The 72,089-nt window shown below is 32.9% G+C and overlaps 2 protein-coding genes and 2 long non-coding RNA genes across 4 annotated transcripts; 2 read left to right on the top strand and 2 right to left on the bottom strand.

Moving 5' to 3' along the window:
* The first annotated feature begins 15,004 nt into the window (after positions 1–15,004).
* LOC143057437 (BTB/POZ domain-containing protein 6-B-like) lies at positions 15,005–49,175 on the top strand. Its single transcript, XM_076230742.1, has 8 exons — positions 15,005–15,073; positions 34,661–34,818; positions 37,472–37,620; positions 38,381–38,452; positions 40,448–40,546; positions 42,775–42,846; positions 45,955–46,202; positions 47,868–49,175. Exons 2-8 carry the CDS (start codon positions 34,662–34,664, stop codon positions 48,913–48,915), a joined length of 1,845 nt encoding a protein of 614 aa, XP_076086857.1. The 5' UTR covers positions 15,005–15,073; position 34,661; the 3' UTR covers positions 48,916–49,175.
* On the bottom strand, positions 18,090–23,092 carry LOC143056792 (uncharacterized). The gene has a single exon (XM_076229955.1). The coding sequence runs from the start codon at positions 22,960–22,962 to the stop codon at positions 21,079–21,081; it is 1,884 nt and encodes a 627-aa protein (XP_076086070.1). The 5' UTR covers positions 22,963–23,092; the 3' UTR covers positions 18,090–21,078.
* Positions 49,176–50,903: 1,728 nt separating the features above from the next.
* On the bottom strand, positions 50,904–56,201 carry LOC143057635 (uncharacterized). The gene is made up of 3 exons (XR_012972760.1): positions 55,875–56,201; positions 52,278–52,365; positions 50,904–51,403 (listed from the first exon to the last, which is right to left on the bottom strand). It is a non-coding gene; the product is annotated as an uncharacterized LOC143057635 (long non-coding RNA).
* A 6,100-nt stretch (positions 56,202–62,301) lies between these two features.
* On the top strand, positions 62,302–66,580 carry LOC143057636 (uncharacterized). The gene is made up of 3 exons (XR_012972761.1): positions 62,302–62,625; positions 64,636–64,834; positions 66,203–66,580. It is a non-coding gene; the product is annotated as an uncharacterized LOC143057636 (long non-coding RNA).
* The last annotated feature ends 5,509 nt before the right edge of the window (positions 66,581–72,089 follow it).

The raw sequence follows: 72,089 nt of genomic DNA, 5'->3' as shown, positions 1-72,089 counted from the left end.
CCCATAGACCTAAATTGGTCATGTGACCGTAACGTCATCAACGTTTTTCATGGTTTTCAACGGATTAAAATGGAATTTAATTACTAGAAATGACTGTAATATTTTTGCTGTCTATTCGAAATAATGGTCCTTCAAACATGCTGAAGAATACAGGACTGGAACTAGCCCGCATATATGTATGGGCCTTGATTGGTGCCTTTTCTGTTCCGACGTGGAAGGTGACGTCACACATCAGTTGGTTGTTCAGCATATACCTCATTTGATCTTAGAGTGATTTCCCTATTTGCCAGTCAGAATTTGCTTCTATAATTTTCTAGAATATAATTATAAAATAATAAGAAAGGTGGTGTCTCTGAAATACAAATAAACACATGAGAACACATCAATTGTTTGACTTTTTTGCTAGCAGGACTACGCAGGTCTTTCATATGCTCAAGAAGAAATATTTTGTTATTTTAAGCCTTTGATTATAAGATTGTTTTTTCCCTTTTATTGGATAAACGAACAAAGACAAGGCAGTTTTCATTGAATGAGACTTTAAATGTCAGAATTCACATGTTATTTCTATAAGCCATTGATCAAAATACATTGCGCATGATATAAGAGGGTCTGGATTTGGGGGGGGGGGGGTGTCTGTTATTCTGTAAACATTTAATTTTCACCCCTTTTTATTCTAATCTTCAAAAAATTAACCCCATTTTTCTCTAATCTTCAAAAAATTAGATCTTCATTTTTAAGGGCATTATTCTTCAATCATTTAACCCATCCAAACCCTCATATAACTCTTAGTTTCCTACCAATTTATGCATGTAACTGAAGAGCATTTTATTTTCATATGTTTTCTTTAAAATTGCTCAAAGGTTACTTGTTTGAATTTTTGAGTTAATTGAATGTAGCATGAAAAATACATGTATCTCCAATGGGATAAAACAGATTATTTCTTATGCAGCAAAAATACTGCAATCTGATTGGTTGACTACCCCGGTGTAAATAACACCCCACCCTTGTTCACCCGGGGATAAATAAAATTTTGCCAAAATTTAAAAAAAAATGAAATTTTGTCAGAAAAAATTAAAAATAAAATTTTGCCAAAATAAAGAAAAAAAAATGAAAAAAAATAATAATAAGAAAATGCAAAAAAAAAAAAATCATAAAAAAAATAAATTTAAAATTTTTTAAAAATATTTTGTTTTTTTGGGTTAATTTGTAAACACAAAACACACAAACATTTTCTGAAATTTGCCAAAAATAAAGTAAAAAAGTATTTGACAATGTGCAGCAACATGGACATTGAAAAAATATTATGCTGGAAATTTTTCATTACCATTTTTACAATTTTACATCCTGGTTTCAAAATGAGTAAAGGAATTGTTCATAAGAAATAAATTCGTTATCTTGGTGTAATCAGGGGTGTACGAAATTTTACACCGTTGTGGTGTTTCAGATTTTCAGATGTTTCAGATTTCAGATTTAAAAAAAAAAAAAAAAATAATCAAAACAAAATGTTAAAAAATTTAATAAGCAAAAATTAAAAGAAAATAAAAAAAATATTTCAAAAAATTTTAAAAAATATTTCAAATTTTTTTTTTCCGGAAAACTCAAAGAACACAAAAATTTCTCAATTTTTCCAAAAATTATGTAAAAAGTATTTGACAATGTGCAGCAACATGGACATTGACAAAATGTTACGCTGTAAATTTTTTATTACCTTTTTTTTCAATTTTACATCCTGGTTTCAAAATGAGTAAAGGAATTGTTCATAAGAAATAAATTCGTTATCTTGGTGTAATCAGGGGTGTACGAAATTTTACACCGTTGTTGAAAATTCATACACCCATTCGGCTGCGCCTCAGGGTGTATGAATTTTCAACAACGGTGTAAAATTCTGTACACCCCTGATTACACCAAGATAACTAATAATATCTACACCTGAGTCCTCGAAAGCATCCCCAACTCTATAGCTTAATTGTTATTCTCTACCACCAATAAGTGACACATCAAAGGCGTATGACATTTGTACAACTAGCAAACGGAAGAGGTATCATGATAAATGAAATATGACATAACTTGAATGGAGAGTTGTCTCATTGGCACTCTATCATTTGCCTGTAAGTTACCTGTAAAAAAAATCGGCGCAAATGAAAACAAAAATCGGCGCAAATGAAAGAAAAAATCGGCGCAAATGAAATGCAGATCGGCGCAAATGCAAAACGCCGCACATCAAATGTAATCAATCCTCGTTATAAAACGTAGAATGGTTGTATAGAAATCATGTCACCCTGTGCTCTAGACAGCTTTTTTTGCCAAGAGTTTAAATTTAAAACAATTAAAAAAGATTCCCTGAAATGAAACGTCCTTCTTTTGCATATTAAAATCGTACATTTAGTATATTGTAATTGCATATTTTTCATATTTAAATTGTGGTTAGTCTGTATATTTTTCATATTGAACGAATAAAATGCAGTATTTAAAAGGATTTTAGTCGGAACTTGAAGAAAGTGAAATCAAACCGAACAAAAGGTTGCACGAGAATAAAATTGCCCGAAGATGTATACAAAAACGCCTTAAACATGACTGTTAAAATTGTTTCCAAATGGAATAAGACCTGGATGCTAACTATGAAAAGACTTAAAAACTAAAACAGTCTTACCAAATAGGACAAAACTAAAGCTGACACAAAACGATTACAACGTCAAAAAGAGGTAAAATGCTGCATGCAATATAGATACCTTAATTTAATCTGCACGCTCGTGTGACCCTTTAACCCGAACTCCTACGTCGTTCGGGTTAATCAGGGTCACCCAAGCTGTGCTGATTAAATCCAATATACCGACTTGCTTGGTCAATAACTATAACATGTCACGTGTATATACAGAAATCGACGGAAGCGTATTAGCGCCACACATTTTTTTTTTTTTATTCCTAAAGTATCTTTGCGTTATAACGCAAACCTTTGCGTCAGTTAACGCAAACATTTGCAATATAACGAAAACCTTTGCGTTATCACGCAAACATTTGCAATATAACGCAAATATATTGAGTTCATTTATTCTTTAAGTTTTATGTAAATGTCCATCTGTCATTTATTTTGGTTGTAATTTACTAGTAGAAAAAAAAACACATTTATTATAATAAATATGCATAGGAATAATGGAATACTTGAAGTGCAATTATACATAAATTAAGACTGATTTGTGCATCAGAAAAGTATATAATATACCAAGAAAATAGATATAGTATAGTATATAGGCATATTAAAATTGAAAGATAAAAGATAATGCCATACAATTGTGTAACTTCAAAGTCAAATGGACAAAATCATCTTTCTGCTTTAAAATATTTTTAAGATGGTTGGGTAGCAATTTGAATGGTGAGAACATAATATAAATAAAACATCTTCATTCTATACATTTATTGCCAAAGGGTAGCTTGTTTGAATGTAACCAACTTTACACAGTTGACAAACGAGATTTTTCTTTGGAAGTATATTTATATTCCGTTATAGCTACATGTATATTAGCAGGGTTGATTTTTTCTTCGGTATAACCTTTATTTACTCAATTTTCTTTGTAATATATATAGCACCATGGATATCATTTTACGGGGCCTTTATAGTTTGCTGTTCGGTGTGAGCCAATGCTCCGTGTTAAAGACCGTACTTTAGCCTATGGTGGTTTACTTTTACGAATAGTGACTTAAATGGAGAGTTTTCTTATTGGCACTCATACCATATCTTCTTATATGTTCTGCTCATTATTATTCAATAATATGATCTAATTATTCAAGCATTTTACTTTGCAATGACTACAAAGGTGATACATTTTAATATATACAGCCTCCTCCATTAATAACTGCTGTTTCCTTTGAATCTTAAATAAGAAATAAGATAAAACAAATGTGTCCGTTATAACGCAAAGGTTTGCGTTAAAACACAAAGGTTTGCGTTAAAACGCAAAGGTTTGCGAGATAACGCAAAGAAAGGAAGAAGAATAAAAACAACTGTGTGGCGCTAATACGCTATCGTACAAATCTAAAGTTATAAATTGGTTGTCATGTTAAACTTTATACCAGACTTTAGTCTACTTTTATCGTGAAAAGTATGTTACTGTACGTTTAGTTAACACTAACAACTTATAAAAAATCCCATGCATTTGAGACCAAATTATCAATCAGTACCCATGTGCATCCAACATCCAATGAGTTTCGTGCAAGGCGTCATAAACAGCCAGGAAAAAAAACATATGACCTTGTGAAATGCAAAGATAAATGAATGAAATATGTATACATGTATATGACAATAATACTAAGTTTGTTTTTAATTTTCTGACAACAGAATAAAAACAACATTCAAAGTTCATAAAATTGGGAATTGTGCCAAAGAGACAACAACCCGACCATAGAAAAAAACAACAGCAGAAGGTCACCAACAGGTCTTCAATGTAGCGAGAAATTCCCGCACCCGGAGGCTTCCTTCAGCTGGCCCCTAAACAAATATATACTAGTTCAGTGATAATGAACGCCATACTAATTTCCAAATTGTACACAAGAAACTAAAATTAAAATAATACAAGACTAACAAAGGCCAGAGGCTCCTGACTTGGGACAGGCTCAAAAATGCTGCGGGGTTAAACATGTTTGTGAGATCTCAACCCTCCCCTATACCTCTAGGCAATGTAGAAAAGTAAACGCATAACAATACGCACATTAAAATTCAGTTCAAGAGAAGTCCGAGTCTGATGTCAGAAGATGTAACCAAAGAAAATAAACAAAATGACAATAGTACATAAATAACAACAGACTACTAGCAGTTAACTGACATGCCAGCTCCAGACTTTAATTAAACTGACTGTGTATATAACAATGTTGAATTGGTAACCTTTTAGATTAGGGAGCTACCATTTGATTTTTATGGGGGGGGGGGCTAGGATGAAAAATTTTGTCCTGCATTTTTATTTAGTTGTAATCTCTGTCCTGCCTTTTTATTTTTCACTCTATTCGGTCCTGCCTTTTTTTTTATTAGTTTATCCTGACTTTTTTACCTAAATTGTCATCCTGCCTTTTTTTTTGGCAAAGTGTCTCATCCTGCCTTTTTTTTTTACTCAAAACTCCTGTCCTGCCTATTTTTTTCAAATTTCATCCTAGCCCCCCCATAAAAATCAAATGGTAGCTCCCTTAAGTTTATTCAAAAGATCAGTTTTCCAGGATCATTTTAATACCACCACTTTCAAAGAGTGGGGCTATACTGTTTTACTCTGCAGTCTGTCCGTCAGTTCATCCACCCGCCAGTCCGTCCATCCGTCCGTGAATATTTTTGTCGCATCTTTCTCATGAACTACATAACAAGGATTTCGGAAATTGATTTCAGGGCTTATACAGGGGCGGATCAAGCTATTTAAAAGTGGGGAGGTCCTAACCTAGGACAAAAGGGGGCGTGGGGGTTCCCAGTTACATATCACCATTTAAATACATTAATCGCCGCAAAAGGGGGTTCCAACCTCCGGACCCCCCGGATTTGCCACTGGTTTATATAAGTCAGTAATTAATACAGTGTGATGGGATTTTAGATTTATCACTCAACAACTGTCGGTTTGTCGAACACTTGTATCATTTTACACACTATAATCAAGTTGAAAATTTTTGTCACGATTTTCTCAGGAATTCAATACAAAGATTACTGAAATCCCTTCATGATTGACGTACACCAACTTTTATTATGTCACCCGATCGACAATGTCGGGTGACATATTGCTTTTCCTCTGTTTCTTTTTCTGTATTATTATTATTATGTCACCCGATCGACAATGTCGGGTGACATATTGCTTTTCTTATGTTTCTTTGTTATTATTATTATTCTTCCACCTTTTTTTGTCCGACAGGTTTTTTGGGGTAAAATGGAACCAATCTTAATGATAATTCACTATAAGGAGGAACACAAAATTTCGGGTTGCAGTAGGGTCTAAGACCATAAAAAATGGCTGCCGTTTCCATGGAAACGGAACAATTGTGAAAAATTCCAGTTTTTGGTTTTGTGAATAATTTAGAGATGCTTAAACTCAGAATCATCATATTTTATCACAATGTAGGTGCCAGCCATATATTGGTTTTGGATGATATTGGCAATCATTGGAACCACTATGTTGCCATGGAAACTACCCCAAAAATTTCAAAAATTTCAAAATGCTCCAAATTTTTTGAAACTTCATAGTAACGATGAGCAACTTTGGTAGATGTGTAATTTGGCGTTGGAATTTCCAAAATGTCTGCCGTTACCATGGAAACAGTGCATAAGTGTCAAAATGCTCTAAAAACCTCAGGGTTTGGTAAATAATTTTGGTATGCTAGAACTTAAAATCATCAAATTTTTACACAATATAGTGTTATGATATTGTAATTATTATGTTTATTTATGTTGGCCTAATTTGTGTTGTATGGCCTGATAGTTGTTTACCAAATAATCTTATAACTGTGCAGTTTAGGAATCACTGGAACAATCACAGAATGATTGGAACTTTCTAGAATGATCCTTATAAAAGATGCGTAATTTAAACTTCTACGTTATTCCAGAAACTTCCGTTGTAACTTTCCAGGATTTTCCACAATGTTCCATTATAGAGTGTTCTAGAATTTTCCATGACAACACTATATATACAGACACTAAAGTTAAACTCTCATAATTAAACTTGGACATAGACATTGATAGACATTAGTATTCACAGCATTTGGATTGACACTTTTATTCTACAAACAACATCATACTGGATTGTGACATTAGTAGTGAACGTAATATTCAAATTGGATTCCGAAAGATTTCCGGATACAGATAAAGATAACAGATTGGACTCATATTTTGACAGTTAAGTTAACAGTAATATTTGTGTAATATCTTTTGTAAACTTTTGTATATTAAATATTGTTAAATTTTACTATTGATTTGTGTCTTTTGTTGGCTACAATTTAAAGGCGATTTCTGGCCGTAACAGAAATTGGGGGCTCGTCCGGGATACTGAATTGTCTTATTCAAAATTTGTTTAGTAATTTTTATTATAACTAGCCAACAAAATTCTACAAAATGGCATTTGATGCCGGTAAATTTTTGAAAACGCCAGACCTGGAGGGGTTTGATAATTTAAAAAAAGAGGAATTAGTGTTACTTGCTAAACATCTGAAATTAAATTTTAAAGTATCTATGAGAAAACAAATTATAAAAAATTTGGTTATAGACAAATTAGTTGACGCAGAAATTTTAGGTGAAGAGGCTCTTGAACTTAAGGTCGAAAATGTAGATGCCTTTAAATTAAAACAGCTTGAATTAGAACATGAACTTAAATTAAAAGAACTGGAAATGAAGGAGATGGAGAAAATAAAAGTAAAAGAACTTGAAATGAAGGAAAGATTGGAAATGGATAAAAAGGAAAAAGAAGATGAATTTAAATTAAAAGAACTTGAAATGAAGTTAAAAGAACTTGAAATGAAGGAAAGGCTAGAGATGGAAAAACTGAAAATTGAAATGGTCAAAGAAGAAAGCAACACTAAAGTCCAGTCGAAATCAGATTATTTTGATGCAGCAAAAAATATACGTTTGGTTCCGAAATTTTGTGAAAAAACAGTTGATAAATATTTTCCACAGTTTGAGAAAATTGCTAATAATTTGAAATGGCCAATGCCGTATTGGACTACGATGCTGCAAAGTGTTTTTGAGGGTAAGGCAGCTGAAATATACTCCGCACTTCCATCAGAAAAAAGTTCTGATTATGACACTGTGAAACAGGAAATTTTGAAAGCCTATGAGCTAGTACCAGAAGCATATAGACAGAAATTTAGATCTTATAAAAAGTTTGATTCGCAAACCTATGTGGAATTTGCTCGGGAAAAAGAAGATCTATTTGATAAATGGCTTACGTCAAAGAAAACAGATAACAATTTTGATAACCTAAGACAATTGATGTTATTAGAAGAGTTCAAACAATGTGTTCATTTAGACTTAAAAACACATTTAGACGACAAAACTGTTGAGTCAATACATGATGCAGCTGTTATTTCAGATAATTATACTCTTTCACATAAAAGAAGTTTCAAGGGTCAAAATGTTAATACTTCCAGTGGAAATTACAAAAATCAAAGCACTGAGCATACTGATAGTAAGCCTGTTTCACAGAATAAGAGTCAGTCCAGTTATAATATGTCTAGTCCAAAATTTGATACTTTTGAGAAGAAGTCACTGACTTGTGCTTATTGTAAGAAGATTGGTCACTTGATGGCTGATTGTTTTAGACTCCAGAAGAAGAATGAACGAGATAATAAGCCGAAGACCAGTGCTTGTACGACACCTTATAATACCAGTACATTGGAATGCCCTGCGCGTCAGGCTTTTAAGTCCAGTTTTTGTGATTACATGGAGGAATACAAACCCTTTATGTCTGATGGGTTTGTTTCTATTGTTGATGATACCACTCTTCAGCCTATTAAGATTTTACGGGACACTGGAGCTTCTCAGTCTTTATTGTTAGAAGGTGTGTTGCCTTTGTCCGAGAAGACTTCTGTTGGTGCCTCCGTTTTGTTACAAGGTGTAGAGTTAGGTTGTATAGATGTTCCTCTCCATCGTATTTATCTGAAGTCAGATTTGATAACTGGACCAGTTGTTGTAGGTGTTCGTCCTAATCTCCCTGTTGAGGGTGTTACCTTATTGCTAGGAAATGATCTAGCTAGGAACAAAGTGGTTGCTGAACCAATTGTTACCAGTGAACCGGTGGTGGATGTTAAATCACATGAAGATGATGCTGAATTGTATCCAGCTTGTGTTGTTACTAGGGCGATGGCTAGAAAACAACAAAATGAGAATTTGCAAGAAGACAAGTTTGATTACATGGACCTTTCTGACACTTTTATAGCTGATATTGAAGATCCTGGTAACTCAGAAAAGGCTATTATAAAACCACCTAGTGTTAACAAAAATGTTATTATGCCATGGCCAGATGTAAACAGCCATTCATTAGACCGAAATAATTTACTCGAAGAACAACATAAAGACCCTGAGGTTCTTCAGCTCAACCAGCGGGCTCAACCACAGGAGGAAGCAGACAAAGTGGCCGAATGCTTTTACCATCAGGACGGCATTTTAATGAGGAAGTGGAGGCCTCCTGATGCTACCCCAGAGGAGGAATGGAGAGTGCTATACCAAGTGGTGGTGCCTAAAGTTTATAGACAAGAAATTATTGGTCTTGCCCATGACACCCCCTTGGCTGGACACTTAGGTATAAGGAAGACTTGCCTTAAGATCTTGCAGCATTTTTACTGGCCTAAACTTAGAAATGATGTTGCAGAATACTGCAAATCATGTCATATATGCCAGGTTGTTGGTAAACCTAACCAGAAAATACCACCAGCACCACTTCTGCCTATTCCAGCCTTTGACGAACCTTTCAGCAGAGTTCTAATTGACTGTGTTGGACCTTTACCAAAGACCAAGACTGGAAATGCATATTTATTGACAATCATGTGTACATCTACCCGCTTTCCTGAAGCTATTCCGCTCAGAAATATCAAGACACCTACTATCGTCAAAGCTTTGATCAAATTTTTCACATTAGTAGGACTTCCTAAGTCTATACAGTCCGACCAGGGATCAAATTTCATGTCAGGTTTATTTCAGCAAGTCGTATACCAGTTAGGGATTGCTCAGTACAGATCAAGTGCTTATCATCCAGAATCTCAAGGTGCCTTAGAACGTTTTCATCAAACATTGAAGAACATGATTAGAACTTTTTGTCTTCAATTTGACAGAGACTGGGATGATGGAGTTCACTTTCTACTTTTTGCGGTTCGAGAGGCTGTTCAAGAATCCCTTGGATTTAGTCCCTTTGAGTTGGTATTTGGTCATACTGTAAGGGGACCGTTAAAATTGATTAAGGAAAAGTGGCTTACTGAACATACTGACTTGAATCTTTTAGACTATGTATCTAGATTTAAAGAAAAATTGTATACTGCTTGTCAAATTGCTCAGAAAAACTTAAAAAATGTACAGAACAAGATGAAAATATGGTATGATAAAGATGCCAGGGACAGAGTTTTTGAGCCTGGTGATAGCGTACTTGTATTTCTGCCTGTCCCTGGACATCCTTTACAGGCTAAATATTGTGGTCCTTATGCAATAGAGAGTAAAATTAATGATTTGAATTATATTGTAAAAACTCCAGGTCGGCGCAAACAAAATAGAGTGTGTCATATTAATATGTTAAAACCATATTTTGAGCGTACTAATGTTCTATGTGATAGTAAACCAGTTGCCACTTTAGGCATGGTTAAATTGGAGAACAATCATGACAAACCAGATGTAATTGAACCAATTTTTAGTTGTAAAACTATGGAAGAGACAGTTAGATTGAAAAATTCAGAAATTTTGTCAAATTTAGACTCAAAACTTGCACATCTGTCTTTTGATCGTAGAGAAGAAATAAAAACTTTGGTATTTTCTTTTACAAATCTTTTTCCAGATGTGCCAAACAAAACCACTGCTGTTTGTCATGATGTTGATGTAGGAGATGCTTCTCCAATTAAGCAACATCCTTACCGGCTTAATCCACTCAAACTTGAAGCTATGAGAAAAGAAATTAAATATATGCTTGACAATGATATTATTGAGCCGAGTAACAGTGAATGGAGCTCTCCTTGTCTCCTTGTGCCAAAACCAGATAAAACCTTTCGTTTCGTGACTGATTTCAGAAAAGTAAATTCAGTCTCAAAATCTGATTCCTATCCGATTCCAAGGATAGACGATTGTATTGACAACATTGGTCAAGCAAAATTTGTGAGCAAATTTGATTTGTTGAAAGGTTATTGGCAAGTTCCACTGACACAGAGAGCTCGTGAAATATCAGCTTTTGTTACACCAGATGGCTTATTTCAATATACTGTAATGCCATTTGGCATGAAAAGTGCTCCAGCTACATTTCAAAGAATGATCAATAATGTTATAAAAGATTTAGACTGTTGTTATGCTTATATTGATGATCTTATTGTATGTAGTGATAGCTGGGAACAACATTTAACACATTTGTATGATACTTTTGATAGATTGTCACATTCAAATTTGACTGTTAATCTTGGTAAAAGTGAATTTTGTCAGGCCACTGTTGATTATTTAGGGCATACAGTTGGCCAAGGTCAAGTAAAACCTATTATGGCTAAAGTGGAAGCTATTTCCAAATTTCCACCTCCTACAAATAGAAAACAACTTATGAGATATTTAGGCATGATTGGTTTTTACAGAAAATTTTGTTCAAATTTTGCAACTGTTGTTCAACCATTGACTCATCTTTTACGGAAAGATTCTAAATTTATCTGGAGTGAATATTGTCAAAATGCTTTTGAAAATAGCAAATCACTTCTAATTAATAGCCCAGTTCTGATTACTCCAGACTTTGAAAAACAATTTAAACTTGCCGTTGATGCAAGTGATGTAGGAATTGGAGCTGTTTTATATCAAGAGACAGATGATAATGTTGAGAAACCTATATCATATTTTTCTAAGAAATTAGATAAACATCAGAAAAATTATTCAACTATTGAAAAAGAGTGTTTTGCAATGTTGTCAGCACTTCAACATTTTGATGTATATTTGAATCCCACTGTATATCCTATTCTTGTTCGTACTGATCATAATCCTCTCACCTTCATACATAAAATGAGAAACAAAAATCAGAGGTTGACTAGATGGAGTTTATTGTTACAAGAATATGATGTAATTGTAAAACATATTAAGGGTAAAGATAATGTAATAGCAGATGCTTTATCTAGAGCTTATTAAATCACTTTGTATATATTATGTATTTTTGTTCATATTATTCATGATAAGTTTTTGTTACACTAAAACTTCTTTTAAGGGGGGAGGTGTTATGATATTGTAATTATTATGTTTATTTATGTTGGCCTAATTTGTGTTGTATGGCCTGATAGTTGTTTACCAAATAATCTTATAACTGTGCAGTTTAGGAATCACTGGAACAATCACAGAATGATTGGAACTTTCTAGAATGATCCTTATAAAAAATGCGTAATTTAAACTTCTACGTTATTCCAGAAACTTCCGTTGTAACTTTCCAGGATTTTCCACAATGTTCCATTATAGAGTGTTCTAGAATTTTCCATGACAACACTATATATACAGACACTAAAGTTAAACTCTCATAATTAAACTTGGACATAGACATTGATAGACATTAGTATTCACAGCATTTGGATTGACACTTTTATTCTACAAACAACATCATACTGGATTGTGACATTAGTAGTGAACGTAATATTCAAATTGGATTCCGAAAGATTTCCGGATACAGATAAAGATAACAGATTGGACTCATATTTTGACAGTTAAGTTAACAGTAATATTTGTGTAATATCTTTTGTAAACTTTTGTATATTAAATATTGTTAAATTTTACTATTGATTTGTGTCTTTTGTTGGCTACAATTTAAAGGCGATTTCTGGCCGTAACAATAGTTGTCCACTATATACAGCTTTTGAATGAGTTTGACAATCATTGGAACTCTTCTGTTACCATGGATACAGGACCAAATATTTCAAAAATTTCAAAATGCTCATAAATTGATCAAACTTAATAGGATTGTTGACTGGCAAGTCTGGATGAGACTTTTGACTTTGGAATTTCCAAAATGGCCACCGTTGCCATGGAAACTGCAAAAAAGTCAAAAATTCTCTAAATGCTTTGAACTTAATGAAACTTGATATTATTGTTAACTGGCAAGTAAAGATGAGACTTTTGACTTCAAAATTTTCAAAATGGCTGCCGTTGCCATGGAAACAGCAGAATTGTTAAATTTTTTAGAATGCTCTCAATGTACTGAAAATTTACAGAAAGATGTATTGCCATGCATATATGTGCATTCACTGTTAAACAATTTTGAAATGGCTGCCGCTTAGTGGCAATTGGGGGAAGGGTGACATCCGCTATTGCTTGCAATGGCAATTCTAGTTATTATTATACTTCCACCTATTTTGTCCGGCAGGTTTTTTGGAGTGAAATGGAACCAATCTTAATGATGGTTCACTATAAGGTGGAACAAAAAATTTCGGGGTGCAGGTGGGTCTAAGACCATAAAAAATGGCTGCCGTTTCCATGGAAACAGAATAATTGTGAAAAATTCCAGTTTTTGGTTTTGGTGAATAATTTGGAGATTCTTAAACTCAGAATCATCATATTTTGATACAATGTAGGTGCCAGCCATATACTGGTTTTGGATGATTTTGGCATTCATTGGAACTACTATGTTGCCATGGAAACTGCACCAAAAATTTCAAAAATATCAAAATGCTCCAAATTATTTGAAACTTCATAGTAACGATGAGCAACATTGGTAGATGTGGAATTTGGCGTTGGAAATTCCAAAATGTCTGCCGTTACCATGGAAACAGAGCATAAGTGTCAAAATGCTCCAAAAACTACCGGGTTTGGTGAATAACTTTGGTATGCCTGAACTTAAAATCATCAAATTTTTATACAATATAGTTGTCCACTATATACAGGTTTTGAATTATTTTAACAATCATTGGAACTACTATGTTACCATGGATACAGGATCAAATATTTCAAAAATTTCAAAATGCTCCAAAATTGATGAAACTTAATATGATTGTTGACTGGCAAGTCTGGATGAGACTTTTGACTTTGGAATTTCCAAAATGGCCACCGTTGCCATGGAAACTGCAAAAAAGTCAAAATTCTCAAAATGCTTTGAACTTAATGAAACTTGATATTATTGTTAACTGGCAAGTAAAGATGAGACTTTTGACTTTGAAATTTTCAAAATGGCTGCCGTTGCCATGGAAACAGCAGAAATGTGATTTTTTTTTTAAATGCTCTCAATGTACTGAAAATTTACAGAAAGATGTATTGCCATGCATATATGTGCATTCACTGTTCAACAATTTTCAAATGGCTGCCGCTTAGTGGCAATTGGGGGAAGGGTGACATCCGCTATTGCTTGCAATGGCAATTCTAGTTATGATTAGTTTCGCTATTTTAAACAACAGTTTTCGGTATACATTAGTAAAATTATGATTTAAAGGCTATACATATTATCTGGATTTTCATTAACATTAAATTTTACTTAATATTAGATTATGTTTTGCTGTATATTTCTTTTCTGGTTTCGGTTTCTCTATATTTACAACAATGTTTACCAAACATGAACATAAAAAGGTTATTTAGGTCACACCAATTTAATTTCGTGTTCTACAAATTTTTTACTCCAAAAATTGGGGCAAGCGAGCAATTTTAATTTTTTTCTATAAAAATATATTTGCAAGTTTTGTAGGCGAAGCTTGAAAAGTGAAGGCGAGGGATTACGTATTAATTTTTTTTTGTAACATAAGATAATAGGTTTTGACAATTCAAAGTGTTGCTCCTTTTTGTTTTCTCATTAAGTACTGCGTATTTTCTAAATTTCATTGTACAGTATGAGTTTGTTTTTTAATTATTTATTCCGCGTTTTGAAAATACCGCATATTTTCATCAGATTTTGGAGCAGAATAACAATTAATTAAATTCACGATCCGATAGCAATGTTTGACTGTCGTTAGCTACAGTATGCTTTCAAGATATATATACCGAATGCCGGCCGTGTAGAAGTCTTTGCTCGATCATGACTTAAGACATAACATAAAATTACAATACCAAAACTTTATAAATTCAATAGTTTCATGAATTCAACTTATTTTTTTGGTATTTTATCTATGTTATCATAAATGATAGATATCATGTTTAATTATATTTGTTGGCAACTCGACCTGTTCGAGGAGAAAACATCTGATCAAATCAATTTTCGTGGATTACATTTATTGACCCAGTGAGAATTGGGATGAACACAAGTCATTCGTTACAGTTATTTCCGGAACGTAATATTGCGCGCACTTTTTCATTAATAGTTATCCCATTCGGACTTGGTGTGTCAGTGTTAGATCACCCTCTGGCGAGATGTAAACCTTTCACATAACATCATACCTAACAATGTTTATAATAGTGAGAATATTGTTCATTTAAGAACATTAACAACACAAAGTAAGTACAAGTGTACAGTTTAAAATGCAACATACGCAGGATCACCACAGAATACAGTATTTACACCAATTAATTTCTATTTAAAACGAGAAGACTATACCGTACATCAAGATCTTACAAATCTTTTGCGCAATACTGTGTAATTAAAATGTATACACAATGCTTATGACCCCATAACTCAGATCAATTACAAATGTTGGTAGTGTCACATTTACAGTTCTTGAGTTGTGACCCTTTGTAACGTTAATGCTAGCGGGGGCATCATTTGTGTTCAATGGACACGTTCCCTATTTTATTTTTTTATCAAAGCCTTTAATATAAATTTACTTTCATTACAGTTGTATTGATTTAAGTTACCGTAACTGTCTTATTTATAGAAAAAGAGGGAAATGGGTCATTCCAGTTAATTTCTGACAGGTGGGGATGGATGGGGAGGTGTTTTTTTTTATAAGTATCAGAAAAAACATCATGAAAAACTGCCTATCAGATCTAAAAATTTAGACACATAAGATTTAGAGTGTCTGTTCATACTAGGCGGATGGGCTTTTATGGGAAAAAATACCTGTCGCTGCAAGACCCTCAGAAGTATTTTGCGTATAATTGTAAATGTCAGGTGGGGAAAAAAATATCACCCTCCAGATGTATAAATTTTACATCCCTCAGAAAGGACCATCCATCCCCCGTTAGCAGAGATTAACAGGAATGGCCCAATGTACTAATAACTAATGGCCACCATAATGTTGTCAATAATGAGAAATATTTGTACCATATATACATGTACGTGTAGAAAGCTATAAAACCCCGATATGAAACATGTGGGAGGGTTTCTTATCGTCGAGTTGCAAGTTGCGATTTAAGAAAGTCGAGTTGCGAGTTACGAAAGTCGAGTTGCGAGTAACAAAAGTCGAGTTACGAGTTAAGAAAGTCGGGTTGCGAGTTACAAAAGTCGAGTTGCAAGTTAAGAAAGTCGAGTTGCGAGTTAAGAAAGTCGAGTTGCAATTACGAAAGTCGAGTTGCGAGTTATGAAAGTCGAGTTGCGAGTAACAAAAGTCGAGTTGCGAGTTAAGAAAGTCGAGTTGCGAGTTAAGAAAGTCGAGTTGCGAGTAACAAAAGTCGAGTTGCGAGTTACGAAAGTCGAGCTGCGAGTTACAAATGTCGAGTTGCGAGTTAAGAAAGTCGAGTTGCAAGTTACGAAAGTCGAGTTGCGAGTTAAGAAAGTCGAGTTGCGAGTTACAAAAGTCGAGTTGCGAGTTACAAAAATAATTTTTGAGAAAGCATGCATTTACCCGAACTTGGTTATATAAGTTATTCCCGTGATTGATGGATTTGAAAGAGTTATATGAGATACTTATTTTTTAAGTCCAATACTAGTAAAAAATATTGTATCATTAAAGGACGAGATCGATTTTATTTGATCCAGTGCGTTTACACTACAACATAAAAAGAACAGGTCTGACCATAAATTACCTTATCACCTTATATTTCGTAAACAAATAATACTAAAAATAGAATAGTAAAGGAAATTCTGCGTCTCGCGCGGACTATAACACACTGCAAAATCATGGAGAAAATAGTTTCCTCATTGGAATTTCGGATGAATTTACTAATCATTATTTTTGGTTCATATACATCACAAGTCATTAAACAAAGACATGTATGTAGGCTATCGCTAAATAACGAACGGTCAATGCGTTTGAAGATGAGGATTTGCAGCAAAGTAATAGAACTTATCGATTTAGAAGATAATAAAAAAAGTAGCGGAATCTATGTTTACTTTTCGTATTCCATTCATCGTTTTTAAACAAAAACTGGTAGATTCTTAGTTGTATGTTTTATAGACCTCCAAATGCACCTATTAAATTACTATCTTGACCATTTAGAAATTTTTTTAGATAATGTAAAAGATACTGATAAAAATGTTATAATGCTTGGTGACTTGAACATAGATTTACTAAAAGGAAGTCCGACTAGTAGGAAATCAAGAATCTGTGAAAGATATGACATAGAAAATGTTGTTCAGGGACCTACTCGAATAACCTCCTCAACTGCAGCACTATCAGACCCTATATACATGTATATGAATAATCTTAGAGTATACTAAGAAATAGTGTGAAACTACCAAGTTTCTGTAGTGATCACTGTCTAACACTTATTGAGATAAATTTTTCCACTGCTAGACAAAAGGCTTATTCAAAAGTAGTGATTATGAGAGTGGTGATTATGCATCAGCAAATATGTATTCACAAGGAAAAAATTGGAGAATGTTTTAAAAATCTTCATAACACAAATAAAATAATTGGTCTAATTTTTAACCAAGAAGTTCATCATGTCATGGACACATATATTCAAAAAAGAAAAGAACTGGTTATTCCCAGGGACAAATCTTGGATCAAAACCTGTATTAAAGCTAAAATGCGAAAGCGTAACCGTTCTAACAAAAAAGCTAAATCAAGAAATTAAGTTTCATATTGGAAAAAATTAAAGAACTCAGAAATGAATTGATTAATCCAGTAATAGAGGCAAAACGTTTGTACCTGATTTTGCACACTGATTCCCTATTCGATAAATCCCCTCCCCCAGAAAGTGGTGTAGAATAGCTAAGAGTGTTGGCAAATTTAAAAATAAAGAGAGTCAAAATTCTCCCATTCAGGTAAAATGGAGAGATTCTTATTCACCCCGTTGAAAAAGCCACACCCATTAATGAATTGATTATTTTCCTCAATATCAAGATTTGATACAGAACCGCAATTGCCTATTGTCCCACCTTTTAATAATAATAATAATAATAATAATAATATCTTTATTTAAAGAGAGTGACTCATTTGGATTAAACCAATTTTCAATAAGGCTCTCTACATGCATACAATGTTAACAATATGAATAAAAAAAAAAAAAATTTTTAATCTACTGTTACACACATGTAAACAATAGACGTATATAAAGTAATATAACAACAACAACAAAAACAACTATGGTATACATTGTGACTTAACTTATAAATTCAACACTTTAAAAATAAAATGACTTGTAAGAGTTTTTGAATGCAGATATACTTTTTGATTTTTTAATTTCACTGGACAGTGAATTCCACACTTTTGGACCACTAAAAGAAAAACTTGATTTGTATAATTCTGTATTTGATTTAGGGATAATAAAATTATCCGATGATGAAAGTCGAGTATTGTACGATTGTTTACTACTTGTAGGCACAATAAGATTGGATAAATATTTTGGTGCCAGTTGGTGTTTTGATTTATACATTAATAATGATTTGTGGTAAAATATTCTCTTAGTAACAGGAATGATTCCAGATTTCTTAAATAGTTCAATAGATGGTTTTCGAATATCGTGTTCGTTTAAAATAATTCTAGCTGCCCTTTTTTGCAATTTTAGTAGACTGTCAACTAAAAACTTGTTACAGTTTCCCCATACTGAACAACAGTAATCCAAATGTGGAAGAATATACGCATTGTAAAATAGAATTCGTGCATTGTGATTCAAGTATTTCTTGATTCTTTTTAATAAAGCTAATGAAGAATTAACTTTTTTGATTATATGATTAATTTGATCATACCAAGAAAGAGTTTTGTCAACAAAAATACCCAGGACTTTTTCACAGTGACTTTCATTAATCTTTTGGCCATTAATGGATACATTTAATGTGTCATTACACATTACAGACAGTTTTTGTTTTGAACCTATACACATTGTCTTAGTTTTTGACACATTAACTAACATTTTGTTTTCATCAACCCATTGACAAATATTTTCTAATACAACATTGAGTGTCTGACTTATATACCTTTTGTCTTTTCCAATTACAGAAATAGTGCTATCATCAGCAAAAAGATCAAGATTATGATTAGGATTACACAAAGGCAAATCATTAATAAATATTAAAAATAATATAGGACCTAAAACGGACCCTTGAGGTACACCTGCTTTTAATGTAGATACATCTGAAAAGGTATTTGAAATTGATACGACTTGATGTCTATCAGCTAAATACGAAGTAAACCAATGAATTGAATTATAAGAACATTTATATTTTTGTAATTTTTGAAGGAGCAGTTTGTGATTTAGAAGATCAAAAGCTTTACACAGATCTAAAAATACTGCCCCTACTAAATTTCCTTCATCAACGGCTTTTAACCATTTATCTAACAAAGAAGTCATAGCAGTTTGACAGGAATGGTTTGCACGAACGCCTGATTGCATGACATACAATAGATTATATTTGTTTAGAAAATTCATGAAATGAGTTTTTACGTGTCGCTCAAGGATCTTAGATAGTAATGGTAAAATTGCAATAGGTCTGTAATTAAAAACATCATTTTTTGAACCTTTATTTTTAAAAACTGGTAGAACTTTAGCCAGTTTGAATAACGATGGGTACACTGATTTTCTTATGCTTAAATTAAAAATGTGGCATAATGGAACTGAAATTAGGTGTGATGACATTTTTAAAAACTTTGCACTGATATTATCAAGACCTGTTGCTTTTTTCTCATCAAGTGTGATTAATTGATGGAGAACAAATTCATTAGTTATTTGTGGTATGGTAAAAAAGACATTTTCTGGTACACGACATGAAATATAATTATCAAGTTTTCCAGAACAACTGGTGCTTGAGTTTGAATTAAGATTAACATTTTCAGTAATATTTGTAAAATAATTATTGAAAGTATCAGCAATGCTTTTAGGGTCTGTAATTGGTTTATTACTACAGTCATTTAAGATTGCATGGTTATGATGATTTTCACTACCATTTACATTATGCAAGTGTTTCCATAATTTGCTACTATTTCCTTTTTCTTGTTCTAATACTTCAGTATAAAAATTTTGTTTTGAATTTTCTATGAGGTATTTAACCTTATTTCTCCAAAATTTATAGTTATATGTGTCTTTTTTCTTATGATAATAATCACGTTTTTTCATGCCCTCCTTAATTTCATCATTTATCCACTGATTTTGATAAACATGTTTAACTCGCTTTTTAATGAGAGGAGCATGATGATTTAACACTTCAGTAAAAATATTTATAAAACTTAGTAGCGCTTCATCAGGATCATCAATTTCTAGTATACTGTCAAAGGGACACTGAGATAAATGGTGAATAAAATCAGTCTCGTTAAAATATTTTGTAGATCTATAAGTTATATAATCATGAATTTGCTTTTTCGTTTTGAACCCTCTTTTATGAGAAATACATACTGGATAGTGATCACTAATTGAATATTTTGGAACTGCAATATAATTAATATTTTCTGGCAGATTACAATACACATGGTCAATTAAAGTAGATGAAGTTTTAGTTACTCTGGTAGGTTCTGTAACCATTTGACTCATGTTGAAAATATTTTTGATGTGTGACCACTTAGCATGTTTTTTACTTGACATTATATCAATATTAAAATCTCCCATAATAATAGTTTCCTTTTCTTCAGTGTCAACTTTTAACATCATGGTTTCAAACTTAGTAACCCAGTCAGCATTACTGTTAGGTGGTCTATATACATAACCTAGTAAAATAGGCTTTTGATGAATATTAATAACTTCTATCCACATTGACTCAATTTCTTGCATTTCCAAATCGATCCTTCTAAGCGTATTTATTTGTTTTGAAGTATAAAGTAAAAGCCCACCCCCAGATTTATCAATTCTGTCTTTTCTATGTAAATTGTACCCTAGAATATTGATCTCTTTATTTTTGACACTACTTGACAAAAATGTTTCACTCAAACATAAAATATGCGTGTTTGATTTTGAATCCGAAATTAAGTATTGTATTTCGGCAAATTTTGGTAAAACATGGTTTATATTTAAGTGACAAATGTTAAGGGATTTGTGTGGGAATATAAAAGGATTGATCTGGGTATACTTGGAGCATTCTGAATTTTGCTCAAGAAGAAAAATAGCAATACAAACATATACAATGAGAATAACTATAGAATGATATAAAATACAATCGTGTGCTTGACTTGAGCAGAATTCAAAAGTTTCTTCTAATTCCAGACGTTTGGACGAAATGAATGTGGATGTTGATAATCTTGATTGGTTGTCTCTAATGGCGCATATCTCCTCCCTGTTATCCTCTCCGAATAAAAATTTTGTTCAAATTGTGACTTTGAATCGTACAATCTAAGCATTGTGTTAACACAAGAAATAATGTTATGGCTTAGAACTTTAGCACCGTCTACGTTGGTATGTACATGGTCCTGAAAAAGCAATTGATTAGGACGATTGCCGTACAAAAAGTCTAACGTGTTATCTAGTATTTTCACTTGATTATCTTCAACTGTTAGTAACTGCTGGTTTACTTCAGAAATAATATGGTTTGACTTGTAATCTGAAGGCCTTGGTAGAATTGATGAAATAATTATTTGCGTTTCCGGTAAGCTCTGTTTTACCGTGTGAATAAGATTTTTATAATCATTTATTATAGTACGAACAGTATCTCTATCAGACACATTGTTGGTTCCAACATGCACAGCTATGACATCAACACAGTCGAGTTTGCCATCAGATATATGCTCTATAAGGCAATTCTCAATATCCCTTATTCTTCCTCCACGGATAGTCTTTACTTTTGTTGTGATGCTATTTGTTGTCATTTTTCTGGCCGACATTCGTTTTAGTGTAGAACTTCCTATTAGAAATAAGTTTTTCTTGTTACTGTTTTTCTCAAATAATGGATATTTGGGACGTTCCAATTCTGTCACATGATACTGAACGTTTGGTATTTGTTCACCCCTTTGTCTCAAAAACGGTTCTGGTGTGTTTGGAGTAGTTGATTGGCTTGTTCTATACTGTAATCCACTTTTTACTGCATTACTGTATGTTCCAGGTGTCATTTTTGTTGAGGTTAAATTATTTTTTTCTCTTTTGCTGTTTGGGGTACTGGTATGTATTTGGGCAACTTGTTCTTGCATAGCGATATTTTCGTTTGATGCCTTTAATGATTTAACTTCTTGGAATACTGAGTTAAGTTTATCCCATAAACTCTTAGATTTGTCAACGAACGTTTTGTTATTAGAGTTAATGTCCGCTTTTATGATCTGGGTTTGTTCTAACACTTCTTCAACAGAGGCTGATGTTGAACTAGTTTGCACTTTTACTGTGTTTGCCAAGGAAACAAATTTATCATTGATATCTTGAAATTGTTTATTTGAAGTGTCAATGTGACAGTTTACAGTGTCGTTTAAATTTGAGACATCTTCAGATGTAGATAGAAGTAAACCTTCAATTCTTCTTAATGCGGAAATAACACCAAATGATGGCGAGCTGGTTTTGTTGCTAATTTTCTTTGCTTTTTGAATTGTAGTACTCCGGCGTGGGGTAACTAGTTTCATCGGAATTGTTTCATCATCATTATCACTACATTCACTTTCATCAATTGTATGAATTGTGATTTGTTGTTGACTTTGCATTATGTTTGTGGATGATGTTTTAATATTTAGTGCATTTTTTGCAAGTTTGTCGGCCTCGATTTGTTCACTTTCAGAATCTCGCGGAACATGTACCCAAGATACATTTAAGTTTGTTGACAAATTGTCAATCTCTGACCATAATTCTTTGTTTTTTACATCCTTTCCGGAGGACTTGAGCTTCCAGTTGTTGTTTTTCCAGTATGTAATATCGCTGGTGATCCCCCTTACCAAATATTCGCTATCAGTTTTTATTTGAATATTAACTATATTAAGTTGATGAACTTGTTGCAGGCATTTAACTGCAGCAAATAATTCTCCAGTATTATTGGTTTGCTTGTATGTTTCTGGAACTAGACCAGAACTATTTCTTGTACTATTTTTCTCCCAGAATATTCCAAAGCTTGCCTTTGCTGACGGCTTTCCGTTATTTTTACATGCACCGTCAATGTATACATCCATTTTTCAATGTTTATAGACCTATAGGTTGCGAAAACGTTGACGTCTTTTTCGCGGAATTTTGCACTATGACGAGTAGGACATTGTTATGAAAAACAAATAAAGAATTTCATAGTTATAATTATGTTTTAGTTTTAATTAACCCTCTTGCTGCCGGAGGGACACATATGTCCAAACCGGCAGTGCCGGAGGGACACATATGTCCATGGATAAATTTATGCAAGCTTCTTATCAATGCTGTATCTCTTTCAATTAAAATACGGAAGAATAAACAGGGTTATGTTTTTCTCCAATTGGTCCCAAATGTAGTGGTCATTTTGTCGTGACGTCATATATCGAATGACGTTGTTGTTTGGCATGTTACGTCACAGACGTTGAGCTGTCGTATTTTCCGGCATATGAAATGCAACCTTGAAAAACGGTCGGCAGCAAGAGGGTTAATGTTTGATTTAGTATTAATGTTCATTGACCCTATGAGCTGTCTGACATAATGATAATAGACCAGGGAGTGAATGAACATTTCCAAATGTATTAAATATAAGGAGATCAGGACAGTGTTTCAAACTACAGGCCTATCTCTGTTACAAATTGTTTTAGAAAAACATATTTTCAAGTCTTTACATAACTACATGCACGATCATGCAATATTAAAACTGATCAACAGTCAGGACAGTCAGAGTTCCGTATCAAGGATTCTACTATAAATCAGTTACTTTTATTATATCATGAAATTGTAAAAAATCTTGACAAAGGGAAAGATGTTAGATTTATTTTTTGTGATGTGTCAAAGGCGATTTGAACACGCGTTTGGCACATTGGACTTCTGTATAAAGTAAGAAAATATGGAACAAAGGGTAATTTGTTTTTACTGGTTCAAAATTTATCTTTCTGAAAGAAATCAAAGGGTTGGAGTAAATGTGTTTTTTTTCTAATTTGAATACTGTCAAGGCAGGAGTCCCTAAAGGGTCCATCTTGGGCCCTTTTCTGCTTTTATTGTTTGTGACTGACATTGTAGATGTAGTTACAAACAAAATAAAACTGTTTGCAGATGATACTAGTAAATATCTCAGAACATACTCATCTAAGTGTAATCCTATCATCTATTGTCAGATGGTCAAGTCACTTACAGTATATTTATGCAAAAACTTGTAGACGTCTTAATATTATTAGATATTTAAAACATAAGATTGATAGACAGTCTCCGAAAAGACTTTATATTGCATTTATAAGGCCTATTTTGAAATATGGGAACATAACTCGGGATAACTGCACAAAAGAAGAATCAGATCTAATTGAGTCAGTACAACAAGCTGCTGCTAGAATTGTAACTGGGCTTCGAAATGAAACTCTGTACAATGAATTAGGTTGGGATTCCCTCCAGAATAGATGTCAGAAAAACAAATTATTGTTTCTTCATAAAACTATTTCTGGAGATATTCCTTATTACATCGCTGCTGATTTCCAGAATCGGTTATGTAGTACCAGTAACCACTAATAATGGTAAGCTCAGTTCTGCTATAAATTAACGACATCATAAAAACTAAAAAAAAGCACTATACATAATAGTTAAACCAAAAGTTTATTAAAATAAAATTGAAAGCAACACGTCGGACGTACTTATTTACACTGGTTAACTGACTATACTGATGTGTGGTCCTAGAAAACTACATAATCATTTCCTCTATATAAAAATAAGGAGATGTGGAATGATTGGCAATGAGGCACCATCAAGGTTAAATGAAGTGGATTAAATCCACCATAGACAACCGCATGGCCTTCAAAATCCATTCTTTGTAGTCTGCTATAAACGGCCCAAACATGAAAAATGTGAAACAATACAAATTGAATTTTTAAAAAACTAACATTTTACTAACCCATAACTGGCAATCTTAAAAATGTGAACACTATATATATATAATTTAAAAACCTAAGTGACTCAGTTTTATATGTTACTTATAAGTATGAATATATAAGTTACTACTACCGGAGGAATACTTAAAAAAAACTTCACGATGTAACAATAAACTTTTAAAACTTTCCATTTAAATCTTAACTATAATATGGTGCAAATGTAGTTTTTACAATAGTATCTTTGACAACTACATGTATAGACTAAAGAATTAAAAACGGAGAATGAGTCAAAGAGACAGCAACCCAACCAAAATATACAATTCAACCAAAGGTTATTGGGTCTTCAACACGGCGAGAAATTATACACCTAGATGGATCCCCGAGAAAGCCCAGATACACAACGTTCATTAGATCAAGAATATGGACGCCATTCCATGCTCCTAAATATAAAGATGAACTAAAATTAAAAAATATACAAGAGCAACAAAGGCTAAAGGTTCCTGGTTTAGGTCAGACACAAAGATGTGGCGGGTTTAAACTGGTTTTATTCACGCCCATCATTTCCCCTTCATCTCTAGCCAATGTAGATATAATATGATTTTTACGTACATAATTTTGAGTGTCACTGCCAAAGACTTAATTTTGCGGTCCCTAACGAATATTGCCCGGCTCTGCAGCTGCTCCAAAAAAAAACCCCACTATAAACGAAATCTGCAGAAGGGGCCCGGTCTTTTACATATATGTACTATTATAGTTTGCTTGTTATCTACCTTTACGTTTGATATGACGGTGCTAGCTATGAAATGTAGTAATAATGAGGCCCCTCATGGGGGGGGGTCCTAGTAATCACATAATCACCATTTTTTTGCCAATATAATCACATAATCATTAAATATTTGCTTATCTTTAGTAATCAAATAATCATAAACTAAAAATACAGTCCTAGGTAATCAAATAATCATGAAATATTTGGCTTAATAATCAAATAATCATTAAAAAAACGGCCAAGTAATCACATAATCAAAAACCCCATGAGGGCCCTCAATAATAAAACTGCAAGCCATCCGGGTCCGTGTAACACTTATCAATTCAAAGTTTTAAAAAATTTTGAAATTTTGATTTTTTTTAAATTTTGAATAAAGTTTTAAAATATCATTCAATTTGTGTAAAAGTTTTGAAATTTTGAAATTTTAACCAAATTATTAAAATATTAAAATTCTAAATATCGTTTATAAATTTGATAGTTAGGAATTTGATCAAACTTTTAAAATACTTAACCTAACGTGCAATTTTGATTATTTCACTTTTTGAAAGTTTGATTTTTTAAATTTTTGATTTAAAATATCAAAAATAGAAAAGGGACGAAAAGAGGGGTACCTGTAAACACTGATGTAAACACGGCTCTGATAACGATCATTCTTAGTTATAAATAAATAGCACGAAATATATCAAATCATTTTTAATTACAAAATAAATAATGAAAAGAAGAAGTCGGGTTTTTTTATGAAACATATTAGACATCACATGGGATAACAGTATCCTGAAATTTTAAGGTTGTGCATCTATAAAAAAAACCTAACTAATTAAACCTATTTTAACCGGAATCAAATAAGTTGATTTAAATCTCTTATATAAGGTTAGCGTTTGAGATAAATAATTCAGAGCTATTTGGTGTTCCCAGTGCCCAACATTTAGAACTATCAGTGAAAACTGACAAACTCGGAGTAAACCAAATAGAATCATATTCGAAACAGTGTAGCTGTGGCCATTGATTGACAACCTTAAATTATCCCATTGACTGGGGCAGATTATGTGAACGTTTGTCTGTAACAACCGCTGCTCACTATGTAATTGTTAAAGGCACTTAAACTGTGGGTCACAAAAGGTTCTCAACACCTAAATAAAGAAATTAGAAAAACTAATCAGGAATAACACAATGTTTTGATTTATATCAATAATATTAATCAAAACATAAAGTTATTCCTGATTAATTTTTCGAACTATTTTAATATTAAAGGCGTTAAGAACCTTTGGTGACCCCACAGTTTCAATTCTATAATAATTAAGTAGTGAGCAGTTGTCGTTGCAGACACACGTTCACCTAATCTGCCCCAGTCAATGGGATACTGTAAGGTTGTCAAGCAATGGCCACAGCTACACTGTTTTGAATATGATTCTAGTATTATTCGCTTTTTTGACGTTCCTGATGAAAGTAGATCCAGAAAAAGCGCTTCGGTCGCATGCAACTTTAAACGTTTTGTTTTCTTTTTTATCGATTGCATGACGATAAGATATTGCCTTTTATGGTATATTTCAGTTCCAAGAAATGATACGGAAGGAATACTTAATGTATAGCGTCGCAATGCACGTTGTGCTAGGCGTGCTTTAGCTGGCCCCTAGGCAAAAAAGTGTAATGGTTCAGTGATTATAGACGTCACACTAATCTCCCGAAATATAGCAATGAACTAAAATTTAAATCATACAAGACTTAAAAGGACAGAGGCTTCTGAATTGGGACAGGCGCACAAATGCGGCGGGATTAAATATGTTTCGTGAGATCACAACCCTTCCCTATACCTCTAGCCAACAAAGAATGAAAAAAACACACAGTAAAACGAACAGTAAAACGCACTTGAAAAGGAAATACAAGTCCTATTTCAGAATAGGAAACAAAAGAAGCTAATCAAAATGACAATGACAATAAATTAACAAAAAGGACTACTATATATATAAGGCTAGCAGTTACTGTCATACGCCAGCTGCAGACCTCATGAATTGAAAGGTTTTATATGTCTTCATTATGCACACTCTCTCCCTGATGCACTTATTGCTAATTTGTTCCGGAACATTCATGAAATATTTGTCACTGACAACAAAAAATCGATAATTTGAAATAGGTTGTTTGTAAACATACAAATTACGAAGAAATGTAGGATTCAACTCCCTAGGACAAAGTAGCCCTTATAGATGGATTTTGATATGTTTTAACTTAACTTTGGCCAAACACCTCTTTAATTGTTTCGGTTCTTATTTTTCTCTCGAGATTTTTCTTGACTTTCAAATTTCAGTTTCAGTGTTCCGTAGGTGAATTCTTTACTTAAAATTCAGCGTTTTACATTGTACTGTTTTTTCTAGAGCAACATTGGTGTTCGGCCAATAATGGAAAAAAAATCCATCATGCAGCTGACAGTGTGGCTTCTCTTTACACGCCCCATTTTGGCTGGATGCACATGTGTTCTTTTAGTTTGCTCAAAGTCGATTGTCGTACGATAACTTAAAAATGCTCAAGTAACAAAATGCAAATTCGGAACAATAATATCCCTTAATACAAAAAAATCCCTTTCCTTTTAATTACTATTTAAAAACAGTGGTTGATTTAGGACCCATAATGGAGCTACGTATAAAATTACCAATCCAAACTTTGTCTATAAGGGAGAAACCATTTAACTTTAAAATGGGGTGTGGTTGTTTAACAATTTTATTAAGTTTTTCATCGCTATTAATCAACTTGTCTGGTTCAAAATTTAACACTATAAGGCATGGAGAAAATTTGGATTCAGAATTTTTCTGTTGTCCTCTGCTGTCACAGAATATTATTTTTTCATCAAATTGGGGATCAGAATATTTTAATGTACCATTATCGAAGCCCCTCGTGATAGTATCAAAGTAAAAAAAAAGTGACTATCTATATATTGGATTTCCCCAAAAGATTACCATTTATCGCTGATATAAACTTTTGAAAAGAATTTTCAATTTTCAAAATGCTGACACCTACAAATGGACAGATGGGCGCTTAATGTAGTACAGCGGCAACTATTACATAAATATGAATGCTAGATGGGCGCCTAATGTAGTACAGCGGCAACTATTACATACATATGAATGCTCGTGAAAATAATGTTTATGGTATATGTTTATATATGATATGAAAGGTTTCAACTTTTACAAAACCAGAGCTATAAGTTGATGAGCTTTTGTAGATACCTTGTAACAGTATCTTGGCTCCAATCTACTAATATTTGATCTTAGTAATCTTAATTTCAACGTAGATAAGATATATATCGTCATACAACCGATAAAAATGAAAACATAACGTTAAAAGTTACGACCGAAGCGATTTTCTTGATCGACCTTCTTAGGGAACGCTCAAAGCTGAATATTTAGGGCCAACAACTTACAAAGAACAGATTAAAACATTAAAGATGATCGTTCATAATGTACATGAAATGATATAAAATTGAGAAAGGAAATGGTGAATATGTCAAAGCGACAACCACCCGACCATAGAGCAAACAACAGCCGAAGGCAACCAATGGGTCTTCAATGTAGCGAGAATTCCCGCACCCGTAGGTGTCCTTCAGCTGGCCCCTAAAATATGCATAATAGTACAGTGATAATGGACGTCATACTAAACTCCGAATTATACACAAGAAACTAAAATTTAAAATCATACAAGACTAACAAAGGCCAGAGGCTCCTGACTTGGGACAGGCGCAAAATTGCGGCGGGGTTAAACATGTTTATGAGATCTCAACCCTCCCCCTATACCTCTAGCCAATGTAGAAAAGTAAAAGAATAACAATACGCACATTAAAATTCAGTTCAAGAGAAGTCCGAGTCTGATGTCAAAAGATGTAACAAAAGAAAATAAATAAAATGACAATAATACATAAATAACAACAGACTACTAGCAGTTAACTGACATGCCAGCTCCAGACCTCAATTAAACTGATTGAAAGATTATGTCTTCATCATATGAATATCAGGTACAATCCCTCCCGTTAGGGGTTTAGTATCATACTATCATAAAATATATGAGAAGAACATAACCCGTGTCATGCCAACAACTGTTTTTTTAGAAATAAATGTGTTTAGTTCCGATGCAAAGACCCTATCAGTGAATCAATGTTAAAGCCAAAATATGCAATCTTTAATGACCTGACAACAGTATCGTAACTATATCCCCTTTTAATAAGTCTATTTAAAGGTTTTGTTAGTTTCTGAGGAGAATACTGACATTTTTGTGCTTTATAAAGAATATTTCCATAAAATTTTGGATGTGAAATACCTGAACGTATAAGATGTCTGCATGTTGAGTTATATTTACGAATTATTTCCTTATACCGGTGATAAAATTTAGTAAATGTTTTGACCAGTTTGTGATATCGAAAACCCTGGTGTAATAATTTTTCAGTAATACATAAATTTCTCTCGCTAAAATCTAATACATTGTTACATACACGAGCGAATCGTACAAGTTGAGATATATAAACACCATAAGATGGTGACAAGGGAACGTCACCATCTAAAAATGGATAATTAACAATAGGAAATGAAAAATCATCTCTTTTATCATAAATTTTTGTATTAAGCTTCCCGTTTATGATATAGATATCAAGATCGAGGAAAGGGCAGTGGTCATTGTTATCATTAGCTTTATTTAAAGTAAGTTCTACAGGATAAATTTCTTTAGTATACATACTGAAGTCGTCATTATTTAGAGCCAATATATCATCCAAATATCTAAAAGTATTGTTAAATTTTTGTATCAAATGTTGTTTTGATGGGTCTTTGCTAATTTTAGTCATAAATTGTAACTCATAACAATACAAAAACAGGTCCGCAATAAGTGGTGCACAGTTAGTCCCCATTGGAATTCCAATAACTTGACGATATACGGAATCTCCAAAGCGAACAAAAATGTTATCAAGTAAAAATTCAAGTGCATAAATAGTATCAAAGCATGTCCAATTGACATAGTTCTTTTGTTTATTGCTACTAAAAAATGATCTAAAAGAGTTTGAACATATGTACTCGCATTCCGACTTTTCAGTCAGGATCCTACTTCGTCAAAATTATCTCCCCATTACGCCAGTTCATTTTCACAATCGTAAAAATGGAAGCCATTGTAGCGATGACGCGCTACCAATTTTGCTCTTGGAAACCGATAAATTTATCCACATTGCACCAATACGATCCTTATATGTCAGTTATATTTTAAAAGACAAATGTATCAACTAGCTAATGAGCATTAGTTAATGATCTTGTCTGCATTGATTCAACTTAAAACTATTGTCTGATCGGTTGTTAGGTGGAATTTTCGAACAATCATAAACATTTAAAAAAAATCTAATTAAATATTTCGTGGAAGGGCAGACTAGATTTTTTTAGTGGTTGAAGACTATAAACCCTAGTTATCACACACAAAAAAATAGAATTTTTCGAAGATATGCATTTTCATCATCCAACTTGTAAGACTGTCGTCAAGTACTTTCAGTAAAAAATAGCTATTCGAACACACCTTCCCTGTTTGTGTGACTCATTAGATAGGTATTTCACTTGACCCATATATTTCATCTTTTAGTACTGTTATTTTTTTGTGTTATAAAGTCAACCTGTAGCTTTAATTTATAAAAATGATAGAATCTGAAGCGAGACGATGTATGAAATATTCTTACTTTGAACGATATCAATACAAAATACTCAACTCAAACACGCCCTAACATAAAAAGGTGCACTCGATTTTCTCTTTTCGATACAATTGTTACTTATTTTTTGGAATTTTTTCTTCAGTCACATAATGGAAGGGCAGACACGAAAATTACTGAACTAATAGATTGATATCTTTTCCGTCCGTGGTAATTTTTTCAAAAAAATCGGAGGTTATGCATTTTTGTCATCCAACTTGAAAGATACCCATGTCGTCGACTTGATATCTAATTGTTCTGCTTAACTATGTACTAGATAAATTGAAAACTTATGCAAATGGTGTTTTTGAAATAAAACACCTCGTAATTGAGAAGAAAATTGCAGTTTTGTTTGTTTCTATTAACTTTTTAAAAATTTGTCACTATAGTAAACAATACAGTAAACATTTATCGCCTTCTCTAATAGAGAGCTTCGATTCTTTTGTTCTATTTCAACCTGGTTTCCGACTGTTTTTAAATGCCCAGTTAATTAGGGATGTGAATTTTTTCTTAATAAGAATATGAGGCAAAGTGGTATATAGGGTAGAAAAATCAAAACTTTGAACAGATTCAAAATCACCAATATATGCATGCAATTTATCAAGTACTTCCAACGAGTTTTTGACACTCCAAAAGTAATTAATTCCACTATTTTCAAAGGCCTTATTTGAACAATTTATTATCAGGTTTTTTATTGTACCAAGTGTACTAGTAAGTAAAACAGACAATTTAGTAGTTGAACAATGGCTGGAAGATGAAATAAATCTATATTTGTAAGGTTTTTTGTGCAGCTTCGGAAGCCAGTACATAGTTGGGACTTTCATTGTGTTTGGTTCTGCTTGTAAAGAAGTAGCTAAAAGTTTATGTTTGTTACAGATGTCGTTTTCTGAAAATGAAGTCAGTTGGAATGTTGGTGAATTCGTGATTTCCTTTTGCAGAACCTCTATATAAAATTTACGTCAAACAATAATGATATTATTAGCAGCTTTATCAGCCGGGACAAAAACAAATTCCTTGGCTAGTTCTGTTAGTTTATTTTTGATACGCGAAATAGGGTTTTTATAGTTTTTGTTTAGGGTAAAATGTTCTTTAAAATGTTGTATTCGAATATCAACTATCTTCATTACTGAATTAAAAAAAGAGTCCAAAGATTTTTTGTCAGCTTTTTCCCGTTTTACCCATTTCAAACAGTAGGCGCGGAGTGAGTCGTTGATGATATTACGACACTCATTCCAGTTAATAGTTGACGGGGGACGATATTTAGGTCCTTTACTGAGGAATGATTTTAACTCTCGGTCGCGAACGATGTTAAGGTCTCCTGTTATAACATGGGAAATTGGTCCATAGGTGTATTCTGAATTACTGCAATTACACGACATAGGTGTATTTTCAGTGATATTTACATCTTTATATTCTTTAGCCAACATGATTACAGAAAGTAAGAAGTCGTAGAGCAAAACAGAAACAATTGAAATCAAAAGAGATAAATAAATATACCGTGTATTGAGCCTTTTTATTGCTTAGAGTTCAGTAGAAAAAATATATATACATGCTCAACCTAACCATACTATTTGACCTACTGCGAGATTTTCAGTTTTTACTGTTACTCCTGTTTCTCCTAAAATATGGGTGCTACAAAAACCAGCAAGTAAAATGGCCAATATCAGAGTCGTACGTCGGGTTTTAAAATGAACTCTCTTCTTTTGAGAAATATTTATTTTGTCATTCAATTTTTCAACGCTTACAACTGTCTGTCTGTGGTTTTATTTCATACACACACTTTTAAGTCTCAGTATGTTTTCAATTCATATTGTTTCGTTTTGTTCCGCTTTTATTTCGTTTCACTTTTTACATGTACCCCTCTTTTTGCCCCTTTTCTATTTTTGATATTTTAATCAAAAATTAAAAAAATTAAACTTTCAAAAAGTGAAATAATCAAAATTGCACGTACGGTTTAGTATTTTAAAAGTTTGATCAAATTCCTAAATTATCAAATTTAAAAACGATATTTAGAATTTTAATATTTTAATAATTTGGTTAAAATTTCAAAATTTCAAAACTTTTACACAATTTGAAATTTTGATATTTTAAATCTTTGATCAAAATTCCAAAAATCTAAAATTTCAAAACTTTTTAAAACTTTGAATTGATAAGTGTTACACGGACCCATCCGCCGTATTTCAAAAGGCTATCTGCATCTTCAGAAAATACTATACGTAGTGATTATGTTAGCAATCCATTTTACTTTTACAAGAGACTAGATGAAGTCAAAACAACAAAACAAATAAACATACTGTATATAATTCTATAAGCAATCATCATTCCAAAATGTTAAAAAGTTACACCAAACAATTCAAATAGTTTCGTTTCCACATTTTTACGCAATTCGACTTTTGTAACTCGCAACCCGACTTTCTTAACTGGCAGCTCGACTTTTTTAACTCGCAACTCGACTTTCTTAACTCGCAACTCGACTTTCATAACTCGCAACTCAACTTTCTTAACTCGCAACTCGACTTTTGTAACTCGCAACTCGACTTTCTTAACTCGCAACTCGACTTTTGTAACTCGCAACTCGACTTTCTTAACTCGCAACTCGACATTCGTAACTCGCAACTCGACTTTCGTAACTCGCAACTCGACTTTAATAACTCGCAACTCGAATTTTGTAACTCGCAACTCGATACTAGACAAAAAGTGAATCTCGTTTATATTAATTCACATGCCCTTGAAGTTGACATGGCATGGGTACTTAAAGAAATTAACAGAGCTTTCTATATATTTCATTATTTTAGATCTACAGTTTTAGGTTGCAATAGAACACAAAAAAAACTTTTTATGATAAACATGAAAAAAAGTGATATTTGATAATTACTGACGAGACAATGGTTTAGTTTAAAACATCAAAGCTGTGATGAAATATATATTTGAAATAATACACGTCTATAACCTTTTTGGAATAATACACAGCTACAGTTGTAAACTTTCCAGAAGTGCTATCAAGGACTTTGATTTCTTCTGTTGAAGAGTATTACATGTATATTTTTAAGTAATAATTCCATGTAGTACAACTATTGCATCTATAGTAGATCGTCTGGGTCTGAAGCCAAACATATTGTTATAAATAATAAGTTTATCTTCTTCCTCTGACCACGAGAATAAATAGTTGGTTATTATAGTAGTGAATTATTAGGTTGGATAAAAGACTAGCTCTCTAGGTGAAAAACATAATTTTTAAAATAGGTGCAATAAGATTGGACAACAATATAACATTTTGCTAATTATCCCATCATTTCCATCACTCTTCGTGACTAGTTATTCTGTGTATTAGGGCTTTGATATTCTCTTGCCAGTATTAAAATACAATGATCATTTTTATCCAGGATGACAAAGTTTGCATTGGTTTTATTTGATCTTGACGGTTACACCTCAGTCATTGAAAGACGACATCTTATCACTGATAAAGAGCCCACTGTCTCAACAACTTTGAATGTGAAATATGGAAGAAAGGAACTATTTGGTGAAATATTGTGTCTTAATGGTAAGTAGCAATGGCGGATCCAGCCATTTTAAAAAGGGGGGTTCCAACACAGAGTAAAAAAAGGGGGGGGGGGGTTCCAACTATATGCTCCCATTCAAATGCATTCACCGGCCCAAAAAAGGGTGGTTCGAACCCCCGGAACACCCCCCCCCCCCCCCCTGGATCCGCCACTGAGTAGTAAACAATGTAATACATATGCTTTAAAAAGAATTATAATGCAAAGTTTGGGTCATCATGGTCTTGGGTCTAATTACATAATGCTTATATATAATACTTTCAAACACTGATTAAGTTTGAATTTGGATGAGACCCACTTCCACTGTCTAAAGTTATATGTCCCTTTGTAATTTGAAAAGGATGCTATATATATCATGGATACATTCCTATGTTTAAGAAGTTAGCGATATCTTTTAACTCTACTTTCCGCTATATAGATGATTTTCACTAAATAATTCAAAATTTTGTGATTAAGTCGGCCTCATATCTTTACTTACATCTAAAAATTGACATTGAGGGTCGGTTGAAAACAAAACTTCACGACAAAAGAGATGATTTCAGCTTTCCAATTGTGAACTTCCATTTCTAAGTAGCAACATTCCAGCAGCACCTGCATACGGGGTATATATCTCCCAATTGATACGATATTCCCGTGCTTGCATTTCCTATCATGATTTTCTTGATAGCGGGTTGCTGCTCACAAGGAAGCTATTAAACCAAGAATTCCAAATGGTGAAGTTGAAATCATGCCTTCTTAAATTTTACGGACGCCATCACGAGTTGGTTGACCGTTATGGAATTACCGTTTCACAAATGATATTGGATATGTTCCTTACGTCGTAACTACAATCCCTTTCCCTTTCATGAATGTGACCTACCGAATTAGACTATTTACCGGATTTGTTATCACATAAGCAACACGACGGGTGCCACATGTGGAGCAGGATATGCTTACCCTTCCGGAGCACCTGATATCACCCCTAGCTTTTGGTGGGGCTCGTGTTGTTTATTCTTTAGTTTTCTATGTTGTGTCATGTGTTCTATTGTTTGTCTGTTTGTCTTTTTCATTTTTAGCCATGGCGTTGTCAGTTTATTTTCGATTTATGAGTTTGACTGTCCCTTTGGTATCTTTCGTCCCTCTTTTAATTAATTTCATCTCCCCTTACTTAGTTAAGTTGAAAAAAAACTGTTAAGCCAGTTGAAATAATGCATTGAATTACTCTCAGATCTGTTCCTAGTGTCTTTTTGTTGTTGGGATGTCCAAGTACCCAGCCACGTTCACTTCTATTTGTATGCCCCACCTATGACAATACAGGGTCTTTATGTTTTCTGGTCTGTGCGTCCGTTTGTCCGTCTTTCCCGCTTCAGGTCAAATGTTTTGGTTAAGGTAGTTTTTGATGAAGATGATTGCCAATCAACTCCAAACTTGTACACATGTTCCCTATGGTATGATCTTTTTAATTTTAATGCCAAATTAGATTTTTTAACCCAATTTCATGGTCCATTGAAATGGAAAGTGATAGTGCGAGTGGGGCATCCGTGTACTTTGGACACATTCTTGTTTTCAATCTGATGAGTTAAGCATTTTTCAACTGATTTTTATAGTTCGTTCTTATGTTGTACTATTATACCACTGTCCCAGGTTTAGGGGGATACTGCGAACATGTTTAACCCCGCCACATTATACAAGTATTTGCCTTTCCCAAGTCAGGAGCCTATAATTCAGTGGTTGTCGTTATTTTATGTGTTACAGTTTTTTTTCCCTTCATTTTTTACATAAGGCTGTTAGTTTTCTTGTTTGTCATTTGAGAACTTTTATAGCTGACTATGCGTCGTGGGCTTTGCTCATTGTTGAAGACTGTACAATTATCTATAGTTGTTAATTTCTGTGTCATTTTGGTCTCTTGTGGTAAAATGCCGTGTTTGGCTCATATCTCTAAAACCAGAGCAGTTAGAGCAAATCGAACTACATAAGATTGTTCATTAGGCCAAGATCGATCTGCCCTGATATTTTCAGACCATTCAGACAACCGGTTGTTTGGTTGCTGCCCCTGAATGTGTAATTTAAGAAAACTTTGCAGCTTTTGGTTATAATCTTGAATTACATGTATATTAAAAATAGAGAGAAACTGTAAACAGCAATAATGTACAACAAAATAAGATCTAAAAATAAGTCAACTTGAACAAAATGGTCGATTGATCTCTAAAGGAGTTATTGCCCTTTAAAGTCAATTTTTAACCATTTTCATAAATTTTTACAAATCATTTTCAACTGTAACTACTGCGCCAAGTGCATTTTAGATAGAGATAATTGTAAGCAGCAAGAATGTTCAGTAAAGTAAGTCAGATCTAAAAACACATCACCATCACCAAAACTCAATTTTGTAAAAAAAACATCTATGTGTCCTTAGTTTAATATGCACAAAGACCAAGGTGAGCGACACGGGTTTTTAGAGCCTCTTGTTAAAAAGAGGACTCAAAGGACTTGTTTTCAAGTTGAGTCTGGATGAAAAAAATTCAGTAGAAAACATGCATTTATTAATTAGATGTTTATACTGTAGTGTTTTGATTAGCATAACAGTGGCCTATGGTTTATTAGTCAATTTTTCAAGAATACACTGACATTTGAATATTAATCAAATTTCTTTGGTTATAGATGACAAATATGCCATTGATGTATTTCAAGAAAAGTGGGAGAAGACAGAAAGAGCCAAATTTCTTTCTAAAGAAATTCAGAAAAGAGAAAGACTTGGTACTTTACATACTGGTGGGTTCTTGGCCTTATGGCCTCGAGATGAGATTGAGGTATGTTACAGTATTGGTGCTCCTTAATTCAGGTGGTACCTAACATTACAGGGAGATAATTTTGTAAAAAATCAATTGAACTTTTCATTGAACAAAATTATTGTTTGTCAAACTGCTATACAATGAATGACATTTTTCTGATAAAGTGATTGGTTCAAATTATTTGATATTTTCGTCAAAGGGTCAAATGTTTAGTCAAAATATATATTAAGAAAATTAAAGGAGCTGAACTCATTTTAGTGTGTGGGGTAACTTGGGTACCTGGCACCTTAAAACAATTTAGTTGCATTGTACGATTTTGCCTCAAATACCATGATGGTAGTTGCCATTTGGAATATTGCTTTTTTACCCTCGCAGGCGTCTTCCTGCCAAAATTATTAAAAACAAAAGACAACATGGTTAAGCAATATTTATTGTGTTAAACCAAAAAATTTTCCAACAAAAATATCAGATTTCAATTTCAATTTATTTAGTTCTTTGAAATAAATACGGATTTAGGTGTGACAATAAGGTTCCTTTCAGCTTTTGAGCCTTTACAACCGTTCTTGTCAGGCCATGGCTGTAAATAAAGATAACAGGTGAACTGCAAAACTTGCCTTATGCTTTACACTTAAAATGATTGTCCAATTAGCATGCATACCTTTACCAGTTTGCCTTCTACATGTGGTAGTCTCTTGTTGTTTTTTGCACAATAGGACAAAATACATGTTACTTGATCTCAGAATAAATATTAGATACTTATACAAGTTTTTTTCTTCAGAATCAACAAAACCAAAAGACATCACTGGACCCCGAAAGTGATGAAGAAGTGCATACAGAAACGGTTAAAGAGGTAAATGAAAGCTTCAACCAAAAAATATGAATTTAAATTTAAATCAAAAGAAAATTAAAGGAGCTAAACTCATTTTAGTGTGTGGGGTAACTTTGGTACCTGGCACTTTAAAACAATTTAGTTGCTTTGTATGATTATATGGTAGTTGCCATATTGAATATTGCTTTTTTACCCTCGCGGGCGTCTTCCTGCCAAAATTATTAAAATCAAAATACAACATTGTTAAGCATTATTTATTGTGTTAAACCAAAAACTTTTCCAACAAAAATGTCAGATTTCAATTGGAAAAAAAGACGTCTATTCAAATTAATGATGGAATAACAATGACGTTTACCAGTACATATAGATACCATGATGTTACAAAAAGACTGTACTAACGCATGTACTATTAATTTAGTACATGCATAATTCCCCCATGCAGTACTCTGAAATCCCTTCTCTGTACAGACAGTTTCAATCAAAATATATTAAGTGTAATTAAACAGATATATCATGTTATGAAGGGGTATTTGATAAAAATACCAGTCTTTGGACCAAAATTCCCTCTAGTCCCTCGACTGGTATTTTACTATTTAAATGAAATACCCCTCCATAACATGATATATCTGATCATTATACAATAACCAGAATATACCAATAAAAAAAATTGTTCCTTGCCATAATAATGACTTTAAGGAGATGTTGCTATATTTCAATGGAGCAGCAACCCAGTAAAAACAAGAGTACCCAAATGAGACAGATGTGTCCATATAATACAATGTTTTAGCGAGGATTCCATTCAGTTTATACCAATATGAAATTTATAAAAATATTTATATAATTCAGTAACATCGAAATTAAGCTATTCATGAGTATAAAAAAAGTTTGAGTAGGAATTTAGCATTTATACGTTTTTGTAACCTTCATGAAAAATGAATGAATTGTATGCCAATGCGCAGATTTTCAAAAGGAATATTAAACAGATATATCATGTTAAGGAGGGGTATTTGCGAAAAATACCAGTCGAGAGAATGTTCAATTTCACGAGCCGTAAGGCGAGGGAAATTCATTCTCAAGACTGGTATTTTTCGCAAATACCCCTCAAGAACATGATATATATAGATTCTTACACTGCAACAAGTGTATTACGATATTTCTCCACTCGAGACAGTTAAATTTTATTATTTAAAGCGCGAGGCTTGCCGAGCCCTTTAAATAATAAAATTTAACTGTCGAGAGTGGAGAAATATCGTAATACACGAGTTATAGTGTCAGAATCTGTTTCTCTAATGCTTTTTATCGTTCTTTTTCAAAGATTTTCAGAAAATTGTGCTCTTTATATGCGACGTCATCAGGCAAGGTCGCCTTTTTTCATGACGTCACAATAGGAAAATTGAGAAGAATACAAAACATTTTGACGTCATAATCAAATTTCGACTAATCATTTGCCGAGATCAGATTTTTCACTAGTGAGGAGAAATATTTTTCTCACACCGGTCAGGAAATGTGAAAATAGCACAAAAATTAGAGAAATCTGTTTAATTACACCGAATGTTAATGTTCTAAAACGCATTGATGATCGTGACGTTACAAACGTCCAGTCGGATAGAGTATTTTTTGGCAAATACCACGGCAGAGAGGGTAAAAAAGGCAAATCCTTTTTGGCAAATACCCCGGCGGAGTTAAAAAATGAACGATATTCGTTTGATAACAGTGAATTGGTGAAAAATACACTGGCTATCAACCAATAAAAACCCAGGATTCTTACATAAGGTGTAATTATGTAGAAAATATTATACCTTCTTTTATAATATTTTTTGAAATGTGTATGCATTTTGTATTATGTATTAATGTGCGCGTTTGGTGTAAAATTTATTTTAGGACAAGTGTATCAAATGACAAATCATGCATATAAGACAATTTAAGAGCAGAGAACATGATATATATGATTATAATTTTTAACAAGTCAAACACATATCCAGTTCTTTATAGACGTTTTGATTATTTTGCTTTTAGTTTGATAGCAATGTCCAGAGAGTAGAGAATCATGATCCAGAAGATGTTGTAGAAGGTACAGAAGATATGGAAGTCACTGAAGAAGTATCACAAAATGAGGTAAATACTTAATGTGTGTGTATGTGTATATCTATATATACTTGGTAAAAAAAGAAGATGCGGTATGAATGCCAATGAAACAACTCTCCAAAAAGACCAAATTACACAGAAATTAACAACTACAGGTCACTGTACACCCTTCAAGAATGAGATAAGCCAATACCATATAGTCAGCTTTAATGGGCCTGTAATGACGAATGTAAAAATATATAATTAATATAACGAATGGGCAAAAAAAATGAATGTAAAACAAATATGTAAAACAGCAACAAACCACAACCATTATAGACTTCTGACTTAGAGTGTCACAGACACATAGTAAGGTTAAACATGTAAGCTGTATTTTGGAGGCCTCACTTTCATTGTTTTTAGAGTTAGGTCATCGGAAGGACTTTGTCCTCTTAATTAGTTTGCTTCGACCAAATGCAATGAAACTTATATGCAATGCTTATTCCCCCTTAGGTCAATGTGTAAGTGTCACTTCAATTGTTCTTTAGTTATGTCCCTATATAAAACTATTGCTCAATTAAACAAGCTCAATTTTCTTTTCCTAATAACTACAAATATTATGAAAGGTAATGGTGGAATTAGTAGATTTTTGTCGAGCCTGCAAGTTTTCTTGCAGAAAGTTCGACATAGGGATAGTGATCCGGCGGCGGCGTTAGCTAACTTCTTAAAAGCTTTATATTTTAGAAGGTGGAAGACCTGGATGCTTCATACTGGATGCCTCATGTTACAAAGTTTCCGTCAGTTACATGTCCAATGTCCTTGACCTCATTTTCATGGTTCAGTGACTACTTGAAAAAAAAGTTAAGATTTTTTGAAATGTTAAATTCTCTGTTATTATAAGTAATAGAATAACTATATTTGGTATGTGCATGTGCAAAGTCCTCATCCCCGTCAGACAGTTTTCCATTGACCTCGACCTCATTTCATGGATCAGTGAACAAGGTTAAGTTGTGGTGGTCAAGTCCATATCTCAGATACTATAAGCAATAGGTCTAGTATATTCGGTGTATGGAAGCACTGTAAAGTGAACATGTCCAACTGGCAGGTGTCATCTGACCTTGACCTCATTTTCGTGGTTCAGTGGTTATAGTTAAGTTTTTGTGTATTGATCTGTTTTTCTCATACTGTATGCAATAGGTCTACTATAATTGGTGTATGGAATGATTGTAAGGTGTAAATGTCTAGCTGGCAGGTGTCATCTGACCTTGACCTCATTTTCATGGTTCAGTGGTCACAGTTAAGATTTTGAGTTTTGGTCTTTTTTTCTAATACTATATGCAATAGGTCAACTATATTTGGTGTATGGAAATATTTTATAATCATTATATCAGTCGCACAGGTTTTATTTGACCTTGACCTCATTTTCACAGTTAATTGCTCAGTGTTAAGTTTTTGTGTTTTAGTCTGTTTTCTTAAACTATAAGCAAAAGATCAGCTGTATTTGTTGCATGGAAGGATTATTAGGTGCACATGCCTGCCTGGCATGGCTCATCTGACCTTGACCTATTTTTCATGGTTCATTGGTCAATGTTTAGTTTGCTTGGTTAATGTTAAGTTTATGTGACAGTTGTAATAAAGCTTTATATTTAGGACTATCAACATAATATCAATGATTAGTAAAGAAGGCGAGACATTTCAGCTTGTGCATTCTTGTTTATCTTTGATTTTATATTTTATTAATTATAATAAGACTTTTAATGGGAGTTTTTTTGTCGTTGAGTGATGTCTATTTGCTGGAAACTATGTACATTTACAGCAAATTCGTCCATTTCCTGAAGCAATTGATGAGATTTATTTGGTTTAAATGCATATACAGTAAAAATGTATGAATAGTAAAAATGTGTAAAAAGTCATAACAAAATTTGAAGGTTCAATTTTGACTTTTGGAAATTAATAAGTTTGGAATTACCGGGAACCACTATTCTTTAGTTTTTTTAAAAATAAATACGGATTTAGGTGTGTCAATAAGGTTCTTTTTAGCTTATGAGCTTTTACAACCATTCTTGTCAGGCCGTGGCTGTAAATAAAGATAACAGGTGAACTGCAAAACTTGTCTTATGCTTTACACTTAAAATGATTGTCCAATTAGCATGCACACCTTTACCAGTTTGCCTTCTACATTTCGTAGTCTCTTGATGTTGTTTTATGCACAATAGGACAAACACATGTTACTTGATCTCAGAATAAATATTAGATACTGATACAGGTTTTTTCTTCAGAATCAACAAAACCAAAAGACATCACTGGACCCCGAAAGTGTTGAAGAAGTGCATACAGAAACTGTTAAAGAGGTAATTGAAAGCTTCAACCCAAAAATATGAATTTAATTTAAATCAAATGCTTTTTAAAAATTGTCAATAATTGTAAAATTCATATAAACTGGATTGCCAGATTTTTTCTGTGCATTTGCCTTTGTTATAAAATCATATCTTCTATGTCAATATCTAATAAAACTTCCTATAAAACTATTTTAATTTTAATCTATTAATTTAAGTGTATGTAAACAATAAAATGGTCTTATATAAACAACACAATGATATCAGTTACATTTGTACCTGGGATAAAAAAAAAAAAAGCAAGGAATGAAATAAGGCTTACATGAACAGCAAATTAAAATTTTTTTTGTGAAATCATGGTCGAAAACCTATTAAATCATCTTGACATCTACATATTAAAACACATTAATCATTGATATCAACTGAGACATAATTACTTAAATATATCTCTGGAAACACAAGCCTTCGACAAGGAGCAAAACCTACACTGTATGAGTCAGTTAAAAGACCATCAAATAATTTAAATGGAAACCAAAATCCCTATTCATGTACAAAACAATATAAAAAAAGACCAAATAAGATTACCAGCAACCGACAACACTTTACTTTCAACAGGATCAAACCTAATATGCTAGTCAGGTTAAACATGTTGTGCAATCAAAACTTTTGAATGCCTTTAAAGTAGGAAAGTCAAGTCAGTGAAAATTTACTATTTAATTACTAAGTCTTGTTGGATTTTGGGAAATTAATCAAGTACTCACTCAGTGGTAAAACATTAAAAAAATGGAAACACAAAATTATACCCATTTATGTATTGTATTGTTGTTTGTTGTATTATTATCATAAAACCCTCAATCGTTTTAAATGACACTTAAACGAGCACATTCAAATCATATTTTATTTCTTATTCATTTTGATTAAGGAGGCTCGAGGGTATACAAATTTCGGAAAAAAATGAAACAGTTATTTTTCATTACAAATTTTATTTATTACTGTTATTAGTTGTTACTTTATCATATGGTACAAAACACATTAAAACAAATCAATTTGTGTTGGCCCCAGATGAGTTTTGAAATGTATAATCATTAAAAATGATCCAAATTATCTCCCTTTGGTGCAAAAATGCCATTTTTTGGCATTGAAATATCTTTTTTAACTAATCGGTGACCTATATTTTTATGCCCCACCTATGATAGTAGAGGGGCATTATGTTTACTGGTCTGTGCGTTCGTACGTGCTTCTGTCCGTCCATGCGTCTGTCAGTCTGTCCAGCTTCAGGTTAAAGAACAGCAGTCAAGTAAGAGCTGTGAATACTAATAAACTGCTTAAGAACTGCTGTCCTCTTTGACTTGAGTATAAACCTTTGTTTGTTTCAATGCTTAAACACAAGGAAATGTCAAAAAACTCCAGTCTTTACTTTTATATTCTTATGAGTCGACTATCATGAAGATAATACATGAATATAGTGGATTACTACATACAGTTTTAGCAATGACTTTCTTAAAACAAGTTTCGAATTAACGATATGACACATGTACACATCAAATATGGACTTAATCAGTTACACCTTCTCTCTAGAAGGCAATTTCTTGAATTACAAAGATTGTTTAGGGCTTTTTGTAAACAATTATTATCAAACAAGAGATATATTTTAAGTGATATAACGAAAATCTATGTAGAATCGGGGGATTTTCTGGAATTTTGGCTTCAGAAGCCGCAATATCCATAATTTCTATTAAATGCAATGAAACATTAAAAATATAATTCCCGTGAACGATATTTTTATTTAGTTTAATTCTTTTGTACAAAAAAGCACGTCTCTTTAATTCTTTTGCTGTTTTGATAATTACATTATTTTGAAAAAATCGTAATAAACAGGCCTTCATTTGCCACAAAATCCAAAGTAACTGTAACTATGAAAATATAAAAGCAATTACACAAAAACTATAATCTCCGTGTAAGACGTTTCCTTAAAATGATATCTGTAAAAGAAATGCACGTATCTCGTTGTTTTTTCAGTACTTGTTGATATCAAATTACACATTTCTGTAACTACTGGGCCAAATTTAACCAAACCTCGCCACAATCATCATTGGGTTATCTAGTTTTAAAAGTGTGTCTGACGACCCTGCCTGCCAACCAACATGACCGCCTTAGCTAAAAATAAAACATAGGGGGTAAATGCAGTTTTTAACTTATATCTCTTAAACTAAAGCATTACGTACATTTGACATGGGGTAAACATGTTCATCAGGTAAAGCTGTATTTTCCCTAATCAGACAACCAGTTGTTGGGTTGCTATCCGTGAATTAGATATTTAAAGGAAAATTTGCAGTTTTTTGTTATTATTTGGAATATTATTATAGATAGAGATAAACTGTAAGCAGCAATAATGTTAAGTTAAGTAAGATTTACACAAAAGGAGTATTGCCCTTTAGATAGATATAGGAAGATGTGGTGTGAGTGCCAATGAGACAACTCTCCATACAAATAACAATTTAAAAAGTAAACCATTATAGGTTAAAGTACGGCCTTCAACACGGAGCCTTAGCTCACACCGAACAACAAGCTATAAAGGGCCCCAAAATTACTAGTGTAAAACCATTCAAACGGGAAAACCAACGGTCTAATCTATATAAATTTTTATCAATTTTTTGTAAATGTTCGTAATCTTTTACAGAAGTACATTACACAAAAAAAGTAAAGGAACAGCTTTCTAATTACTGTTCTTCATCTCAAAGGCACAGTGAAGCCTTCAATACGGAGCAAAAAAAAACCCACTTTCCCTTCACGGTTCAAGTTTAAGACGGCTATTAGCTCCGGCTTGAGCGGTATTCTTTGCAAATTATTTTGGGCATGATTTGTCAGATGTAACAGCACAAATTGAGTCCGGTCAAAAACAACATTCTGCGATTTACCCGACCTACATGTACATGTAGCACTGGTGATTTTAATCCTGCTCCGTGTTGAAAACTGTACTTTGACCTAAAATGCTTAACCTTTTATAAATTTATGAGTTGGAGGGAGAGTTTTCTCATTGGCACTCATACCACATCTTCTTATATCTATTGGATGTTGATTGGGATTTATAGTTATGAGTATGTATTTATTTTCTCTCCGTAGTTTGTGATGGAAATGGACTGGCAATCTGGAAAGTCATTAAAAGAGAGAATGAAATTGATGTTGGAAAAACAGTTAATGTGTGATGTCATCTTTTTAGTTGGAGAACATGCCGAAATTATCTGTGCTCATACGTACATGTTGGCTAGTGCTAGCAGTGTATTTTACACTATGTTTGAAGGCTCATTGGCAGAGAAAGGAAAGGTGACAATAGCTGATATAGAGCCGGCTTCTTTTAAGTTGATGTTGAAGTAAGTCAAATTCATTGACAAAAAAAAATAAGATTATTACCAACGATCATGAAACAACAAGGGCACTTAATTACTTAAATAATTTGCACAGTCCCGTAAAATTACAGAATTGTCTGGCATTAACGACTGCAGCCTGACTAGATCTGATATAAAAAAAAAAACTTCATATCAAAAGAAGATGTTTTAGCCGATTTAGATATGTTACTTTGTCGCAGTTAATGACAATAAACTGGGTCAAGGAAACATATTTAAAACTTCTACTATTGATATGAATATTGTTGATAGTATTAGAGACAGACAACGTAATAATTGGTCTCATGTCAAACGTATCAATCGAAAGATCATAAACCGCATTTTTTGAAAATAATTCAGAAGTAAATAGAAAAGTACATGATACACATATATATAGAATATGCAAGACAATTTAGGTACTTTCAGCGGTATGTGTTTGCACCGGACGACAAAGTAGTCAACAATGTGATGGTGGTATGCCTTAAATGCAATGTACTACACGAACGTTCTTAACAATAGCATTTTGAATACACTTGTACCAAGTCCGTGCGCTCCACAGAGAGTCATAGAGTTTTTTTTTTTTATCATAAACACATCAAAGCTAAGGCCTTTTCTGGTCATTTGAAGATCCCTTCTCTTTATTGGTTACCTTAACTCCTCAAAAAAGTAGTAACATATCCTTTCATCTCGGCCTCTAGTAAATGTTGAGTGCTCAAGGCTCAGTGTTGAAAGCCGAACCTATATTCTTAACTTTTTAAACATTAGATTTGGATTTATAGTTGTCTAATTAACACTTATTCGATATCTTTGAACTTATACAACTAATCTTTAAGTGTTTTTAATTAGATCATTTATCAAAAAACACATTGTGATGAGTTATATGAAAATGGTGAAATTAACCTTTATTGGAGTGTAAAATATTCTTTGGATGTTTTAGATACATGTAAGTTACGTACTTTACGTCCTTTAGATTCCGTTGACAGTTTTCACTTTTCTACTCATTACACTTCCCTTCCATACAATTTTATCAAACAAAAGTTTCCTATTTAATTAAATGGTGGTAATCTGTATGCAATTATATTTGCTGCAACTCATTTAAAAGCCTTTTTTACTCAGTAAAAATTGTACTAGTAATTACTTTTACAATTGTAGCTGTGCCAGTTATTATAACTTGTATGATGGCTTCATACAAGTAATTACTTGTATAAAATGTTTGTACAAGTAATAACATGTACATGGCATAGATATAGGAAGACGTGGTCAATGAGACAACTCTCGATCGAAGTCACAATTTGTAAAAGTAAACCAATATATGTCAAGCTGCGGACTTCAACACGGAGCCTTGGCTAACACCGAGCAGCAATCTATATAAATGACTAGTGCAAAACCATTCAAACGGGGAAAGCAACGGTCTAATGTTTATGATATAAAAAAAAACGAGAAACACTAATGAACTACATATATCGACTAAAATCATTAAGGAACACATTCCACCACCATATCTTGAATATTCGTGTGTTACGATATTTCTCCATTCTCAACAGTTATATCTTAAATATTTAAAAAGGTCGGCAATTTAGAATTTAACTAAATTAAACGAGAGACTGAGAGAGTACAAATGTGTATTTAAGAATTATTCTTTGTGTTTTACAGATTTATTTACACAGATGATGTGGAGATAAACTATGATAATGTGGAGGTTTTGTTGCTTGCTGGAGATAAGTACTGCATCCAGGTGCTCAAGGATAAATGCGTTTGGTTTTTAAAGAAAAAAATGAACACAGATTATGTGTTCACTGTTCTGAAAATAGCTTTTGGCATAAATATGGAAGAATTGAAGTCTTGTGCCTTAGAATATATTTTAAGAAATGGACACAACTGCTTAAAATCCGTTTCTTTTGTGAAATTACCAGGAGAATATGTGAAACATATTATCAAATCTGATACATTGAGATGCAAGGAAGAACATGTTTATGAGCAAATGGTTAGATGGGCAAAATTTAGATGTACCAAACAACAAATACCAACGGCATATAACAACGTCAGGGTATGTCTTGGCGATTTGTTATATCTGATCAGATTCCCAACAATGAAGCAACATTATTTTACTGAGAATGTTTCGAACAGCGGCTTACTGACATCAGATGAAACAATCAATGTTTTCCGTTCCTTTACCAATAATGGCAACAGTATTTTTATTTCACAAAAGAGACATTATCATGATTATAGGGTGCGTTTTAGAAGATGTGTTTGTAATTATAATAAAGTTGATTTCCACAAACGTACTTCTAAGTATGACTGTGTTGATTTTCAAACATCTTTTAATGGTAAGTTATGCGCTGTCCTCTTGTTCGGATCAACAACATATTCAGGATCTAACGATGTAACAATCAGTATCTTACTTGGAGATTCTCTAATCAGTACCACAAAAAGAGAGCTGAAGTCTGAGGCAAACAAACAAGTTTATGAAATTAATTTAAGCCACACAGTAGATATATATAAAATGAAACGATATACAATCAAAGTTAACATGAAAGGACCCAGCACATTCGTTGGAAAAAGAAAAAGTTACAAACATCTTGTATACTCAAGTTGTGGATTAACAGCAGAAACAGTGACATTTTCACCACCATCTCTTAAACCATATTTTAAAAGAAGTGAAATATGTGGACAAATACCAGGACTTACGTTCTCTTTTTGAAACACAAGTACGAAAATGATATTTCACCAAAAAAAGCATGAACACTGTGCATGGGATGCTTTTGTGATTTCCATTCATCTTTACTTTAGTGAGATTTGGAGAACTGCCATTTGAATTTAGCCATTGGCCAAATGCAAAAGACATGTTATTTTTTTTCTTTCATCATACGAATTGCACGATTTCTTACTTACAGGGAAAATAGGAATTAGTTTATTTAAATCAGTTCGTTCCTTTAGAAACACACTAATTTGATTAAAAGCTTTATATATTGAAGGATTACGTGTCATCATATTTTCTTGACCATACTGTATTAACATATATTATATTGAAATATTATTTTGATTTTGTTTTTGTGCGTGAGTTATTTGACTTTGATGATTTTGTCTTTGAAACTAAACTACCTTGGCAAAACCTTTTGGAATTTTTGGTCATCAATGCTTTTCAGCTTTGTACTTCATTTGCCCACCTAACGATATTTGCTAAACATTATCACGGGTAGTAAGGTCGTCATATTGAGGAGCGTTTAGTACAGTGATTTTGTTATATACTGAACGGCTTTAGAAACGCAACACTCATTTTGTTGATTTTTTTAACTAAATCTTGTTTGATTTTCTTACAACTACTTTGCATGCTTATCATACTTCTTTCTACGTACAAACAATCAAAATCTGACTAACCTGTGGTTATTGAACATACCAAATTTTTTAAGTCGCACGAATTTCTTAAAGCGAAATTTTGGACCCATGAAAGATTGTTTCGGTTGTTTTGCTTTGTGAAACAGTTCTTTTAATCCTTTGCCTCATTTAAACCAGTTTTAAAATGTTGCATCTCCATTTGACCAAGACTGAGAAACAAAAAACTGAATTACCCCTTAAGAATACTGCAAACATTAAAACATAAACGTGCTGCAACCATACTGTATGACTTCAGAAACTCGTCTTACTGTCCTTCCGACAACGATACAAGTAGACAAGATTTGTTGCTGGCCATCAATGAACAGATAAACGTTTAGAGACAATGAAACGTCAACAGAATTTGATTACGCAAAGTCATTTGCCAGACAGGTTTACGGCCGCAACGTCAACTTCTAAACACTGGACACTTTTAATTTGCAAAACACTCATTTGCAAATCCGCCGCCGCCTCAAACAAGAGCTACAATATCATGTATATAACCAAAATGTGCGGAATTACATGGGATTCAATAATTTCATTGGTTTTTTACTGTTACTTTCATATTTATTTTGCAATTTGAATTATAAAAACATGGGATTTTCAATATCCCATGGGACAGGGCAAAATCCCATGGGATTTACCATTATCCCATGGGATTTTGGTTAAATCCCATGGGATTTTTTTTTTGTCCCATGGGATTATTGTAGTCCCATGGGATATTTGTTGTCCCATGGGACAAAAAAAATCCCATGGGACTATAATTATCCCATGGGATTTTTAATATCCCATGGGACAAAATAAAATCCTATGGGATTAAAATTATAAATATATATATATAAATATAAAGTTATGTGTATGTTACAATGAATGCTGTTTGGTAGTAAAATGTTTTAAATGTATACGAGTTTTTTTTATATTTTTTATATATACATATATATAATTTTTTTTAAATTTTGTCACAAACATGTTTTTTATTTGTTTATATGACAATAAAGATTATTCTTATTTTGGAATGTATAATAATAATATTTTACAGTCAAAGAATAAAGTCCTTTCACTGAAACAAAATGATGAAATTTCTAAATAAATGAAAAAATATTGTTTTGAAATCTTTGTCTTGTTTATTCTATTATGAAAAATAGAACTGAAAAAATATTTCATATTCTGACTGAATAGTTCACTCTTTTCATGAGGTAAGATTTTCTTTGTTATAGGTTCATTTCAATACTTGTATAGGCAAACGATTTGAATTATATATAACTTTGTGGTATACATAATAGTATGCTTATATTTGCATATTTATAATATAAACACTTTTTGTTAAAGTTTTTGCTTTCTTTATTCACAACTTGCTATGTACAATTATTCAGTCCACTATATAAGAGTGAAGTCAATAAATAATTTCATTCACTAGAATATTCCTGCAATTCTTAGACAAAACATTTTTTCAATCTGTTCTTCAAAGATCTTCCTCTGTACATCTTTATTGAATCGAGAGATTCAAATGAGAAGACAAAGCAAGTTTATTTGGACAACAACATTCTAATATCTTGTTCATTCGTTCCATCTTTCAATTGATAATTACATTGTTGTATTTATATGATCAAGTTCTTGTGCATCAATGATCGTGATGATATGACTCCTTTTTGTTTATAGTCATCATGTTGAAATTTCCTCTTTCAAATAAATGTAGGAAAAAACATGTTCCATTTCAAATTAATAAAAAAGTCGCACTATGGAGAAAAATATCAGCTTTAAGTTTTCCGTTCAGTATTGATCTGTGAATGATGACCATGAAAATCCAGATTTCTGACCTACAAATACACAAACTCAAAAATTATCAGTGAAGAGATCAATAAAATGGCTATTTTATCATGTTTATGATTAATATGATAAACTTTCATTTAAATATTCAAGTACTAAATTACAGAAATCGCTTAAATTTTATAATAGTTTAGTTAAAGTACAGCTTATTTAAAATTATAATAAAAAATATAGGCCACCGTTGAGTTAAATAAGATATTACATTTTTAATGCCAAAAAATGGCATTTTTGCACCAAAGGCAGATAATTTGGAGCTTTTTCAATGATAAATGCATTTTAAAAGTCATCTGGGGCCAAACCGAATTGATTGTTTTGAATGATTTGGTGTACCATATGATAAAGATATAAATAAATTGAGTTATGAAAAAAAAATATTAAAACATTTTTCTGAAATTGTTATACCCTAGAGCCTCCTTAAATGTCATTTGATCTCTATTGGAGAAATGTCTCATTGGAAATCAGACTGCTAAGTGTTTCTTATTTTTATATCAACCCAGCCATATTATACCTGTCTAATATCAGGAGCTTGTACATAGTTCAGTGGTTGATGTTGGTTCATACCCGTCATTTTTATTTTTCATAATTTTTTGTTTTTATAAATTAGTCTGGTATATTTGACGTTTGAATTGATGCTCTGTTTCAAATTTGGTTAGTGTTGACTTTTATAGATTACTATAACATGTATAGGGTATGGGTTTTCTCATTACTTACAGGTCATCAATGGCCTCTAATAAGTAATTACAATGCTTACATCCACTAAATTGAACTCTGATGGATAGTTTTCTCTTTAATCATACCACATCTTATTTTAATAAATATTTAATTATTATTCAAGGACAAAAAATTTTATAACAGTGGACTTACCATTTAGGCTTTGTTGACCTCTGTAAATCTTATTTTGTTGATAATTTCTTCTGTTTATAGTTTCCCCTTTATCTTTCATGTTCTTGCCCTACACATAAAAGGGTAAACATCATTTAATGACAAAAATAACTACTACATGTATTACATAATTAGTAGGCAACTGAAAATTTTGTCTTATTTGTATATAACATCAACTTACTCATCATTCTTGCTGTTCAATATCATGAATATTATCATTATTCTATGAATATGAGGTCACAGTAAAATTAACCTTGGCAGGCAGACATCTTTTTTTATTTGATACCTTGTAGTCATTCCATACAACAAGTAGACCTATGCTTAAAAAATCTAAGGCCAAAATTAAAAATATGTTTGTTTCCCCTCCCCCCACATGGGTCAAAAATAAGCGCCCGGGTCAAAAAATTATTTTCCACAAAAAAATCAAAATTATTTTTTTCCTGAAAATAATTTGTTTCCATTTTTGGAAAGTGCTTGAAAGCAGAAGGATTGATAATCTAAATAAATACACTCAAATTGAGCACAAACAACTGATAAGTGGCCTGGACTGGACAAGTCAAACCATTCATGTGACCATGCTATGACAATCACATCCAGTTAAAAAAAACTACAGGCTCTCAAGAGCCTGTGTCGCTCACCTGTTAATGTGTTTACTGATGTCGGCCATCTTCGTTGGTAGGCGGGGTCATTAGACACTTTTTTTTTAAATAGATACCCTAGTATTATGATTGTGGCCAAGTTTGGTTAAATTTGGCCAAGTAGTTTTAGAAATGATTTTTATACAAGTTACAAAAATGACGAAAAGTTGTTCAATATTGACTATAAAGGGCAATAACTCCTTAAGGGGTCCTCTAACAATTTTGATCATGCTGACTTATTTGTAGATCTTACTTTGCTGAACATTATTGCTGTCTACAGTTTATCTCTATCTATAATAGTATTCAAGATAATAACCAAAAACTGCAAAATTACCTTAAAATCACCAATTTTAGGGCAGCAACCCAACAACAGGTTGTCCAATTCAACTGAAAATTTGTGAGGGGATATATCTTATTCTGATGGACATTTAAATCTTGAAAGATTTGCCCTAAATGTCTTAGTTTCAAAGATATAAAGCAAAACCTGCATTTTACCACTATGTTCTAATTTTAGCCATGTGGGCCATTTTGTTTGGTAGGCTGGGTCAGCGGACACATTTTTTAAACTAAAAACCACAATGATAATTGTGGCCAAGTTTGGTTAAATTTGGCAAAGTAGTTTCAGAGAAGAAGATTTTTAAAAAAGTTACAAAAAATGATGAAAAGTTGTTCAAAATTGACTATAAAGGGCAATAACTCCTTAAGGGGTCGACTGACAATTTTGGTCATGTTGACTTATTTGTAGGTCTTACTTTGCTGAACATTATTGCTTTTACAGTTTATCTCTATCTATAATAGTATTCAAGATAATAACCAAAAACTGCAAAATTTCCTTAAAATAACCATTTCACAGGCAGCAACCCATCAACAGGTTGTCCGATTCGTCTGAAAATTTCAGGGCAGATAGATCTTGACCTGATCAACAAGCTTTGGTTTTTGAGTTATAAGCCAAAAACTGCATTTTACCCCTATGTTCTATTTTTAGCCATGGCGGCCATCTTGTTTGGTTTGACAGGTCACGCCACACATTTTTTTAAACTAGATACCCCAAGGATGATTGTGGCCAAGTTTGGTAGAATTTGGCCAAGTAGTTTCAGAGGAGAAGAGTTTTGTAAAAGTTTACGGACGACGGACGCAGGACGACAGACGACGAACGCCAAGTGATGAGAAAACCTCACTTGACCTTTCAGGTCAGGTGAGCTAAAAAAAACCTGCCTTCCTGGTCTGTTTACAAAGGGTAGACCCGGGGGAGGGGAAACAGACATTCTTTTAAATGTGGCCTGATAAAATGACAAAACCAAGAAAACTTATCATTGACCAAAGAACAATAAAATGCGGTCATGGTTTATATATGAATCTGCCATTCAGACATGCACACCTTACAATTGTTTCATATCTACCAAATATAATCTACCTGTAACTTTAAACATATGATAAACTGACAAAACAATGCAGTGTTTCATTGACCAATGAACCATGCATGAAAATGAGGTCAAGTTCATATAAAATATGACAGACAGCTAAGTGCATCTTACAATTATTTCATTCACTAAATAAAGGGGCCTTATTGCTTACAGTATCTGGAAAATAGACCAAACCACAAAAACTAAATATTTTCAAAGTTCCTTATACCCTGCCAATTTGTTATGGTTGTGCCTGTTCCAAGTCAGGATCCGATAATTCAGTGATTGTCGTTTGTTTATGTGTAACATATCTGTTTTTCAATTTTTTTGTACATAAATTAGGTTGTTAGTTTTCAACTTTCAACTTGGCTAACATGTGTAAAACCATACAAGTGTTGGGAAAACAGGAAGTTGTCGAGTGATGAATCTGAAAATGCATCACACGGTATAGCTGACTTATTTAACCCTGAAACCAAATTTCAGAAATCCTTCTATTGTAGTTCCTAAGGAAAATGGGACGAAAAATATTCATCGGACGGACTGACTGACGCAAGGATGGATGGACAGACAGGGGTAAAACAGTATACCCCCCCTTTTTTTGAAGTGGGGGCATAATTTTAATACGGGGCTATAAAAACCCATGCAAGATGTCAAAACAAAAAGAAGTAACCTAATTCCTACTTGTTAGGGGCTATTTATTTATTGTCGGTTATACATATAACAATACAACATATTAAAGGTCTGTAGAGCTTTTATCCGACATACATATATGACAAGCACAATACATTTTGCTCATCACTGAGATAGTAGTCTCAAATAGAGGGAGGCGGGGTCAACCAAACTCCCCTAATCAATCTGAATGCAGGACAGAAAGTCACAGTCAAAAAGTCACACACTGTCACAGGACAAAAAGTCACAATTTAGTTTTGAGATTATTTTTCTTTGAACAAGAAAACACTCTTTTTGTATTTTTCTTGAAGTTTTATACATGAACATGATGTAGCAACTTTAAATTAAAATTTATTAAAAACAAATAAATCAGTGCATTAGGTTTGCGCACATTACCATTACATTTGCGCACAAAAATCATTACGTTTGTGTGCAGCTTTTGATTACATTTGCACGCATTTTTTAACATGTAAATATAAAAAAAAAGATATAGTATGATTGCCTTTTACAGCTGACTATGCGGTATGGGCTTTACCTCGGGCTTTGCTCATTGTTGAAGGCTGTTTGGTGACCTATGGTTGTTAATGTCTGTGTCATTTTGGTCTCTTGTGGACAGTTGTCTCATTGGCAATCATACCACATCTTCTTTTTTATATTATGAACAATTTCCTAAAATTAAAAATGAATATATGTAATAAAAAGAAGATATTTCAAAATCTTTTTTCATTTATATTCAATCAATTGTCAACAAATTGTTTGTGACTTTTTTTCCTATCAACTTTGTTACTTTATGCCTGAGTTTGACATGTGTTTGACTTTTTGTCCTGTGACTTTTTGTCGGAATGTCCTGTGACTTTCTGTTCGTTTACCTTCCATCTAAATCAGTGAACTGAATAATTGTTTTTTGCAGAAGTCCGGGGAGTGTTAAAAAATCACATGTGCAAGTTGAGAGTCAACACTTACACAGGGACTACACAATACTTTTTCAGAATGTCAGCAAAAAAGAATCACTGGTGACAGGGGAGTGTAACCGATGAATTGATCCTGAATCAGATAAGATTTTCCCGGTACGTCTAAACACCGCTCAGGAGGACCTCCTGGGTGCACACATGCAGGACATACAAAGTGCACTCATGGCAGACCCTATATAGTCGCCGTCGTATCTGCACACATGATGGATGTATATATTCGTTATAGATCGTCATACACTTCTCATTTTAGAGTTAAATCTTAAGATTTTAAAATAATAATGCTACTAAAAATATATTATTTCCCCCAATTTTCGCAATTTTTTCGCCATATAAAATATTTAGGCGACTGTGCTTTTAGTGAATATAAACGATTACGAGGCCTCACGAATAAATATAAATATGAAATATACTGGAACATCGATTAGCATAGATCGAGCAGCAGAGTAAACTTCCACATAAATTAAAAAAAAAAAAAAGTTATTTACGCCGGATAATATAGACTGTGCTCCTGAATAAAGTTGTCAAATACATTAATTTGTGTTTTTTACTTCTACAAGAAATTTGATTCAAATGCTAATTACGCACCATTTGCTGAGCAGAGAATCATTCTAAGCCAGGAACCGTCTATACTAACTGATAACAGTAAGAATAGAAAGACTCTGTAAAAAGGCAGTCAATCCTAACAGAACTGTATTAACTTAATGATACATGTACATCAAGTTCCAGCACCTCACCAAGCACCCTTGCCTTGCATACTGAGATGGCAAACTGGTGTGTGTCAGTATTTTAATATAAAACTGCGTAGGTTCATATCGTTTGATTCAACGTTTGTTTGGTTATTTTTTAAGGATCGTTGTAAAATTATATCTAAATCTTTGTTAAAATACGATTTTAAATTGTTCAATTCTTTCTATTTCATAATTTTGTCAAAGTCTACTTTTTAAAGTTTTAAATTTTACAGAAAAAATGAATATTCCATTTTGATTTGAAGAAAATCTTTTTGAACTGTCATGACATGGTGTTGCAAAGCTGATTACAGGTAACTAAAACGGTAAACGGACAGAAAGTCACAGGACAAAAAGTCACCGGACATAAAGTCACAAATTTGGTAGGACAAAAAGTCACAGGACAAAAAGTCACAAATAATCTGTTGACAATTATTTGAATATATAAGAAAAATATCTTGAAATATTTACTTTTTAATACATATATTCATCTTAAAGTGTAGGAAATGTGTCATTATATTTGAAAAATTAAGATTTATTTAATTTTAATCATGCAAAGGGTATATTTCTTGGCACAATGAAGCCATTTAAGTGCAAAGCCACGGTGACATTTGTTTTTTTTAACAATTATTTGATTATCTTTAATATTTTTATGATAAAGTTTGTTTACAATGTTGGTTTATATACAATAGTTATAAAAAAAATACAAAAATATTTTTGTGGAAATAAGTGTTTTTTATTCAAAGAAAATATTCAGAAAAAATTATTGTGACTTTTTGTCCTGTGACTTTTTGTCCGTGACTTTTTGTCTGTGACTTTTTGTCCTGTGACTTTCTGTCCTACATTCACTAAAACATACAGTAATTTTCCATTTCGACAGTGCGTGTATTCTCGGGTGTGTATTATAACGTATAGTTTTCTAGAGAACATCCTGTCTACGTGTAATACAGATTGATGACATTATACAACATTTCTTTGGTTAAATGTGATAAGGTATCTGTGTCCATTCCCTATTTCAACACCACTAATTTTTCGAAGAAAAAAATCAAAAAAAAAAAAATTATATGAAATTAAGAAGAAAAGTAGCAAATATAAACTTCAGTAATTGCGCATTGAGTAAACATAATTCCAATATTGCATGAACAAATCCGTGAGAAAACGTATATATACATGTATGAATAAAGATGTGTTTTAAAAGACCTATTGGCATTATTTCACACTAGGACCTAAGATAACTAGAACTAAGCAATGGTTGATCCAGAAATTTTCATAAGTGGGGACTCATTGACTGCCTTAGAGTGTTCACGTCCAGTCATGCTTCCGTGATTCCCTATATAATCTACCATTTGTTTCCAAAGATTTAGGAGGGGGGCTGGTACACACATATATATATAAATATACCTCTGCGGCGGAGCCAGCCATTTGAAAAGAAGGGGGTCTCAATCCAGGACAAAAGGGGGAGGGGGTGGTTCCAACCATATGTCCCCATTCAAATGCATTGATCGTTCAAAAAAGGGGAGGTTCCAACCCCCGAAACCCTCCCCCTGGATCCGCCACTGATACCTAGTATGCATATAATTAAGAACAGCTTTGAATATATGCATATAAAATAATGGTACGTTTAAAAACCGTTCAGGATCTCCTGGTTGCACACAGGACATTAAGTAACTTAGGACATATATATATAATAGTAAGAATTCAGGGTATACATTCGATAACTAACATATTTTATAATTTTTTTATTTTTGTTTTGATAAAATCAGAGACATATAATACATGTATTGAGACATATATAATATATGTGTCTCTGAAAAAATCAAACCATCTTTAAAGAAGTTATTTCAGTTTGAATCGACTGTCTTTTGCATTAGAATTCCAAAACGTTAATGTTATTTACAAATGCTAAAACCTGCAAGAAAGAAACATTTATATTCGGTGATTTTTACACTAAACGTTTTCGTAATTTGTTTTAAAAAATATTAAAAAGTACATGTACATCGTTTTTTTCAAGATTTGTATAGTAACTGGTTTAATTAAGTCCCCTTGATGAAATTTAAATTGCGAGACGCTAATTAATAAACTATGATCTATCTATCGGCATGCGTCGTTATTTGGGATACGTCACGGATGACCGATGATCATATTCAATACGATATACCAATCATCATTTGAATTTGGTCAATTGATCTTTAATAATTAGGACTAATTGGTGATGGCAGAGAATAAGTCGCTGGTGATGGTTAAAAACACATAGAAGTAAACTTTACAAAAAAAAGGTTTCCTCGGAAAAAATTATGAAAATATATGAATATGCTAAATATTTTTTTTTTCCGAAATAATAATTAAAGACGTTTAGAAATAACAAATTTTCACAGTTGGGAAATTTTCAATTCAAGTTATTTCATTTTGAAAACGTTGAGAAATATAGATCTTATTATATGTTAAATGTGGGCCGCTTGGAGATCAACTTGTGAAACCCTGCATAATTTGGGTTTGTCTACTTTCGTCTTTTTATATTGCCAAACATTCTATAATCAAGGATTTGTACAAGGCCTTGTTATAATGAATATTATCGCCAATATCACCATAATTAAATAAAGAACAGATACAATATTCGCCTAAAGAGTTTGCCATCTAACAATTCAAAATGAAGTGTTGAGTCGAAACTGAGGTACCAAATCTATAAAAAGAATCACTATTTTAGTCGAAATTAAACTGTATATATTCTTTTTTCAAAACTCCTGAAATAATTTAACATTATCTATAGAGAGCTTACATATGCAAATCTGTTTAGAAGTATGTGAGCGTAAATAAAATTTGTTTATTACCCCCCCCCCCCCTTTTTCCTTCTATAAAATTTAATTGTAAACGATTTTCGTTCTTAATTTGTGTTTGCTCATTAACTGGGGTTCATGCTGTCAAAAACAAAAATGTCTCCTTGTGTAAAAGTTATTGATAAAAAAAAAATTGAAGCTTCCAGAAGAATAACGGTACGTCTAAACACCGCTTGAAGGACCTCCTGATTGCAGTCATGACATACGAAGTGCACTCAGGACCCTTTATAGTCATCGCACACAGGATGGATGCATGTATTCTTTATACGCTTCTTATTTTAGAGTTAAATTTGGTAGAATTTGAAATCGAACTTAGATAGATATGTTACATTTGTAATTCTTAGAAAATAATAAGGGCACGTGTCACTGATTACACAACTACTGAGCCATGAATTATCCAATCAACAAAATTAATTGGATTATCTTTATTGTTGTTTTATACATTGTGTTGTTAGTACAGTGTGACCATGCGGGAAGTAATATTGTGACGTCTAGAATGAATATCACGATGTTTTAAGATTTTCGTCTTTTATTAAGATTTCGTTCCATAAATTTTATTATCATGTCCTGGACCAGTAATTAATTCTTTGCACGAGTTTGAAAAGGGAAATAAATGTTCATACTTTAAAAGAATTTATATTAATTAAAGTTTTGTATATGGAATCCGTTCTAAACGGTAAAAGCCGTACTTTTCAAACAATCAAACTCATATACATGTAGTTAGATGTTATTTCTCATTTTTATCGAACTTGTCCAGGAATTTTATTTTTGAGTGATACGAATATTTTAAGAAATCCGTTTTTATTAAGTTTTTTTTCTCTAATTAAAGTCGTTTTGTCCAGTTTCACAAGCCTGAAACGAATTTCAATGCGAAAATAAATTCTGAAAATGAACTTGTCTCCGTTTTCGTCTCCGTTTTTTAAAAATTATGATATTTTGGGTATAATTATTTCTAAAAAAATATGTAAGTTAGATTGTAGTAGCGAGAAATTATAAACAAGAAGATGTGTTATGATTGCTAATGAGACAACTATCCACAAAAGACCAAAATGACACAAACATTAACAAAGAACGACTATTTCGAAGACAGTTTATTGACACAAAATCCGTTCAAACCACGACTAAGTCTTCGTGCACAGATTTCCGTTAAGGTTAAACTGAATATTGTACATAATTGTCTTCTCTTGTATAATGGTTTGTTGAGAATAAAGATATACAAATGTAAATGTAATAAAATTTGATATTCAGTCAACATTGTGTTTGTTTAAAAATTTGATTTAGATAGAGAGAGAGAAAAGAATCACACTGAAAAACAAAAATCGAACTTGTTACAGAAAAAAAACGCAACTATAAAATAATTTTCTTTATTCGTGAACTGCAAAACACAACAAATTAATTTACCCGTCATCATGAAAAATAAACTGAAAAAGCACATCGAATGAGATATATATTTTATTTTTTCTATATGCAAATTCATGTTAAAGGTAAAACTGAACTAAACAATACAATTCCTAAAAAACAATAAGGATAATCCAATCAATTTTGTTGATTGGATAATTCATGGCTCAGTAGTTGTGTAATCAGTGACACGTGCCCTCATTATTTTATAAGAATTAACATATCTATCTAAGTTCGATTCAGGCGCGGATCCAGAGGGGGGAGGGGGTTCCGGGGGGGTTGGAACCACCCCTTAATTTGGCCGATCAATGCATTTGAATGGGGACATGTAGTTGAACCCCCCCTTTTTTTTGCCCTGGGTTAGGAACCCCCCCCCCCTTTTTAAAATGGCTGGATCCGCCCCTGCGATTTCAACTTCTACAAAAATTTAACTCTAAAATAAGAAGCGTATAACGAATATAAACATCCATCATGTGTGCAGATATAATTACGGTAATGGGTCCTGAGTGCACTTTGTATGTCCTGAGTGCACTTAGGAAGTCCTGAGCGGTTGTTTAGACGTACCCGAAGAATAAATCATTTCCTGAACCTAAAATACATTTATCTGTAATTAAAGAAAATTCGCCTAAAACATTCTCTCATATAAAAATTCGCCTAAAACATTCTCTCATATATTTAAACAATTAATTGTAAAATAATTAATTCAACGTCGGACTTTCTGTCTGTTTACTAATACTTTTCTTGTTCAGTTTAGTTTATACCCATAATAGATGAACGGAAATAAGTACTTTTTTTAGGAAAATTTACAACTAGATGAACGGAATTAAGTACTTTTTAGGAAAATTTACAACTCAAATTTTCAAAAACAAAATTCTACACTTTTTACCTGGATGTTTTTCTCTGTCTCGAAGCCGCAACCTTTGACCCCGTATCAAACGTAGCGACCAACACCTCACATGACGTATTCTCGATGTTGAGGTATTGACAATATACAATCACATTTATCAATATACAGCAAGTAAGTAATTTGGTGTTGAATGCCAGTAGATCAGAATTTGTTAATTGAACTTTACCTGTTTAAGGGGCACTAGCTGCCAAATTCATGTTCTTCATCGATTTTAATAAAATTCACATTAAAGGTGTATATAGTGTTGAATTGTTTATTAAAATGTTGCGCACAATCTTGGCTGATATGCATAAAACCATTATATTTCATGACACTGCATGAAAAAGAAATTGACTTGTCGTATAATACCAGAACCAGAGACATATATATTGTATCTAATATCTCTGCCAGAACTAAAAAATAAACTACAGTAAGTCCACATACACATAAGAGGGTATGGATGTGAATTAAAACAGAATAGAGAACAAAGGACAAAGAAAAAAAAGGAATAAAGAATAGTGAAAGAAAGAGAATAATGGAAAAAAGTGTAAGTTATTAAAAATATAACTAAAAAAAGAAGACAGAAAAAAAGACACCCCTCCGAGACGAGCCTTACATGCACTGTTATTACCCAAGGTTAATTTTACGGCGGCTCATTTTATTTTGGCTTAGAAATAAACATAATTGACAAGTTTCCTTCCCCTGCATTCTCGATCCCACATGTAAATAGCACGGTGATTTTCAAAAAGACATTGATACATCATTACAACACTTGCCGTCAGTATTTGAATATATTGATTAAGAAGGTATAGAAGATTAATGCACGCACACTATTATCCACCACTGGCCTAAATAGTTAGTCCGCAAACAACGAGGGTAATAAAAACCCAGCACTTTGAACACAGCCACCGGCATGGTGTGAATCTGAAAGCTTCCCACTATCCATTTCTACCCATAGAAAACTTTTGCCTTTCATTTATCAAAAATGAAATATGTTGATATTAATGGTATATAAGAATTATTGGGGAATTCAAACCATTCCTATTGTAAGTGATAAAACTAAATTTATATCAGGATGATTGAAATGAGGAAAAAAAAGGGGGATCAGGAGTTCAGGGCCCCCTGTTTGGGAAAAGAATTGGTTGATTATATATGGAATCACTGAGTCATGGCAGGAGCAGGCCCCTCTTAGGCAGTCGGTGGGCCCCACTTATGAAAAATTCTGGATCCACCACTGTGGTCAGGGTGGTCTTCAGTTGTACATGTTGTATTATCTTTTAAAAAAAAAAAAATACACCTGTATAGTGTATATTCTTTAGTGTAAATCAAGGGAAAATACTGTGAACTATCTGTGCATTGGGGCTTATTAAAAGGTACTTCGGGGGGGGGGGGAAGAAAGAAGGGAGGGTGAGTCCATGGGAGGTAATCCCCACCCCTTTCAATTTGAGAATATGCTATTATCTTGTAAACGGTCCAGATCCCCATCCCTAAACCATATATATTCTTGAATGGGACGATAAAACAAATCAAATGAAATTAAAAGGAGGTCTTTGGGGGTTTCACCACTCTGTTCAATTTGAGAATGTGCTATTATCTTGTGAACGATCCAGATCCCCACCCCTAAACCATATATATTCTTGTCGGGGACAATAAAATTAATAATGAAATAAAATAAAAGTGAAGTCCCACCCCCTCTAGTTTGAAAACTTGTAAACGGTCAAGATCCCCACCCCTAAACCATATTTATATATTCTTGTATAGAACAATAAAACAAATAAAAGGAAATATAGGGAGAGTCCATGGGGTTCACCCCCACCCCCACATGTTTGAGAAACTTTTAAATGGTTGAGATCCCCTGTCATCCAGTGGTTAGGTGAAAAAATTTCAGGATCCCTGATCCCCACCGTCAAACCATATATATTCTTGTATGAGACAATAAAACAAATCAAATGAATATAGGATCATCCCCTTTGTCTTGGGTTGGGAACCCCCCTTTTTAAAATGGCTGGATCCGCCCCGGCATACCATCTAGCTAGCTATAAAGGCTTTAAAAATATGAAATCAAACAAGGAAATTAACAGTGTAGGCAACTGTTTTGAATTTAAAAAAAAGTCTTTTACATATATAACAATGTTAAATTTTTTGTGCATTTATTTTTGCTTATCGTATTTTCAATAATGGACAAAATTGCATGATTGAATATTGTAATTTAAGAAAAATCAGCATACATGATATAAAATGGGAAGTGGAAACTGGGAATTTGACAAAGAGACAACAACCCAATCAAAGAGCAGACAACGGCCGAAGGTCACCTATGGGTCTTCAATGCAGTGAGAAAAATTCGGCACTGGTCTTCAGCTCATAAATATGTATCAGAAATGAAAACGAGATACAGCTTTCAGTTGTATTAATAAAAACCTCACAATAAGTTCTGAATATCAGAATATACAGTATTGCTAGATTCTCTCAAAATGTACACATAGAGCTGAAAAACTGTCAGTGACTGTAAAATTAATCATGCTTACATTAAAGTCCATGGAGTCCATCTTAATATGCATACTCTCGTACAAAGGAATATAAGTATGCAATAGACATCAAGTTTTCAAAAATAAGAGTATCTATGCCATTAATTTACGACAAGATCTTAATCAAGTAATAATTTCGGTTTGTTTAAATATTTCGGAGGTTAGTATGACCTCCTCTTTGGTGATGATGTTTTCGTTTTAAAGTTGGGAAAATTGTTTGTACATGTACCAACAAAAATAAAAACACAAAGTCAATCTAGAATTATGTTTTTATCATTTTTTTATGTTTAGGTTGTCAGCCAGATGAAAAGGACAAGTATGCAGTTCAAAATTCAAAATGTGGATAAGTTGAGGTTCTAGGTCTTACCTTTGCAGATTTTCATATTTTGCATGAATGAAATCATAGGTTATATGATGGACAGCAGAGAAAGAAAAAAACAACTTTTCAATTATCCTGCTCCTGGATAAATGTAAAACATCTTGTTTTTCGGTAAGTTTTATGCTCTGTTTTGATAGTGTTAGTGCATTCATCTTTCCAGTCTTTCCTCTAAATTGTAAGTTTTTGGTGAGTGTTCACCATGAATTTCAGTAAGTAACTTGTGGATTTACATGTATATACTCAAAATTTAGTACTAATATTAATGGGATTTTAGCATGACATCCTGCCAAATGCTTGTTAATCATGTTTATGTTCCAGAACAAACAAGTATTTGGACTGTACGCATACAGTTTGCCCAATTTTAAGAAGTTGGTCAAGTTTATTACAAACAAATGTACAGTACAGATCAACATAACTGAAATCTTTAATAGATTAATACAAAAAGTTTAATTGCAGTTAAAATAAAAACACAGGTTTGGTCGAGCTGGTACCAGACAGTACAAATATACTTTTAAAAATGGTCTGACTGTACACATATGGTTGGACTGTAAGTTCTGGACCGTAAAAGTAACATCCGAATACTGATATGGTCTGGAACATTTATACATGTCTTAAAATTAATATCAAACACATTGGTGTCTGATAGAACTATAATGTTTTGGGATATCAAAATCAAAAATATCCCATTTTTACTTTTAATAAAGAAGAAGATTATTGATGTATGTTTAAATGTATATTAAAATGAGACAGCAAGCCAACAACACAAAAAATAAGGATAAAACATACATATTTTTTTTGTATCAATGTTATAATTTCCAATATGTTCAAGGTATTTTTTCATTGAAATAAAACACAAATTGAAATCTGTCTGAACTTCAAAAGCTTAAAGAAATATTGTTTCTGTTGTCTGCATTTTGTATAATATATTGCAAATTCTTGTGAATAATGGAATGTTATTATAGTTGTCTAAAGTTTTAACATTGATCTTTATACTGTAAATTCATAAATTATTGCGTGCATTTATTATTGCGATTCTGTCATTTTAGACTTAAATGCGATTTTGAGAAAAATCCTGTTTAATCCATATAAAATATTTCATAATGCGAGTTTAAATTATTGCGTTTACAACTCCGTTGCATTTTTCGCAATAAAAAAAAACTCGCATTAATTCCGAATTTACAGTATATATATATATTATGTATATAACTTGGGAAAATACCCAAATGTTATAAAGAAGAATAAATTAATTGATTGTTATATGGTATTAGAATAGGAAGATGTGGTATATTGCTAATTTGACAACCCTCCATCAGAGACCAAAGGATGTAGGCCGTTAGCAACTGATGACACTGGACAACCTTTAACAATCAGTAAAATCCATATCGCATAGCTATTTTTATTGAAAATCATATTATTGCTACATGTATGAAAACAATTTTGTATAATCCATTACTTTAGATTTTATTGGTTCTTTTTCAGAAGGATTGAAATTCACCACCTAGAATAAATGGAGAAAACATAGAAACAAGACCAGAATAAATTCAAAGACAAAAGTTGGATCAGTTATTATTTTCATCACTCAGTCAATGATTTGAAGTTCTTTTAAATTCAAAAAAATATTGAAACCACAATAATGTCAAAGTTCTGTGCTGAATGTCCAAAAAGTGGACTATACCATCAAACAATGCTGGATGATAAGAAACTATTAATGTTTTGTGTTGAGGGATATTGTGAAAAAAATAGATTTACTTAAATAGCTACTAGTACAATAGAGTTTTTATTGATTTCAAATGGCAAATAATTGTGTTTCAAGAAAGTATTCTATAATTCATGAATAAACATATATTGATACTTACATTATCTGCTTTGTTGTTTAAAAGTTTAGTTTTGAACAGTTAAAGAACAATATGCTAAATTAACATTTCCCAAGAAAAAAAGATATTCAATTAAAAAGATTCATCTTATAATAATTTACTGCCAAATAGAAAACATTGTAACATACACATTACTGTTTATTTATATCTTTATATTTACAATTAGAATCCCATAGGATTTTAATTTGTCCCATGGGATATTAAAAATCCCATGGGATAATAAAAATCCCATGGGATTTTTTTTGTCCCATGGGACAACAAATATCCCATGGGACTACAATAATCCCATGGGACAAAAAAAAATCCCATGGGATTTAACCAAAATCCCATGGGATAATGGTAAATCCCATGGGATTTTGCCCTGTCCCATGGGATATTGAAAATCCCATGTTTTTATAATTCAAATTGCAAAATAAATATGAAAGTAACAGTAGAAAACCAATGAAATTATTGAATCCCATGTAATTCTGCACATTTTGGTTATATACATGATATTGTAGCTCTTGTTTGAGGCGGCGGCGGATTTGCAAATGAGTGTTTTGCAAATTAAAAGTGTCCAGTGTTTCTAATCAAATTGCCGAGTGCCATTGAGTAGAGATTCATGCCATAAATGTTTCCCATCAACTGAATTGCCAAAGAATCGACTGAAGGAAAACCTTAAAAGCCCTCAAGTTCCGACCGCATAATTGCCAAAACCAATTAATGGGTTGAACAAAAGCAAAACCAGAAGGTGCAAAAAAGAACCCAAAACATATCAGACAGACTTTGTTGACCTTTGTGACAATTATTTTAGCGTTTGTAACATGCAGTCATCGCTTTTGACGGCGACACATTCATTCAAAAATAACACAAAAATAATCTAGTGTTGCGTTTCTAAAGCCGGTCAGTATAGTTTGGTCAAGGTCATGGATAAGTTATGTTACTTCCCAAAACGATTGTCTCAGTTCTTTTAGAATGAGCAAATAAAAAGCAAATTGCACGTTTGAATAACCTTCTACTGTTGTCTTCTCTATGTCCGGGTTGTTGTCTTTTTGACACATTCCCCATTTCCATTCTCAATTTTATTGAATCTTTATTGTAAGTCAAACGATCTTAATTGAAATTGTTGTTTTAAGAAATTAACGCAGGATAACCAAACTATCGAAATTGGTATGGTTTGGGTAAGAGAATGACATGGTTCAGTTAGGAGTCTAGAAAATCGTTAGGGTTTTGGTTACATTTGTCATGGTTTTGATCCAAATAAATACATATTTGTGCCACCTTAATATTGATAGTTTGTTTGAAGTCCATTGTGAAATATTAAAGTAACACAATAAACTAACTGACGAAAGAGAAAAAAAAACCTTTTGAGCAAACTTGGTGGGCGCAAACGACACATCGTACATTAATATATGTTTGTACCCGGCGTAACGCATTGCGACGTCAATGGAAATATCGGGCGTTTGTCCTTCCGTCTGTCCGTAGGTCTGAGCGTTCGTACGTCCGATCTCACATGTATAATTTTTGCCAGATTATTTTATGTAACTTATATAAAAGAGGGACGAAAGATACCAAAGGGACAGTCAAACTCAAATCTAAAACAAACTGACAACGCCATGGCTAAAAATGAAAAAGACAAACAGAAAAACAATAGTACACATGACACAACATAGAAAACTAAAGAATAAACAACACGAACCCCACCAAAAACTAGGGGTGATCTCAGGTGCTCCGGAAGGGTAAGCAGATCCTGCTCCACATGTGGCACCCGTCGTGTTGCTTATGTGATTACAAATCCGGTAAATAGTCTAATTCGGTAGGTCACATTCATGAAAGGGAAGGAGATTGTAGTTACGACGTAAGGAACATATCCGATATCATTTGTGAAACGGTTACTCCATAACGGTCAACCAACTCGTGATGGCGTCCGTAAAATTTACGAAGGGATGATTTCACCTTCACCATTTGGAACTCTTGGTTTAATAGCTTCCTTGTGAGCAGTAACCCTCTATCAAAAAAATCATGATAGGAAATGCAAGCACGGGAATATCGTATCAATTGGGAGATATATACCCCGTATGCAGGTGCTGCTGGAATGTTGCTACTTATAAATGGAAAGTTCACAATTGGAAAGCTGAAATCTTCTCTTTTGTCGTAAAGTTTTGTTTTCAACCGACCCTCATTGTCAATTTGTAGATGTAAGTCAAGATATGAAGCCGACTTAACTGTATCTGTAGTATCCTATATCTCCAATTCGATGGGATAGATGCGTTCCACATAGTCACCAAATTTTGAATTGTTTAGTGAAAGAACGTCATCTATATAGCGGAAAGTAGAGTTAAAGGATATTGCTAACTTCTTATCTTTCTTCCTAAGAAGTTCCTGCATGAAGTCAGCCTCATAATAATAAAGAAACAAGTCGGCAAGTAGAGGGGCACAGTTTGTTCCCATTGGGATGCCGACAGTCTGTTGAAAAACACGTCCTCCGAACGTTACAAATATGTTGTCAATCAAGAAATCGAAAGATACCAAAGGGACAGTCAAACTCATAAATCTAAAACAAACTGACAACGCCATGGCTAAAAATGAAAAAGACAAACAGAAAAACAATAGAACACATGACACAACATAGAAATCTAAAGAATAAACAACACGAACCCCACCAAAAACTAGGGGTGATCTCAGGTGCTCCGGAAGGGTAAGCAGATCCTGCTCCACATGTGGCACCCATCGTGTTGCTTATGTGATTACAAATCCGGTAAATAATTCGGTAGGTCACATTCATGAAAGGGAAAAATTTACGAAGGGATGATTTCAACTTCACCATTTGGAACTCTTGGTTTAATAGCTTCCTTGTGAGCAGTAACCCTCTATCAAGAAAATCATGATAGGAAATGCAAGCACGGGAATATCGTATCAATTGGGAGATATATACCCCGTATGCAGGTGCTGCTGGAATGTTGCTACTTAGAAATGGAAAGTTCACAATTGGAAAGCTGAAATCATCTCTTTTGTCGTAAAGTTTTGTTTTCAACCGACCCTCATTGTCATTGGGATGCCGACAGTCTGTTGAAAAACACGTCCTCCGAACCTACGTTTTTTAGAAATATATTGGGTTAGTTTGAAATTCAGTCCTGATCATTACTTTTAAAAGAGTTCTGCCCTTTGGATGCATAAGTAATATTAAAAAATTGCTTCGTTTACAATGTCATATGTACAATTCTTGACAGCATTTTATGGAACTTACATCGGAGGTTGGTTTATATTAGCAATGACTTGGACGAATTAGAAAACTAGTGTCAAACAGTTAATTTTAAAAGAAATTAATATAATTATATGGAGAACTGCATTGTAAGCGCTCTCATATCATATGTACAATTCATACCCGAATTTATGAAATTTAAATCATAGCCATAGGTTGATATCAGCAATATTTAGGACTGATTTGAAAATTAATACCGATCATTTTTTTATGAACGAGTTTTTTTTTATTTGGAAAATTGCCATATGAGCACTCTAATGGGTACAACTCGAAGGTTTACATCAGCAATGTATTGGATACTTTTGAAAGTAATTTGTGATCAAATATTGTCAATGAGTGATGTGCCTTATAAATATAAACTACAATGGAATTGACATTGCATTGGTTCTGAAGCCCATGACACGGATTATGTTCTTCTCATATATGTTATGATGGTATGATACTAAACCCCTAACGGGAAGGATTGTGCCTGATGTTCATATGATGAAATCATAATCTTTCAGTCAGTTTAATTGAAGTCTGGAGCTGGCATGTCAGTTAACTGCTAGTAGTCTGTTGTTATTTATGTATTATTGTCATTTTGTTTATTTTCTTTGGTAACATCTTCTGACATCAGACTCGAACTTCTCTTGAACTGAATTTTAATGCGCGTATTGTTATGCGTTTACTTTTCTACATTGGCTAGAGGTATAGGGGGAGGGTTGAGATATCACAAACATGTTTAACCCCGCCGCATTTTTGCGCCTGTCCCAAGTCAGGAGCCTCTGGTCTTTGTTAGTCTTGTATTATTATAATTTTAGTTTCTTGTGTACAATTTGGAAATTAGTATGACGTTCATTATCACTGAACTAGTATATATTTGTTTAGGGGCCAGTTGAAGGACGCCTCCGGTGCGGGAATTTCTCGCTACATTGAAGACCTGTTGGTGACCTTCTGCTATTGTTTTTTTTTCTATGGTCGGGTCGTGGTCTCTTTGGCACATTCCCCATTTCCATTCTCAATTTTATTCATTTTTGTAAAGATATTTTTAAAAAGTTTTAAAAAGAACAGAACGGACTTGTTTAGTTATTGCCCTTTGTTCCCTAGATAAATACGATATGTGCAACCGGGAGGAAATCAGAACTCTGTTCTTTTGTTCTTTTTGGTGTGTTCCCAACATGTAAATATGATATAAGATACGATAAGATAAGAATATTATTAAATCTAATCAAGAACCCATCAAGGGTATCATTTTACAACAATATTATGCACAATATGATTGAAAAAAAAACCAGAAACCTAATACCATACTATATGGACAGGATTAGAGCCTAACACAACATGTGTCTTACATAACTATTACATCACATATATTTCATATATTTTGTTTAAATCTGGTTCTTATTTCTAAAACTTTATTCTAATATGACGTGCTTCTTAAGCTTTGTAAAGAAACCATACTTTATTATCCAATAAAATTAGTTTGCACATGCGTATATTGACTACGGCAGAAAAATGAATTTCGTCAAATTGATATGCATTTAATGTATTTCCTTAAATTAAACCATTTTCAAACACTAAAATGATACACATTTTGTTACTTATACTTTTACAATGACAACAATGTGTTACAATTCGTAATTGACATATTTGACCTAGATACCGCATCGTTCATGTTGGCTGTTCTAACTTCAAAACCCCTCCCTCTGAAAAACACGTTTCATCTCTCCTTTTAAAAAGGCATGTCATTGTATAGAATAATTTCATTGAAACATATGTTCCGATGATAAAATATAAAATCAAGTATAGGTTATTATTACTGTTGTACTGAAATGACAAAATTGTTTCATATATTTCTGATAAAATGGATTGACCCTAGCAGGGAATCGAACCCCATTCTCCTATAAAAAAAAAAAATAGGCGTAATTACCAATAAACCACCAAGGTTTCCAATCCATTTTACAAATGCAACAAGATTGTCACCCAGTATTAATTTTAATCATCATGTAATACAGCATTTGAAATCGTCAGATGCACAAAGGCGTGCCCTTTGATCAACTTTACAAGGTGTAGCCACCGCAAGTATAAATGGATTTCTGTCAAAGGGCCCCTCCTTCCAAGTCTCAAATGTCAGGACAACTTTATCAAGGAATCCTCTATCAAATATAAACATATTTACCAATGCTACACTATTAACCGGCGAAATATTTACGATTAATTTAGTAAAATAAAGACCTCCCCGATTCTCCTTGTGCGTCCACCGCCATTGACA

The sequence above is a fragment of the Mytilus galloprovincialis genome, chromosome 13 (assembly GCF_965363235.1).
Source record: "Mytilus galloprovincialis chromosome 13, xbMytGall1.hap1.1, whole genome shotgun sequence".
Taxonomy (NCBI): domain Eukaryota; kingdom Metazoa; phylum Mollusca; class Bivalvia; order Mytilida; family Mytilidae; genus Mytilus; species Mytilus galloprovincialis.
The sequence above is the reverse complement of the archived record's forward strand: the minus strand, read 5'-3'. Positions and strand labels throughout refer to the sequence as shown.

Coding starts and splice junctions, on each gene's coding strand:
- LOC143056792 (XM_076229955.1), bottom strand. CDS start 22,962: ATGGATGTATACATTGACGGTGCATGTAAAAATAACGGAAAGCCGTCA.
- LOC143057437 (XM_076230742.1), top strand. CDS start 34,662: ATGACAAAGTTTGCATTGGTTTTATTTGATCTTGACGGTTACACCTCA. Junction 42,847..45,954: donor ATACAGAAACTGTTAAAGAG/GTAATTGAAAGC, acceptor TTCTCTCCGTAG/TTTGTGATGGAAATGGACTG. Junction 46,203..47,867: donor TCTTTTAAGTTGATGTTGAA/GTAAGTCAAATT, acceptor TGTGTTTTACAG/ATTTATTTACACAGATGATG.